We start from the raw sequence: 71,896 nt of genomic DNA on the forward strand, positions 1-71,896 counted from the left end.
AAAACACTCCGAGTACCCCCCAAAAGGGAAATGTCAACTTTTGTCTATGTGATGCAGGGCAGGTCCCAGAGAGAAGGCCGCATTAGAGGCACTGGAAAGATGAGGGAGGACAGCGGGGTGGGTTAGGACGTGACTTGAGTGAAAGCCCTGAGGAACGAGCCCTCACACTGTGTTTCAGAAGCTTCCTCTGGTCCAGGGTGGGACTAGATGCAGGGCGTCGGACTGCTGATGAATCCGATTGCCCCAAATTGAGGGGAAAGGGAGGGGAAGGGGACAGTTAGGACAGAAAATAAGCGTAAGTCCTACTGGTTATGGTCTTCCCCTCCAAGGGTCATCTTTGACCTTTCCATTCATTCTGAAAAATGGAAATGAGCTATAACCCCGTTGACATAGCCAGGAAGGACTCCCCTGCCCTAAATAATAATAATGAGGTCATAATAATAAATATTTACTATTAGTATTGTTATTAATCTCAACTTGATTCAACAAGGTCCAGGAGGATGCTCTGTGGACCATTTGGACACTGGTTTGTATGGTGGGTCTAGAGGGGGTTTGGAAGCACATTCGGGTGGCTTTGCCAGAAGACACCTGTCCCCCCAACCATTCAGTCTGGTTCTTTGTTCCCAAGGCGGCTCGAGAGGCAAAAGACGTAGATGCCCTCCCTTTCTCTGTATTTCTAGTCCTGATGCTTGAAGGGGCATTTCCAGACTCTTTCAAGGGTGTCTGTGGGCAGAGAACGGAGCTGAGCAGGCAGTGTGGCTGAACCAGGATCACAGGCTGCCTCCACTCAGGAGCTCACCATTATGAGGATGTTTGCTCATTTCTCTAACGTGTGGCTTCACGTTTCAGATCGATGTACTGTATTATTCCTTGCTCCTCATTCCTTCTCCACCGCCCCACCCCCCAACAGGCCCGAGCCAAGGTTTCTCTGCTGTGACATCTTTGATCCCTACACATATCACTGGGTCTTGGAAACACACCATCGTTCCCGCTGTTCTGACCTCCAGCCCCATATCTTACTGCCCCATCTTTGGCTTTTGAGGAAATAGGCGAGATATTGCAAACTCTCCCAAGTGCTCTGACACCTGATTAATATCAGCATTACCTATCAGTCTCTCTAGACTGAATTCTGGTTATAAGTGCCTCCAACTTGGTAGCTCAGCCTCCATGCCCACCATGAGGCCTGACATCCTTCATAAAGGTCTGTGCAATGAACTGTAATTCTTTCTACTGGAGAGAGGCACTGAAGAGAGGTTTCCAAGAGCCCCCATGGCACAACATTTGGGGTGGGCTGGTCTCTTAGGGGTGAAACAGGAAAGTTAGTGTGACATAAGGAGACAGCTTGTCTCCAGAAACCTGATGGGGACATCAGAGCCCATGGCCTGAAGTGTGTGTGGGAGGATGCCTGTTGGGCTGCTTACAGACTGGAGCCTTCATCACCAGCTTCCCACTGGTCGTTGGCTTCTAGCTCTGCGTCATGTTTTGAAGAGCTAGGAGGACATTTCCCCAATCGGTTTCTCAGTTAGGGCCTCAAATCAGCACGGTTGCATGTTAATTCTTCTGCCACTGCCTGGGTTCAGTACTTTGGCCCAGAAAGTGACTGTATAAACATAGGGTGGGTAAGATGTGGTTCAGCAGCAGCAGAAATAGGAAAAACAAAAACAAAAACGAAGAAAACAACCAAAAACCAACTTGGGCTCGAATTTATGGTAAGCTTGATGGGACTCAACGAATGTGATGTAGTTGCCAAAAAAGCAAATTCTATCTTTGGTTGTATCATTAGAAATATGAGATAGAAAACAAGGGAGGTGATATTCCTATTCTACTCTGTACTGATCAGATTACACCTGGTTCATTACACTCAGTTACAGGGGTCCCATTTTAAGAAGGGTAAATACAAACCTAAAAGTGAGAAAAAAAAGTGTTAGGTGGATATGAAAATAGATCACTCTGGGGAAGGATTAAGAAATAGGATTTTTAGTCTAAAGAAGTGATACCTGGGGAATGCAGGGGGAGATATAGCTATTTTCAATGATATGAAGATGTGCCATCTAGAAGAGGTTCATATTAGTTCTTAGTGGTCCCATGGGGTAGAATTAGAGGCAAGTTCTTCTCCTGTTACCAGTTCCCCAGAGAAGTACCTTCTTAGACCACAGAGGATGCAGGCAGGATCCAAAGAAACCCAATAGTTCTAGAGTCAGTACAGCCCCTGGGAGAGGCGAAGTCTCTCCTCAAGGGGTAAATGGAAGGACCAGATATACTCCCACCAGATGGTATAGGACACCTGTCTCAACAGGTGGGAGCAAAGCCCTAAACCCAAGTCCGTAAATCAAACCGAGGTCCCTTCCTCCCATCTTGACTGTACCTTCCCTCCCACCTCATTGTTATCTCTTTAGTTGACCTGCCTGGTGCAAATGGTGTGCAACTGGAAGTTTACTTGGGTTTGGTCTTCACCAGCCAGGTCTCTGTACATTGACTGTTTCCTGAGGCCCGTGCCCGCCCGCACATAACACCCTGTGATCCATGCACGCCTCTACCATACATCATCCTATCGTTATTGTTTTCTTGTCTTTCTCTCTCACTAGACCATGAAACTCTTCAAAGAAAGGAAAGTTCTATGTTCTTCGTACTTAGGAGTTCCTGGCACGTGGTAGGTGCTCAGTAAATATTGGTGGAGTGGGTGAAGGTGCAGAGGGACCCGCCTGGGGCAGTTTGACCCTTTGTTACTGAGGAGACTTGGGGTCTGGGTCTCACACCCCTTTCCCTTTGCTTTCCTGACCCTGTCTGCTCCAGTGTTGATTAGAGCCCATCCCAGAGTTGCAGGAGCGACAACCAGATGTTTTCCTGCCCCCAGAGATCTGAAAGCTCATCACCCAGTCTTCTCTCTCTGGGCCGGAGCTGGAGGCCCCATTCCTGAGCATATTCCCCGGAGACTGTAGACGGTATGAGGACCGTCTCTTCTTCCAGGCCCCTCTCTCCCCAGGCCTAATGTAGTCCCTCAGGTGATGGGAAAACCCTCAGAGACATTGTAGGCAAGTCCTCTCATCGTTAGCTCAGCCAACTCTGGACATTTCCTGCCATTTTCTGCTCCAAACAATCTCTACAAATTGCCTGCATCTTTCTGTGTTTGGGAAACTTCCATTTCCTTGGGGAATGGTTGTTTGAAATTTTTCTTCTTTTTTTAATGATTTTTTTTCTTATTATTCATTTGAGAGAGAGCATGAGCGGAGCGGGGAGGAGCAGAAAGAGAGGGAGAAGCAGACTCCCCATTGAGCAAGGAGCTCTATGTGGGACTTGATCCCAGGACCCAGGGATCATGACCTGAGCCAAAGGCAGACACTTAACTCTTGGAGCCACCCAGGCACCCCTGAAATTTTTATTTTTTTTACATTAATATCGGAACCGACTTTGGGAAAGCTGAGGGGTTGGGGGGGAGCATTCTTAATAGAAGAGGCTTTGATAAGCTGAAGCAGTTCATGTTATTAAACAGCAAGAGGGAGATTTCAGAGCACTTGTCTCTTTGGTCCTTTAACTCATGGCTCCCACCTTTTGGAGAATGAGAAGGTATGGGCAATGCAGAGGAGAGACAGGTGTCATTGTTAATTCATAGCTTCGCTCAATCTTTATTGTGCACTTACTATGTGCCAGATACTCTACCAGGTGCTGGGAGTAAATGGATGGCTAAGACCCAGCCCCTGAGCACAAAGACTTTAGGTGCAGTGAGGGAGACAGCCCAGTGAAACGTGGGAGGGGCAAGTACGGGAGCCCCTGTACTAGCACTGTAGGAATCAGAGTGGAGCCTATATCTTCACCTAGTAGATTAGGAAGGCTTCACGGAGGAGGTGCCACACAGCTGAGCCTGGAAATGCAAGAGGAAATATGCCAACTGGAGAAAAAAGAGGATTTGTTCTGGGGATTCCTTGGGGCTCTAGGGCTGAGCAGGGATGGGCGGGGTTATCTTCCTCCTAAATAAAAGATAAAACAGTGCCAACTCCAGGCTGGGTCATTGGACAGATGCAGATTTATCACCTGGGGGGTCTGGAATGAAGGATGGGAGGAGACTGAAGGAGCCCATCCTGCCTAGGAGGAAAAAAAATCGAAGCCAAACTCTTTCTCATCAGCAGCTCTGCAAGATGGACCTACGCAGGTAATCACGTTTGGCAATCTCTGTTGGCGGCCTCCTCGTGTTTTTGTATGTTTCATGAGATGCCAGTTCGAATTTGCTAAATAAAGAGGGAAGGTTGACAGGAGAGGGGCAAGTTTTAATGGGGAGAAAGTAACCGGTGAGCTGGTAAAGTGAGACAAGCAGGCTTGAGGCCACCAGGCTGCTTAGCTCAGCACCAGGGAGGGCTGGGTGTGCAGTGGGCGCGCGAGCCTGTGCGCGCATGCGTACGCGGCTGCCGACAGCTAATTATGATGCCGCAGTATTTTAGCCCGGCTTGCCCAGGAGTCACAGAGAGATTAGGTGGGCAAGACGGATGAGGTAGAAAAAGAAAGGCAGAGTCGGAGAGTTGCAAAACTTTTCGGTGAAAGGTGCTTAACACCTACAGAGCTGTTTGATGGGGAAATAAGCCAAATCTGGGTCTCTCTTCTCATACCTGAAACCCTTAAACAAAACAATTAGAAATTAAACAAAACAACGAGAAACCCAACCTGCCGTTGGGGAATCATCTTGGGGCGCGGAGCACAGGCTCTGCTCTCAGAACGTGCTAGCAGGTGCCAACTCATCGATCTTGCTCGAGTCCTGGGGAAGCGAGCTCTGGTGCTGAGTCCAGCAGTTCTGAGCAATAGAGCAATAAAACAGTCGAGGAGCCCTTCACTGCAGTGGAATGGGATAATCCTATAATTTAATAAGCAGGAACAGGCAGCAGGGCCGAAGCAAATTGTTCCTAGGTGATGAGATTGCCGGCCGCTCCTGGATCCGGAGGGAAGCAATGGAAGGGGTTTAGGGTGTGGGTTACTGGGGTGGGGGATGGGATGAGGGGAAGTTGGGGAAGAAGAGGACCCCATCTTCAGCCTTATCCCTGGGATTCATTCTGAAGGCTGGGAGAACCGATGGCCTTGGTCTGTTCATCATTGCTTAAAACTCAGGATGGGAAGGAGCTAGGGAAGGGAATCCCGTTCTTACTGAACTGGAATAAATGGGGGGATCAGGCAGTGAAATACCTCTGGGGTGGGGGTTGGGGGAAGGGAGCAGAGGCAGGTTTGAGTCCAGACGCGGGTACTGCTAATTCTGCAGTGTCACCACTTGGACCCTGCTGCTCCGCTTCCCTATCTATAACGTGGAGACGGTCGCAATGCCCAGATAACGCATGGGAATATCCCCCCACCGACCGTGGAAGAGATAAACAGTCATTAGCAATGCTTATCACAACCAAGATTCAAAAATGTTAAGATGCAGAGTTTTGGGGACTTAGGAGTTCTAGGTGTGTCCAGTTTCTGGGTTCAGGGTCTGATGCTGGGCACGGCCCCATTTTCCTCAAGTCAACCCAGAGATGTATTGCAGCTGGTGAACACCTGCTTGTGAGAGCTGGTCATTAACATTTCAGAAGCTAGTTTGCCATCTGGTTGTGAAACATGTTGGTTGTTTGAAATCAGCCTCGGTGGGAGGACTTACACCGTGTGCAGAGCAGGGTCCTCTGGAGAGCCGGTTGTTAGGCCTTTAGCAGCACACCCCTGACCCCACCTTTCTGCCTTCAGTAGTTCTGCATGCTGCTTCCCTAGGGCCTGCTCCCCGGCCAGCTCTGCTTCTCGGGAACGCTCAGCACGTTGGGGCAGGGATGCCGGGGACCCCGCAGGGGGCCTGGTTCTGGTCCTGCAACCCAAACTCCTGTCTCACCCAGCTGCATTCTGTTTCTAGATGTGGTCTATATGATAGTTTTTATACTCTCTGCTTTTGATTACATTCTTCCCTCCATCCAGAATATTCTTCTGAATTCTGAATATACTTGATTTTGAAGCACCCGCTCCTTCTTGAAGTGTCGGCCATGGCTTCTCGCGTTCCCTGATCTTGGGGACCCACACTCCTCCCCGTGGGCCTCTCCACGGTGCCTCTGCCCGGTGCGGTGGGTGGGTGGGAGCTGGCTCTCCCAGCCGCAGGCCCGGGACCTCCTTCTGAGGTAGGACCAGATTCCACTAACTTGCCCTGATTACCTCTCTTACAGTAATTATACCAGGGCTTTCCTCATATTTTGCTCCTAGAATCCTCAGGGCAGAGACATTTTACAGATGTGGAAACTGAGGTTAATTAACTCATATGAGGTAACATAACTAGTAAGGGTTAGATTTGAGATTTGAGAAAAGGCTTTTCTGACTCCTTGAGCCTGGGCTCTTGTCGTCTCTTCCCCCTCACGTTTCCATATTCTGGGTCATTTTTCTCTCCCTCACAGTGTCAGGGTTAAATGCCTACTTGATGAGTTGACTAAAACGTCCCTACCTTTCAGTCACATATTTGTAATGAAAATGAGATGGGCATCAGGGAGGAGTTATGGCATGCTATTCCTTCTGCAAAATCAACCTGCCCTCAGGAAAGCCCCAGAATACTTCCCCGGTTGGCACCGCTCAACGTCCCCTTCAGAGCGAAGCCTTGAGCTTGTGTAAAGGCTGTTGAAAGGGACTTGTCCATGGCTTTTGGCCGCGGAAAACTATTTAACAAGATTTGCAGTTCTCATGGTACACATAGCCAACCTTGCAAGCTTTAGCAAAGCTCTTCTGTCCCTTGTTGGTTTTGTAGCCAGCACCAACACCACTTGGCATTTCCCTCAGGTCTGAGGGCCATGAGCCCAAGTGAGAATGTGAAGTGAACAAGTAAATAAACTCTTTTACGGTGAGTGAGAGACACTTCTGAAGGGCTTCCTTGCAGTTTCTCACCTATGTCTGTCTGTATGTATCTGGGTGTCCTCTTCCCCCCCACCAAGTAGGGAATGGTAAGGATGTAACAATGAGAATTTCCTATTTTTCCACAGGCCTGGTGCCTCATTCTTTTTGGACTTGGAACTGTGAGCCCACCCTATTTTCCAGCCAGTTTGAAAGGAAGTAAGTGACCCCGCCCTATGCCTGTCTTTTCTGAACCATAAGAGAGCCAACGCCACATAGTGGCAAAGAAGCATTCACTGGGTTGTCCTCTGACGGAAAATCCAGAGCTAAGAGTGCCTTCTTTCCCATGAAAGCTCCGCCAGAATGACAGTAGGTAAAATTATAGGTTTACCTCAGGCCAACGTTTTGAAGAACTGTGGTGTTCCTGTTCTCTTCCAGCTAAGTAAGCTCTGATGTGTGCAGACTCCCTATAATTATGGTATAATTGAATTTAACTATAGGGCTAGAACGAGTTTTCAACCAAGTTCCCTCAAATAATTTGTTGCTTATTAGAAAAAAATGGGTACTCTTACTGGCTTTAGGGGCATGCGTGTATGGCTCCCCCAAACTTCCCAAGAGAGAAAAGAATTGCTGCTGTGAGCCCCAGTAGTTTAGTGGGGTTGGTTGACTCACAGTACCCTTGTATCCCAGCTCTGAACATTCCAGAAAGTTCGCTTTCTCTAAAAATGAAATACAAAGATGAGGCTTTTCCAGGGCCCCAAGGTGAAATGTTCCAGGTTCTCTCACTCCTTTGGTTAGGAGATTATCCTAAATACCCAGAGTTTGCAAACCACAGGCTGTGGGTTAAACCTGGGCATGTGCTTATGTTATTCAGCTTGCAAGGTGTTAAGAGTTTTTTGAGTTAAGGGTAATGGATTTAAATTAGAGAGTTTCACATAAAATTCTGGATTTCAGCTCTTCCTCAAAAAGAAAAAAAAAATGTTAATCCAGGGCCTGAGGTCCTTCATTACCACACTTGATTGGACTTGACTCTCAGGCCCTTTAAAGAAGGCAACCATTTAACTTTCCAATCGTCATCATTCACTTACTTACCCTTCTGCATTACTGGCCCTGGTCTTATTTGGTCTTTGAGTCTCTGTCTGTCCCCCAATACCACCCATCAATCTCTCAGTAATATGAACTGATCTTTTATCGAAGACAGTGTCTCCTAGTGCAAAGGGTAAGGTTTTTTGAATCCCAGAAACTTCTTTCAATCCCAGCTCCCTTGTTCACTAACTGTGTTACTTTGGATGCCAGCTCTAGGATTCTGATCACTCTCTCCTAATGGGAAGCAGAGAGAGGATACTGGTATCAGTCAACCTCCCGGACCCCTTAGGCAAAAAGTTCCCTGGGGAGTTTCCTTTGTTTCCTTCTCTGCCTCCAACTTAACCCTCTCATACAGGTGAAATGCTGCGAGGTAAACCCACCTGCTCCAGGTTACTCAGTGAATAACAAATAACCTAGGTGTCCTGGGCTCTCGGCCCAGTGCTCATTTCATTCAGGACAGCCTGACAGCCCCACAGAGATTCTTTCCCGGAGAATTGAAGATGGAGCGAGAGTGGGATTTCTGTTGCTTGGGGCTTGACAAAACGATCGCAGACGATGAGTTGTTTGGGTGTCTGAAAAGAAGCATCAGGGAGTGACCTGAATTAATCACACAATTGTTGCAATATATAACTAGGGTGTTAATATGCTCTGCTTTACCATTTCACTCTTTAATGAGACAGTTTGTGCAGATGTACCTTTGGTATGCCTTGCCATCCTTTTCGAGGTGACTGTGCAGTAAAGTTGTGACATCTAGGTTGGCACCATAATCATCTCTGGCTGACTCTTTAAAGTGAAGGAAAATAATATCAAATCCAGCCTCATGTCCCTCCCACCACCAGGATCCTTCATGCACCATGTAGTCATCAGACATATGTCTTCACTTGCAGATGGCTCAAGGGTTCGGAGGGGGCAAGGGAGGGTGCTTGGGCAATCACACCATCTTCTCAGAAGGTGATTCAGACTCCCCGCGGTCTGGGAGAGAGACGACCAGGATTCCAGCCCACACCCACTACTGAGGATCTGTGTGACCCTGGACAAGTCACTTCACATCTGTGCATCTTCCTTTTCTCAATTTGTCAAAAGGTGGGGCTGGAGAGGGTGAACTCAGAGGGTCCTTCTGACTCTAACAGTCCTACGTGACCATTGACAGAGAACTTAATCTTCAAAGGTTGCAGAGAGAGTTTGGGAAGGACCCTAATCAGGTCGCCACAGGAAGTAGAAGGCTACGCAATTCCATCCTTAGGTTTATAGACGGGGCAAGGCATCCTTGGGCAGTGGGTTTCACGCAAACTTACCTACATAGAAATGTAGGTGCAGGGAGATTGTGTGTGAATCAGGGATGAGATGTTAACAAGACTGGCTCTTCAGCTCAGGTCAGACCAAAGATAGGAGTGTACAGAAAAGAAGTGGTGATGGATTTCTCTTTCATAAGCGACTGAGTGGCTTCCAACAAAGCATTTAGTCTCTCTGAATCTCTGCAGTTGCTGTCCTTCCTGGGGCTGACCTGATTCTATTCTCTGGGTGTATCCAAGTCTTTGGATAGAGAGGCTTCAGCTGGAGCCAGAAATAATGCACAGATAGAGATTTTTTTGACATGAGATCTTGACCTTGGCTCAGGACCGCCATGAAGTGGCGTTCAGAGTTTCTTCTGTCGCCTGTATCCTAGCAGAGCTCTTGGAGTTGCCCTGTAGCTTCAAAATTAGAAAAGTTCAGTGGGAAGGTGGAAGCAAGATTGAAAGTGGGCTGGACTGGATCGGATCAGGGGTGGTTCTGCTAAGAGGGAGCCTGATTTCAAGTCAGCCACGCCCTCCCTTGCTTTCCTGAAGATTGAATTCAAGTGGTAGCCCTCCAGATGCGGTTTATAGCATCTACTGCTCCTTCGGACCACATGGATCACCACTGATGACTTACTTCTTTCCTCCCATGTTGCTATACCCATCCTCTATGCTTCCGTGTGGTCTTTATCACATCCCCCACCCCCAGATGCTCCCGCCCGTGGTGATCTCTTGCACTGACCTGCTTTGGCTGTTACATTCTGAATCCTTCAGTCTAGCTTTTAATTACATGCTGTTTTGTATTGTTCTCTAATTGTTTTGCATCTACTATTTACCTCCTCACCACTTCTCCAGATTGTGGGTTTCCTGGAGCCAGGGACCCTGTCTTCTGCCTTTCTCGTATCACCCACTGGCCCAAGCTTGCTGGCCTCAGGGAGCCTGACCTTTCATGGTCACGGGCTTTGTACTAGACACACTCTTCACTGGAGACTTTTCCCCTGCCTCCACGCACCTCCCCCAGCTCCTGCCAGTGACAAACCTTCTTTTTCAGCGGGGGCCCTGCAGCTGCCCTAGCATGCCTGCTGCAAATCAGCTTGAAGTAAGCGGTCCATAAGTGCCCCAGTGAGTCAATCAGGGCCCCTCCTTGGAGGCGAGGAATTCTGAGGTCTTGCAAGCACATGCCTGCCCATCTGTGGAATGATTCCATGGCTAACCCTCATCTTGCCTCTGGGAACGCTCCTGACTTCTACCTTGCTCAAGTAAGCTTCTTCCCTCCTCCACTGGCTGCCCTGACTTGTCAGCTGTGGAAGGCCGGGCAACTCTGAACAGCCAGCCGTTGGTGGGGAGAGGCAGGGCATTTGCCTTCTGGGGCATTGTGGGATTCTGGTGGGTTTACTTTGGTAAACCCAAAAGAAAGAGGAGAAACCATGGAATCAAGGCATTTTTGAAGTCTTCCCCCAAAGAGAGCTAGAGTAGGGTGGGGAAGAAGAGGCCAAGCTCTGATTTGGCTTGGCCACCAATTAGCTGTGTCATCTTCTATGATTCACTCACTCTCAGCCTCCTTCTCTGTAAATGGAGGTAGTTGTATTAAAGCAGTAGCTTTCAAACTGATGAAACAAAGGAACCCTTTTATCAAATGAAATATAATGAAGCATTTCAGTTTCTAGAATGGAAGAGCAGAGCCATTCTGGTCGAAGCAGGGGTGCGGAGGGGCTTTTGGTTTTCTCCTGGGCTTTGAAATTATCCCCAGAAATACCTTATCCCAACTTCCCAGGAACCCAGTAAGAAAAGCACTGAGAAGGATGATCTCTATGCCCTGTTTAATTTATTTTATTTTGTTTTATTTTATTTTTAAGATTTTTATTTTATTTATTTATCGGAGGGAGAGAGAGTACAAGCAGGGGGAGTGGCAGATAGAGGCAGAAGGAGAAGCAGGCTTCCCACTGAGCAGGGAGCCCAATCTGGGGCTCGATCCTGAGACCCTGGGACCATAACCTGAGCCTAAGGCAGACGCTTAACAGAGTGAGCCACCAGACGTCCCTCTATGGCCTGTTTTAGCTCTGACAGTCTCCAGCCATTGCTACTCAAAGGTCCTGGGGCCAGCAGCGAGCACCAGGGAGCTTGCTAGTAATGCAACATTCAGGCCCCCCTTGAGACCTGTTGAATCAGAATCAGCATCCTCAGATTAACAAGATCCTGAGGTGATTTATTTAAGCTTGAGAAGCACTGGTCTGTATCAATGTTCTGGGACCTGGGGAGCTAGGTGATGCAAGGACCAGGGGGAGCGTCGCATCATTCGCGGAAGCAGGTGGGCCGGGTCGACTGGGGTTGGAAGCACGGGCCATACCTCCTTCTCGCTTGAGTGTGTTGGTTGTCCCCTGGATGGGGAACGACCCATGGGAAAGAGCAAGGCTTGTTCTCGGGCTTAGCTGAGGAAGAAGGAGAGGGGCTACCCCTTGGTCCTGCAGAATCTATGTTAGGTAATGCTGGAGACACAGCATTTTGAAGAAGGATTCATGTGCCCTGTATGGACATGGTCACTCGCGTGACCATGATAGGCATTTATGCTTCCTAACGTCTGTCTCTTCCCCCATTGTGCAGGCCCCCTAATCTCTCTCCAGCATCTGGGGTATGACGGATGGGCTTAGATTTAGAAGACCTGTGCTGTAGATGTAGCTCTGGCCTTTTCTAGTGTCATTCCCTTGGGTCTGTCTACCTCTCTGGGCCTGTCACACAGCATGGTCGCCATCACACAGCTGGGAGGATGAAGCCCTTTCTTTCAATTGCGGAGTGCTAACAACGAAGGGATATTTTTATGTCACTTCTGATTTGTAAAAATATCCAGAGTTTGGCCTCATCTGGCCCTGCCAACAATGCTGACCCGCAGGCCGCTAACACCCTTGGGAGGCTGACAGCTGGTTTCCCGTGTCAGCCCTCAGCTTTTCCCTGGGGTCCGGGGTTCTTCAAAGTCGGGCAGCCCTGTTGGTGGTTCTTAAAAACCCTTCATCAGGACTTGATTATATAGTACTGTGGGAAATTGGAAAGAAAGGAAAAGTAAATCTAAAGCTGTTTTTAAGTGAAAAGTAAAAAGTTTATGAAAAATGCAAAAATGAAAGGAAAAGGAAAAAAAAGAAAAATGGTGTGACTCTTATCATGCCCCCATCACTAGACAAGGCCTGGGGCCCATTCCTGGCGTGATTTTTTTTTTTTAATTTTGTCAGAAGTTGGGAAGAGATGGGTCTCGAGTGAACCCTGCAAATAAATTTGCTATTTTTCTCTTTTGTTAGTTAATGTTTTAATGGCCGCTTCTGTGGGAAAACTTTCCGGTAACCAAAAAGCATATTTTTGCTGTCGGGTGGGGATGTTGTGGGAAAATTTCTGTTTCTGGTGCATTTATATTGACAGAAGAATTTAAGTATCATTTAATAATGAGATCTTCAGGATTTTCTTCTGATTTCTCATTTCCTCTCTCCTTTTTTGAAAAACTGAAACCTTCCTCAGCCAAGAATAAACAAATTTAGCCCCAAAGGGGTGGGCTTGGTTTGACATCCAAGCAGCTGGAAATGAAGTAGGTTTATAGCTTGGCGGTCAGCCTCAGCCACACCCTAGCTCTGTTGTGCCCGGGGCGGGGGGCACCCCACCCTTCCCCACCCTTCTCCCTTCTCTTAGCTCAGCTCTGCCCCTGCCATTTCATTCCACCTCATCTACCAACGGCCTTCTTTCGAATGGCACCCACAACAGTACTATGCCTCTAGGGAAAAGTGCTTTGGGGAACTCTGTGCTAGGCTTGGGGAGAATCTCTTTGCTTTTCGTGGTGCCGCTGTATGAGTGGAGGCAAGTCCAAAACAGTTGGGGAAGATGTTAAAACTCTCGGGAAGGAGCCAGGTCAACTTCCCTTCAAAAAAATAATTTTAAAAAGTATGGAATCTGCTAAATCCCCAACCTGTGAAATCATTCTAGGGAAGCTGGATTTGGCGGTGCTATTAAGCTGAGCCCAGGGGACTTTGCTTGTAAAGCCTTCTTTGCCGTGATTTTATGACATTTGAAAGGTCCTGCTATCGCTGGCCAGGGCTGGCAGAAGGGAAAGAGAGGCTTTGTGCAGCTGCGTCTGCTCAAGGCTGTTTTTCTGTTACTGAAAGATGCTGACCCCCTGGGCCAATCAAGGCTGCCTTTTGTGATTTCATGGAATTTTCCTCATTAATTAGGCATCTTTTTTTGAAATCTAGGCTAGTGATCCATTCCCATAGCACCAGGGGATTTTCATGTGGATCTTCTTATCTTGTTGGGGGCTGAAAATGTATACAGATCTTCACCAACCCTTCCTTTCTTCCCACTTAGCTTCCCTGAGTGCAGTGCCTCCAAAATTCATGTCTTTAGCCCAGATCTTTGTCCCAAGTGTAAGACCCATCTGCCCAAGTTCCTCTTGAACATCTCCTCTTGGATATCTCCCATGCCATTCAAATTCCACCTGTTTAAATTGGATTAATCAGGTTTCCCCCTAAACTTGTCCCTCAAACATTCCTGTGCTTCCTTCTTCTTCTCCTACTTTTCTTTTCTTTTCTTTCTCTTTCTTTCTTTCTTTCTTTCTTTCTTTCTTTCTTTCTTTCTTTCTTCTTTCTTTCTTTCTTCTTTCTTTCTTTCTTTTCTTTCTTTCTTTCTTTCTTTTCTTTTTTTTTTTAACAACATCAACCTTCACCCAGTTGCTCATGCCAGAAATTTAGGAGTCACCCTTGATTCTTTTCTTTCCCTACTCTCCATACCCTCTTCATCAGCAAATCCCATCAATTCCACCATCTTAATAAGCCTTGAATCCAACCATTTGTTGGTCTATTCCCATTGCTGCTATACCGGTGCAGACCACAGATCTCAATCACCTAGATTAAGATCAAACAGAGAAGGTCTCCCTTTCCCTTCTGCCAGTTCCAAGCACAGGGATGAAAGATGTTGAAAATGCGTCTGCTAAAAGGAGAAATGGAGAAAGGAAAGAAAGACAAATGAAGCCATTACCAATGAGCGCCTCTTGGAGAGACCAGACCAGACACAGGAGAGAGATGAGAAGCTCTTCAGATGTGAAGAGCTCTGGGTGGAAGGCTTCATAACATTGCCTTGTTGCAGGGCTTCTTGCCAATTCTTCCTTATCTAACCTAGATCCCAACAGCTACAATGTAAGCTTGTCTTTGCTGACTCTGTCCTTAAAGAAGAATAGCCAATCCCATTTCTTCTGTATGTGACAGAAGCTATAGGGATTCTACAGCCTTTGTCCAAAGCCTGGTGCCCATCCAGGCTGGACATCTGAATCCATTTGCTGGGAGAAGACTGCCCCAGGGCTGGCTCTCAGTGCCAGATAATTAGCACAAAGCTAAAAATGAATTTGAGGTTTAGGTCCAACTTCTAATGTCTTCCGGGTAGCTGGGTACATGCTTCCCAGGTACTCTGTGTCTTTTCTGTGCACCCCCCAAACCTCTTGCAGTCTTTCCCCCTGCCCCCAAACCAGGAAGAAAAGAGCAATGGGAGAAACCAAGAGCCTTAAAGCCTCACCCATTGTAGAGTGTTTGAATTCTCTTCTCTCTTTGTCTCCACACCAGAACATGACATGACATGTTTTGCTGAGGCTAGATCCTTGAGCTGCTGGGAAGGGAAAGGAAGCCTCACAGAGTACATTGTTTTAAAAGTACTCAGTCCCCATTTTTACTCCCTTACCAAGGGGGAAAAAAAAAAGCAAAGGAAAGAGGGTTCCTCAGTTTCACAACCCTGTCTCTCTGTCTGGACTAGCTCAGAAGCCTTGGAAGGGGCCAGATATTTTTTGAGGAGGGTGGCCTCTGCTGTGAGGGGAGAACACTTTCTGCAGACGCCTTGCATTGTGCTAGAGTAGTTATACCAACTTCTGCAGAGGGGAAGCCAGTAGGCCATGGCTCTGCTCGCCTTGGGTGGTGATGCAGGTGGTGCCAGTGGTGGTGGTGATGGGGGTGAGGGAAGCGGCTCGTTTGTGTGTGGGGAGGTGGGGACAGGAAGGTATCATGAAGGGGAAGGATAAAGAATAAGCCTCTTTGGAAGGCAGAGTGTTAATGAATCAAATTATTTGCTCTGAGACGAGGCAAGTATACAGTTCTTAGCAGGATGATAATTCTCCTGGATTTGGGGAAATTCTTTTGATCTGCAGGAGAATTTCCAGGTACAGTAGAGAATAAGAAACTTGTTCAGCTTTCACTCCTTTAAAACAAAGGGAAAAGACGTATAGATCTAGCAGCTTGCTTTTCTTTAGTGTGATACTGTGATAAGGATTTGTCAACATTTTTTGTTCATCTCGTTTCTGCGTCAGATTGACTGAAATGATTAATCGTGTACTAGTTTTTCTGAATGTCTAGATTTGTAATTAGTTACTCCTGCTTATTTTAAAAAATTGGAGAACAATTTTGCATGCCTGCTGAAAAAAACAGACTACTTCTATTTCATCCAGAAAATGACTTTCAATAATATAATATGTTATTGACTAAAACTTAACAGAAAGTTATTAATGATTTAAAACTTCAAAGCTTCTCTCTGCAAAGAATTATAGACCCAGAAATTTAAAGCTAAAAGGGACTGGAAAGATCATCTGTCAGTGGGTCTCAACCAGGGACACTTGGAAATGCATATGGTTGTTTTGGAATGTCACAGTGACGGAGGGACACGATCGAGTTTAGTTTCTGTGATGATGGATGCTAAGCATTCTACACGCTTCCATGCCATATGGTTTGATACAGTTCCACACAGCTGAGAAATTCCCCGTCCAAAGGGGCAATAGTGTCCCTGTTTAGAAGATGGAGTCCAATGTATCATTTGAGGTATAAATATAAATTTTATATAAATATAAAATTGACTATCAAGCCTGATAGCCCCAGGTTAATAAACCGGCAGTGAGTGGGGCTGATTTACATGTCTTTGATATGATCCAGTTTTTTTTTCTGTCGTTCCCTTATGCCAATTTTAATAGTAGTTGCACAGCTGATGTGAAGAGACCTTCTCCATTATACAGTGAGAAAACCAATCAAAGGCTGTGTGTCTTGGTACCTGGGTATCTATTTTTTCCTCCTTATCTATTTCTGGGGACTACAAACCTTATTTTCCCAGCCAACAGAAAGGTTAGAAAGTGCAAGAAGAGCAGTGAAAATGAAAATGACCAAGAACAGATGAGCCAGTTGCTTGAGGAAATTGTAATGGTAATGGATAAACGAGAGAAGATGGAAGATAAATGGGGGTTTTAGTTCATTCTTCATCAGGAATAGGGAAGTCAAATGAGAGAAATTGGAATATATGCATTGGAGGTGGGTGGGAGATATTACTGTGTAGTCAGTTCATAGTGTCCCAGTCCAGGTGCTTTCATCTTCGTGTATTCAATACATTTGCAGACAAAATCTCAAAAGTTTTCAGCAATCGTGAAGAATGGAAAGGTTTCCAGAATACAGGAAGTAAGAAAATAGTCTTCTAATTTTCAGAAAAAGAGAAAAGGTAGTTTTGGAGGCTGACTCCAAGGGAACTTGACATTGGATCTGATAAAACTCAACAGTATGCTAAACTCATGCTTTAGGCATGCTTAGAAAAGACTGGGGTGATGTCTGGCAGTCAGCGTGGATACTGTTGTCATAAATGGATCCATTATGGATCAGCCACATTGGCAAATCTGGGAAGGTCCACAAACCCAGCACATCTTGATTTGCGCAACAGGTTAGACAAAGTCTTCTGTGATGTCCTAGTGGATAAAACTACAATAGGCGTATGAAGTGATATCGCAGTTCAGTGGACTTCCTGTTGGCTGAGTTAATGCAGTTAAAGAACATTAATAAATGATGATCTGGAAGGAGAGGTCAGTGAAATATACCTTTGTCTTTACCATGTTGTGTTGAACCTGTACATCGATACTCTGAAGGGACTCAGGGACAAATATGATTTTCAATTTCTGTGTATGACAAAGAGTCATATGGAATAACATTGAAAGTGATCTCAGTAGACCAGAAGGCTGGACCAAATTCAAGAAGATGAGATTGAACACATCTAAAATGTTAATCTGCTGCATTGAAACTCAAAAAATCAATTGCGTAGCCCCAGAATCAGGAGACCTGGTTTTGCAGATGTTAATATTGAAAGAGAGTGGGCTTTCCAGGGGAAGGGCTTTCTATTGGACAATAAGCAGAAGATGAGCCAGTAGTGGGATGTGGTTTTCATAAAAGTTAATGAAATCTGAGCTGTATCCAGAGAAGCCTGTTAGGTTGATGAAAGGCTGGAGAATACATCATATGAGGAGTCATTGAAATAACAAAAGACCTTATAATATCTGGGCTAAAGTAGAGGTAACTAAAATGTCAAGGTGGTCTTCCAATACTTGAGGTTTCCTTGTGAGGAAAAGGGGGAGGATTTGCCTTGCAAGAACTTAAGGCAGTAGAATGAAGACTCACAGCCAGAAGTTACAAGGAGACAAATTTTAGTTGAGTATAAGGAGAAAGTAGTAGTCAAGAAGAAATGGGCTTGCACTCATGATCATAGCAACATGGCTAATAGGTGGAAGCAAACCAAGTGTCCATTGAAGGATGAATGGATAAGCAAAATGGGATATAGACATACACTGGGAAATTATTCAGCCTTAAAAAGGAAAGAAATTCTGACACATGCTATAACATGGATGAACCTTGAGGACATCAGGCTTAGCCAGTCACGAAAGGACAGATGATTCCACTTACGTGAGGTCCCTAGAGTAGTCAAATTCATAGAGACAGAAAGTACAACGGTGGTTGCCTGGGGCTGACAGAAATAAGGAGTTGTTGTTTAGTGGGGACAGAATTTCAGTTTGGAAACATGAAAAAGTTCTGGAGATGGGTGGTGGTGATGGTTCCAGAACAATGTGAATGTGCTTAGTGCCACAGGACTGTACATTGAAAAATCGTGAAGAGGACAATATTTTATGTGTGTCTTCCCACAGTTTAAAAAGGTAAATCAGGGGGGTGCCTGGGTGGCACAGCGGTTAAGCATCTGCCTTCGGCTCAGGGCGTGATCCCGGTGTTATGGGATCGAGCCCCACATTCAGGCTCCTCCACTATGAGCCTGCTTCTTCCTCTCCCACTCCCCCTGCTTGTGTTCCCTCTCTCACTGGCTGTCTCTATCTCTGTCAAATCAATAAAATCTTTAAAAAAAAAAAAAAAGGTAAATCAGGGACTCCATTGCTTACAGAATCCACCTTAAAAAACCCCAGAAGAAGTGAGCTGTTATGAGAGGTACTGAGTTTCCCATAACTATAGGTATCCAAGCACGGGCTGGATAGCCCTCATGGTGGCATGTTCTGGAGGGAATTTCAGGATTAGAGGGGACTGTGCCAATGACTTCAGAACTTCTGTAACTGCATGAAAACGGAAGCTTTCTCCAATGTTATAGATTGGTCCAGGCAGCATCCTTTCTAGATATTATATCATATACCCAAGAGTGTAGTCATATACAATATGTCATTAAAACATAAGACCATGCTTTGTAACAAATACGCATTTCAATATATATGGTTTAACGAATATTTTTAAAAAGACATACCCATTTATTCCCCCTCCAGGTTTGATATCGAAACATTGCCATTATCTTAGAAGCTTCCCACCCAGATTATGCACCCTTCCCCCATCGACATCCCTTCTATCCTCTCTGAGATGATCCCTTTCCAGATTTTCGGGATGACCTGTTCCTTGCCTTTTTAAAAAGAGCCTTCTGACCTATCATGCATCCCTAAACAACATAGTTTGGTTTTGCTTGTTTTGAATGGCATGTGTGTTATATGATATGTCTTCATTTGTTACTTCTTTCTTTAGCTCATTATGCTGACAAGATTCATAGGCATTGATACATGCATTGAAACTGTAATTAATTCATTTTCAGTAGATCAGAGTGTTCCCTTGTGTATATATGCCACAATTTATTTATTGTTTCTACTGTTGGACATTTGGGCTGTTTCCAACTTTTTGTTTTTATAGACACTGCAGCTAGAAACATTCATGTGCACGACCTCTGGTCCTCACGTGCAAGAATTTCTCTAGCCAAAGGACCCAGGAGTGGAAACTTGGTGTTGTAGGGCCCACACAGCTCTAAATGTTCAAGATAATGCCAAACTGTTTTCCTAATGATGGTATTTATTTGCACTGTCACAGTAATGTATTTTTTATAGTCAAGTACTCTAAATGTATTTTCTCTTCCTTATGATTTTCTTAATAACATGATCTTTTCTCTAGCCTTCTTTATCATTATAACCTAACAGTATATACTACATGTAACATGCAAAATCTGTGTTAATCAACTGTTTTTGTTATTGGTAAGCCTTCTGGTCAACAGAAGGCTATTAGGAAAGCTTTTGGGGAGTCAGAAGTTACATGCAGATTTTCGACTGTGTTGAGGGGAGGGGGATCAGTGCCCCCAACCCCCATGTTTTTCAAGGGTCAGCTATACTTGTCAGACAGACTGCACTTTTTACCTAAGAGTTAGAGAAGGTGGTGATGTTGGCAGCCTGGCTCTAAGATCTTGTTGTAAAGTGGGAAAGTGTACTTGAGTTGCCCCAAGAAGAATTTAGGCTTCTAATCAATATAGGTTTCTCTTTTGAATTAAATGGCTTTACTAGAGATGAGCTTCTGATGATGTCCTAAGCACACGAAGGGTAGGACCTGCGACGGGTCCTTTGGTTGATGCCATTCCCACCTTGCCCCTCAGCTCTAGGTTTACAGTGCCTGCTTCTCAAATACTGATGACCTTGTGTTCCAAATGCCATCTTCAAAGAAGGAAATTTCAAAGCAAGGTAGAATTTGCTGAATTGTGTCAGTGTTACAGTGTGGGGAGGCTTACCAAATTGAATGGAACTGAACTGGCCTTGAGAGGATGTTGGCCACACAGCATTGTAGCTTAATGGTTCTGGAGCTGACGGCCTGAACCTAAACTCAGTCTCGCTCAGACTTTCCATCAATGTCACCTTGAGCAAGTTAGTTGATCGCCTTAACCTCAGTTGCCTCACCTATACAATGGGTAGAGTAGTAGGACCTACTGCATGTGTCAGCATGGGGAGAGGCTGCTGTGAAGATGACAGAAGTCATAGAAAGTGCTAAGCTCAGTCCCAGACATGTAGTGTTCAAGAAATGCGGCGCATTGTATTGGAATTTGTATCCCTCAAGAACTATTTTTACAGTGGCTTCCTGGATAATAGAAGCATGAATTTGCCGGGGGAGATGCGGCAGGACTTGACCTCTTCAGGGCTGGTTTTCTTTATCCCCCAGCTCCCTACCTTGGTAATTTTCGGCAGCGAACATTTAGAATAAGCTCTGGTTTGACTTTTCAGCAGACCAGAAGTGACGGTAAAAACAGACATTTTTTTTTTCAGAAAAGAAATTAATCTCCTAAACAGGGTGATTTTACCCTTTTCTTTAAATACTTCTAAACTCAGGAGAGGGATGCACAGCGCCCATTATCCATCAGAATGAAGCATCATCCGGCGCTGCCGAGTTTCATTGACTTTAAGATTGCCCTCTGAGCTATAGGCTTTTTTTTTTCTTTCCCAGAGCACAGTTAGCAGGGATATTTTTCTTTAAATGGCCCCATTTCATTTGCATTTTTAAGCTTTCACTGCGGAGAATAGAAGCAGTTGTAAATGGTTTCAAGGAGGTGGCTGTGATTTCTCCAAACTCAGAGCCGCCTGCCCGAAGCTTCTGAAATTGAGTGTCAGTTTCCCTCCGAGTAGAAAGATATTACTTCATATTTGTGCACGCGGTTCGCTGCTCTGCTCTCGGCTTGATGGTCTTATTTAGCCACAGGCATTCTCCAGCAATGATTCGTTCTCCCCAATAAAATTAAATATCACCTTTCTCCCGCCCAGCCCACCCTCCTTTTTTTTTTTTTTTAATAAGACATTTTCTTGTTTAAACTGAAGGGAGACAAGGTGGGAAACTGTGAGTTCTTCTGATTACTTTTATTGTTCTTTTTAATTAATTTATTTATTTATTGACGAGGAGAGAACAGCAGGAAGGCGAAAGAGGAGGACATCTACCATTGGAAATCCGAATGGAAAGCTATTCCAAGATCAAAGATCAGTCTGAGTTTGTTTAAAATTTAATAGCAAGGTCTTAGAGAGGGTCTGGGGTGCTCTCTAATGTTGTAGACTGAGGGACAAAAGGACCAGCCTTAGCTCCATGTTGATACTTGAGTTCTTGCCATTTACCCGAATAACCCCCGCGGGGAGGTACCAAAGTTTGCAGGGAAGCCCACAGGGCCACTCGGCCCATGGGGTCCTGATACCTCCCAAGCCATGTCAGGAGGATGCTCGACCAAGTCCAGAAAGCGATGGGCAAGCAGCTCTTTGTAAGATGAGCGAACATCAGGGAAGAGACTTTGGTGCTTGAAAAGAGGAGGGAGCTTTTGCTGACTCCCTGGCTATTGTCAGAAGTGTAGGCCACGACGCTTTGATTGATAGGATCCTTGCACCAAACAAGTTGAAACATATGTGTTTTCTCAAATCTGGTTTCACAGGGAGCCAGTCTTCACCATGCTGATGAGCTGTGCGCCTGAGGTTTACAAGTTGGGTGTTTAAAAACCAGAATACAATTGACTTGAAAATGGTTCTTTAATAGGGTGGCCAGGCTCCTCGGCCTGCTCAGTGAAGCCCATTGAAGACCTACAATTTTGGCCGAGATGCGTTGCTAAGAGTCTTACCAGGATGGAGACAGGAATCTACGTGTGAGGGGAGAGGAGTGAGAAGAGCCTCCACTCCTTTTTCCTGGACCTTGAGTCAAGTTCTGGTGAGATTTTGAGGCAGACGCAGCAGGTGTTTGGCATGGGCTCTTACTACTCCTTCCTCCCCTGGGGGTCAGGGCTCGGTGCTGCCCCCAAGGTGACTAAATGTGATGTTGTCAGGAATGACATAAGGAGGGTTTTTGCTTTGGATGACGGGTATGTGCCCGGTTAAGGCTCTTAGTACGGAGATTCTGTGGTCAGTCGGCCAGAGTGAAGGAAAAAGAGGATTAGAAATTCAGTCTGATTTGCTTCTGTGTGATTCCGTATCAGAGTGATTCTTGGGTGGCCCTGAGCTGTCCTGGTGGGCTCTCTGACTTCAGGGCCCAGGGTCCTGCTCAGTGACTCCATTCTGACTACCAAGCTGCTCCCAAGAAGAGTGAGTTAGAAAATTCCGAGGTTAGGCATTAGATGCTTCACATTGCAGGTATCTGCCCAGGTGACTTCCAGTCACCTGCTTTTCCCTGGCCTTTGTCATTGCTGTGTTTCCTCGCACTGGCCCTGCTCCTGCCACAAAGTTATGTCTGTCCTCTGGAGTTTCCACAAGAAAGATTCATTCATAATCTCCGACTTCTCACTGACCGCTCCCTCCACCTTCTTGTTTGAACCTGCTCTCCCTTCTCCAGGGGAGCTGCTCCCTTTCCCACATCTCGGGATCGGCAGCTGGCATTGGCTCTTCTCCCTACTATGACTCGCCGAAATGACTCATGTAACACTTCAGCCCCCTTAAGGCTCGTGCTCAATGGCATTTCCTGCCCTCTCCTGGAGGTCACCAATGAAATGCCAGTACCCTAGGCCAGCACCTATGAGGGCCGTAGTGAACCAGAGACAGCACGATCTCTAAAAGGGCACAATTGCTCCTCCGTTCTGGAGCTCAGGGTGGACGGAGATGGGCCCCATGTTGCTAGATATTCAAAGGAACAGCCTTCCAGGGAATCCAGATTTTTATATGAACTCTCTTGATTTTTAAATGAGGGGAAGTAATTCATCATAAGACAAAGAAGCCAAAAACCCTGGGCCAGCCAAACAGAAACTGGCTCTTGGTCTGATTTGGCCCATCAGCCTCTGATCTCTGATGTCCATGCTGTATCCCTTGGTCATCATGTAACAATATCTTCGGCATCCTCCCTGTTGCTAAATGTGTCAGCGTGTGACCCACAGTCTTTTCCTGCATCTGAACCCCTTGCCTCATCTTGGGTTGGCTCAGTGGTCATGAGGGTGCCCCGATACCACTTTGACTTCCCCATTCCTGGGTCTTCTCATGGACAATGACCTTCACCTCTACTCTGCTTGAGCTGCACACATGCATGGCTCCACTCTGGACCTCGTCATCCTCTAGGTTGAATCCTGATGTCTGACCATAAACTTTGATCTTCCTGCTTTTACTCCATAATTCACACTCTCTGTATCTTTTAAACTATGGACCCTCAGACCCTTGGACTCCCTCTTATCTACCTTCTTCATAACCCTGCACCCTTTCCTCATCCCCTTCCAGCTTCATGTTATTTCAACCTCTGTCCAGCCAATCTCGTGGTTCCATTGGCTTTCTTTCCTTTTTGGGTGACAAAGCCTCACCCCTGGCTCTAATGAACCATCAGCCTTGACCTGTCTTGCCTCATGTTGTAGAGAAACCCACACAGATCTGCAGATGAATTTCACTGCGGCTTCATGGTTCTCAGATGCTCCTGGATCGCCGCTGTTGCCCTGTCATCATTCCACAGTTCCTTAGTCAGTTCTCTGTCTAGTTCTCTACGCTAGCTTTTCTGTGCCTCCTTCACTCTCCTCCTCCACTCAGATGTTTGACTTTCACAAATTAAACATATGGCATTGCTTCCTACATCACAGAGAAAGTAGAAGCCAATGATGGGAACACTCCCTTTCTGCCACTTCACTTACTGTCCCCAAACCTACACATCAGCCACCACTACCGCCATGCCTCCCTCCTTCACTGCCCTTGTCATGGGAGAGGAGCACCCCCATCTGGGCGGATTCCTCCACTATGTCCTCTGGAGCTCTTTTCCCCCAAGTCTTAGTAGCCTGGCTTGATAAATGCTCCCTGTCTCTTGCCTGTACAGTCACCCTGTCCCTTTCCCTTTGGCCACTTCCTATCAGCATCTGAACACATTCACATCTTCCATCCTGAAGATCCGATTCCTGTCAGGCCCCATGGCACCTTTCAGCGACTGCTTTCTTTTTAAAGAGACATATAGGGGCGCCTGGGTGGCACAGCGGTTGAGCGTCTGCCTTCGGCTCAGGGCGTGATCCCGGCGTTGTGGGATCGAGCCCCACATCAGGCTCCTCTGCTATGAGCCTGCTTCCTCCTCTCCCACTCCCCCTGCTTGTGTTCCCTCTCTCGCTGGCTGTCTCTATCTCTGTCAAATAAATAAATAAAATCTTTAAAAAAAAAATAAAGAGACATATATATCGCTTCTCTGCTCCTTTACTCCCCCTTCTCTATTCTGCCCACTGCAATCTGGCTTCTGCCCTTATTACTCTACTGAAACTGCTCTCAGCAAGGTCATCGATGACTGTTTTATTGCTGAATCCATTGGAAACTTTTAAGCCATTATCCTTCTGACCTCCCCGTAGTAGCTGACACTGTTGGGCCTTCTCTGCATGTTGAAAGCTCATTTCCTGGGCCTCCGGAGCCACACGCAGCTGAGTGCCTTCTCCTGCCTCTTCAGCTACCTCTATAGGCTGCTCTTCCTCCACTTACTCGTAAACATCAGGGTGGGTTCTGTCCTGGGTGCTCTTCCGGTCTCATGCATCCATGCTCTTGCGGGTATCTCAGCATTCCATGACTTTTCTGGGGAAACTGAGGCAGAGCAGGAGGGGTAGGGTGCAGACTTTGTGATGGGGGATATTGGAAATGATGTTGGCCAGGCACGATGGTGCCAGAAGATGAAGAGACTGAGACACCAACAAGGAAGTTTTGACTCGCTGAACTCGTCACCAGGTGAACAAACATCGGGTCCAGAGTGTTAATAGTGAGGAGTTTTTTAAAAGTTTGGACCTTCCCTTGTGTTGTACAATAAAATATTTTTCTGGTCTTTGTTCTGGGTTCCTGGGGTGGAGCTTCGAAACCCTTGGAATTTCCAAAATGATGGGAGTGTCTGTTATTCATGGTGGGCCTTTGGGACCGCACTTGAACTTCTGCTAATGAAGTCACTCATAATGAACCCCTAGGTAGTTTCAGGATGGGGGATGGTCAAGCTGGGAAGACCCACCATAGGATTAGAGTATTGGAGCTTCGAGCCTTATAATAGTGGCCCAGTATTCAGGAATAGAATTTTTTTAAAAAGATTTTATTTTTTTTATTTGAAAGAGAGAGCATATGAGAGAGAAAGAGAGAGAGAGAGAGGGAGAGCATGAGCGAGGCAGGGGCAGAGGGAGAAGCAGGCCCCCCGATGAGCAGGGAGGAGCCTGAGGCGGTCTTGATCCCAGAACCCCAGGATCATGACCGTAGCAGAAGGCAGACCCTGAACTGACTGAGCCACCCAGGTGTCCCTAGAGGGAATAGAATTTAACCATGTGGCCAATGATTCAATAAATGATGCCTGCATAATGAAATCCCAGTGAGAGCTCTGACACTGAGGCTTCTCTGATACTGAGGCTTGGTTGAGCCGTCTGGGTTGGTGAACACATCAGCGTGCCGGGAGGCTGGCACATCCTGATTCCACTGGGAGGAGGACACACAAGCTTCACATTCAGGACCCTCCCCGGCTTTGTCCTACGGATGTTCATTTGGCTGGCCTGGGGATTTATTTCCTTGATGATAAAACTCTCGTCATAAGTACAGCACTCTCCTGAGTTCTGGGAGTCACTCTGAATTAGTGAACCTGAGGGAGCCAGGGGAACCCCTGAATTTTAGCCAGCTGCCCGGAAGTGCAGGTGGTCCAAGGACCCCTGAACTCGTGGCTGTTGTCTGAAGCAAGGGCAACTTGGAGACTGTGCCCTTAACTCATGAAGTCTGAACTAGCTGTGGGTAGTTGGTGTCAGAATCGCACGGTGCCATCCAGCTCCCCGGGAGAAAGCGTGTGGACATAGAGAGGGAGTGAGCGCTTGTCTCTAGAAGAGGTCTCCTTATGGAGCACAGAGGAATAGAGAGGACTGTGCAATCACAGGGCATTATTTAGACCTTATTTAGAAACAATATCTCTAGCTTTTGGGGGAGGATAGCAATAACGAGTTTTTTAAAAAGCAGAAAGATTGTTCACTTTAAGTCTGATCATACTTTCTTTTCATAGCCCTTGTGCTTCTGAGTTCTTGAATCTGTCCCTCAAAAATTCTGGAATATTGTATATTTCCAGGTTAAAAAATATGACTTTTTCTTTTGTCCCCTAGAAAAGGCAGAGAGCAGCCCTTGGGGATAATAATGATACCATTTATGCTGTGCTCTCTTGTAGTTAAAATTGTGTCAGCCATTTTGACCCCTGATGGGATTTATGGTAGCTTAGATCTCTGTTGGAGAAATGAGTTTTGGGCAGTAGACAGGAGGAAAAAGGTTTCAGGCTTGGAGCATATTATTTTAGTGAAATGGGGAAAAATTCACTTGAACCGTCTTTTCTCTATTTTTTTAGCTGTAAAATCTGACTGTTCACATTCTACCGCCTGTCTGCACCCAGATTCACTGGGCTCCCTTGCAGGGGGCGCTGGTTGGTTTTACCCTTATCAATAATAGGAGCTCCCATGATGTGCTGACCTCCTACTATGTGACCTGGCCAGCTCCTTACAGACCTTCACTCTGTTCCTTCCTCCAACCTTTGCAAATCAGAAGTGTCCTCATTTTACAGATGAGGACACTTGCAGCTTAAACAGGGCAAGTCACCCTGTCAATGGCACCTTCTTAGAATGCCACAGCGATTAGAGCTGTGGTCTCCCCAGCTCCACTGTAGAGTGACTTTTAAGGATGGAGTGGACACTGAACCTAGAGCTAGAGGACAATAAGAAGTAAGACCTGTTCTTATCCCTCCAAGGAGCTGAGAGTTGAATCAGAGAACTTGAACTTTTTTTTTAATTATTAAAAGAAAAATTTTTTAAGGATTTTATTTATTTATTTGAGAGAGAAAGAACGAGAGAGAGAGCATGCGCAGGGCGAGGGGCAGAGGAAGGGGGGAAGCAGACTCCCCACTGAGCAGGGGGCACGATGCAACATGGGGCTCAATCCCAGGACCCTGGGATCATGACCTGAGCCAAAGGCAGAGCTTAACAGACTGAGCCACCCAGGCGCCCCCAAGAGAGTGTGACCTTTATCTTCTGATGAAGGTGCTGATTTGGCACAGGGATTGGCTGAATCAAGACTTCTGTTAACTACATGGCCTGTTGTTAAAGCTAAAAACATCATCAAGGAGGGTCCCCAGCAGTAGCTTAGTTTAGGAATAGTTTGCTTTTACTTCTTCAGCCTTCTAACGATTGTTGCATATACTTGAACCTTCTTATCTTTCCTTTGTAACCAAGCCAAACCCCACTCTTATTATTCCGTGTAGATGGAAGACAATACTGTTTTCAAAACTTCCAGATCAGAGGAGAAGAAAGTCACATTTATTGGCAGTCACTATGTTCAAAGAACTTCATACACTTAAAAATTTTTCTTGATACTTTTAGAGATCAAGATGCAGAAACTCTGTGTTCAGCTTCCCAAAGGTCTCAGAGCTTTTAAGAATGAACCCATGATTCAACCTGACTCTAAGGAAATATTGGTCACCCCTCTGAAGGTTCCGCATTTTGTATTGCCTGGATAGTAATCATGTCACGTCAGTGACACTTTTAACTTCTGCACATGTGTTCTACGGTTATGTTCTTAGTAAATCTAAAAGCTCCTGCTTTACGAGGCAGGGAACAGGGTCCTTATTTGATTGAGGAAAGTGAAGTGTAGGTACAATGTTTAGTGACCGAACTCCTAAGAGGAGAGAGAGGAGAACCCAAGTCTCTCCCCAACCAATGTTTTTTTTTCTTTTTTTTAAGATTTTATTTATTTATTTGAGAAAGAGAAAGAGAGGGAGGGAAAGAAAGAGAGAGAGCGCGCGGGCACAAGCAGAGGGGAGGAGCAGAGGGAGAAGCAGGCTCCCCACTGAGCAGGGAGCCGGATGTGGGACTCCATCCCAGGACCCCTGGGATCATGACCTGAGACGCTTAACCGACTGAACCACCCAGGTGTCCCCACACTAGACATTTTGGGTTACTTATTATACCATCCATTCAAGTTGCAAGTTACTGACCTTTGTTTTACTGATGAGAACTGGGGCTCAGAGAGGTTACGGAGTGGCCCTGGAGTCACACAGCAACTGGCAGTTCTGCTCTTTTCATGCCAGCGCACTGTCCTCCAATGTCTAACCTCTCCTTATGGGAACTTTCAGTCGAACATGTTACGAAAACTCATCTCAAAAAGAAAAAAAAGATCCACCCTCTTTTAGCTTCATAGAGCTCTCTCACCACCTTCTCACCTCTCATGTGCCCTTTCTTGGGCAAGCCTCGTGACAGCTGACTCTGCTTGGACAGTGCCTTCCTTCCCTAACAAACCCCCACCCCCCGGCCGGGTTCACAACCCCCGTGCTTCTCCCATAGCTCCAGCGTGCAATGGCTCCAGCTAAACCGCACCTGACCACTTCGCTGATATCCAACAGCTGGCTTTTCCTTGTGTGTGTTTCCTTGGCTTCTTGCCAGCTTCTGACACCAGCCCCTTGTTTCTGGAAGTTCTGTCCTCCCTTGGTCTCAGGAGTACAATCTCCACTCATCTCGTTTCCTACTATCTCTCTGACTGCACCTTCCCTTTGCAGGTTCTCTTTTTTAGCCCTTAAGGTGTTTCCCCAGACCTCTGTTCTCAGCCTTCTAGTCTAGTCATTTGTCCAACCAGGACTTATTACATGTTTATCGTGCGTCTGGTCCTCTGCTGTTTGCTGGGGATCGAGACAAGGGAGAGGTGACCAAAGGGTCTGAAATGCGAGAAGCCCATTGTGCTCTGACCCTGCCCCCCTCGCCCCTCCAGCCCCTCCACAGCTCCCTTGTCTGCTGGGCACAACCACAGCAGTTCCCAGAACTCAATGAGCTCTCTCTTGCCTCTGGGCTTTTGCAGGGGTCGTTTCCTCAGCTCGGAATATTTTCTGTATCTGTCCCTGTGTTTGCTTAGCCCTCTCTCATCTGTCAGGATGTGGTTTGGGCATCCTCTCTTCTGAGAAGTCTTTTCTGACTTGCCAGAGTGGGCCAGGAGCTGCCTGTGCGCTCAAGTTCATTACAGAACCTACATACAGAATAATTGCACTTGTCTCATTATTCTGCCCACTCCTTGATAACGCGAGCCAGGTCTTAGGCTCCTTCGTGTTCCCAGCACCTGACAGAGTCCTTGATCTGTAGCTCTTTGTGGAGTGAAGGAATCAGGCTTGCCAGGACTGGTCCCTGCCCCTCTCCAGCCTGGACGCCTCATTGTTCACTGTACGTTCGTTGTCCCCCTTGACTGAACATGAGATGCACCTGTGGAAAAAAATAAATGACAGGCCCGGACCCTACCCCATTTCAGCTGAATTCGATTATCTTGTGGTGGGACCCAGGCATCTGCATTGGGCACCGCCCCCACTGCCCCGGGTGATTCTGGTGATCAAGGGACAATCATGTGTAGGACTCGTCTTTCTATCCCAGCGCCTAGCACAATGCTTTGCACATAGTGAGTATTCAGTAAAGATTTCTAGAATAATACAGAGGATCCTAAATGTCTAGCTTTTGCATATTCGAATTCAAGCCAGGCATTTCCTGTCTCCACGCACCCACTCAGGGAAAGCCCACCAAGATTCTGGAGGAAACTTTACTTTGGAAGAATTGGCTCCCAAAAGGTATCACTCACTGTTTAGTCCCCTTTTTACAAAATAAATAAAGGAAGATTTCAAAGCCTGAATTGGCAGTGAATTTGTGTAACTAAGTGACACATAGTTTTTGTTTTAACCTCCGGAAAAACGGTAGTCAAGTAGGTGGGGTTTGGGTGAGAAAGGAGTACATGGAAATGACTGGCTTTCATTACATAAGAATTTATGATTTGCCATGGTTTCTGGTAAATGCTGGCACAAGTTTATTTGGCCCCAGGCCCTATAAAAGCACTACGCTGCTTCCTTTCTGGCCTTTCTTTGGCAAGGGCACAGGATGTAGCCGAGTCTGTCAGGGATGGAGGAGGGCAGGGGAAGGTGGGTGCAGGGGAGGGGTGACAGCACCCAGCCTTCTTTGCCCCATTTCCTTAGGTCATGTCTGCACTTTAAAACTCCTCGAAAGCCATTCAAAGTCTCAATGATCTCTACTGCATTGTGACTCAAATCTCTGAAGGCAGAGATTTGGGGGGCCTCCCCTCATTTCCCATTGCCCTTCTCGCCCCCAGGTTCACAGGACAGAGCTTGGATTGGGGGTGCTTAATCACCGTGATTGACTGACGGTGACACCAGCCATACGTGCCAGACTCTCCAACGGAAGTTCGCAAGTGTAGCCTTATTTAAGCTTCCCAGGAACGCCGTGAGGGAGGTGCTGTTATCCCCATTTTATAGACGACAAAATGAGGCTCACGGAAGTTCAGTGACAACGTCTGGCTACTAAGTGGCTATGCTGCCCTATCGTCCCGGTCTCCTGACTTCCCTGCTAGGATGCCCTCTGGCACCATGGAGGTGACCTACGTGGGCTGGGACAAGGCAGTGGGACACAGGCTGGCGGGGAAACAATCCTTTGAGTGGCCGGATGAGGAAGTGTCAGAGCAGAGGTGCCGAGGGTTCAAGTCTCTAGACGGGCTGAAGAGGTGGGAAGAGCCTGAAGCTGACTCTGGGGCAGAGCGGTGGGAGCAGGGCTGCTGGGCTCCGGCTGCTGCCTCCTTCTCCCTCCATTCCAGGACCCGGCAGAGAAGTCTGGAAGCTTCTTCCTTCTATTTGGAGTTTGGGGAGAACTCAGTTAACAAGCACAGAATACCTACCTGAACTTGTTATTATAACCCTTTAAAAGGTTAGGAAACAGTTGACGGATAGGAAGAGAGGAATCAAGCGGCCTCTTGGTGCGGTCGGCGTGTTTACCGCCGGCTGCTTCTTCATCGGCGCTGTCTTCCATTTGTCAGGCTCTAACGATAGCAGCTTTTATGAGTAAGCAATTTTTTAATGAACTTGTTCCAAATGTGTATTCTGTTCTTGGAACTCTCCGTGCTCTGAAGCAGCTTTATAATTATTGCCTCCGGTGGAGTGGCCAGGCTCTATCTGGCTTTTATGTAAGCAACTGCACTTGCTTCGCCTCTTCCCCTTTTAGCTTCAAATAAGGAAGATGAAGCGATGGGGGAAAAATACAATAATGATAGCTTTTTTTCAAGAGACCTTATTATTATAGGCTAGATATTGTTCTAGATATTCCGCATTCATCTTTTTATTTGATCCTAACATTCCTTGGGTCGAAGGCATTGCAGCAACCCCCCTTTTACAGATGAGGACAGTGGCTCAGAGGCATCGAGCAAAGTGTCTGAGATTGCTCAGACAAGATCTGAACACAGCTCTGTTGGACCACACGGCCTGTGCTCCGGGCCCCACTGCTGTCGGGGTGGGCTGCTTAGAGCGGGGCAGGCCGAGCTGGAGCAGGGGTGGGAGGTGGAATTTAGGGCGTTCATTAATGCTGTGCAGTCATTCACCATGTTGGCCCATGCAAGAGCTGTTGCAATTCGCTGTGGATGGCTCTGTAATTATGGATAATTTTCTGGTCTTTTGCTTTGATAAAGGGAAATAGAAGAGTTTAGAGAGCTCCCTAAACTTGTTGCTGCCCATAATAATGCCACCTTCTGTCCTGGCTTGTGGCTGCGCCGTTTTCCCCAAGCTCCAGAAAAATTTCACATGGTAAATCGGTCTCTTCTTTGTGACATGGACTGCTACCATCTTATTCAGAACCCCGATCCTTCAACTGGACTGAGGCTCCGGCCACTGCCCTTCCTCTCCGTCCTGCACAGGAAAAGACAGGAGACCCACCGCTCTTCCCTCACGCCCCGCTGCTGCTGGAGCAGTGGTGGCCGTGAAAGACCAGCCCTGGGGGAGGCTTAGCTTGGAGTTCTAGCTCTGTGACTTTGGGCCAGTCATTTAACCTCTCTGGCATCTGTTTTCTCAGCAGTAAAATGTATTCCCATTTTATAAGAAGGATGTCTACCTCGTAGGGTCATTGTGAGGATTACACGTAATGGTGCTTGTCCGTGGCTGGCTCCTACATTTGATCACTTACTCTCTCAGCTCCCATGTAAACCCTGCAGTTAAGTGTTGGGAACCACATGCAAACTATTGCCAGTATCTTGCTTTATTTCAGCAGTTATGCATGAAGTGCCAGGAGCCAGGCTGTCTCAGGGCCGTCTTTCTTAATGCATCGTTATTTCCAATATGTCCTTATGGGGTGGAAAGGTATGACGAGCAAAGTTTGCTTTGCAGAAAGCCCCTCCATCTCCCACTCCTCATATTGTCTCCGTGTTGCACGGGCTCCCTTCTCTCATACCTGCTGTCCTCTCACTGACCCTGGGCTCCCCAGAGCTCCACACCAGAACCCCAAGCACCTGGACCCTTACCTCTCGATTAAGACGGAGACAGGCGCTTTGCAGGAGAGGGGAAATTTGCTTGGTTTGACCCAGGAGGGGATTTGTTTCCCTCCAATTAGTTGGAAAATCGAGCTCGATCTATGAAGAAAGCAGATTTACAGCCTGAGCGGATACATGAGTGCCCCAGCTTCGCGGTAATAAAAGATGAAATCACTCCAGTGGGAGGCTGAGGTGGACATCGGGCTGGCTTTCTAACGATGGTTCCCTCTGATTATCAGAGCCTGAAAGAAGCTGGCCAGAGTGATCAAATAGCCCTGCACAGTAGTGAGAGAGAATCGGAGTGCTGGAGAAGAAGAAGGTGGGAGTGGGTGTTTTCTCTTTGCTTTCCCTTCCACTTCCTTTTACGGAGACTTGACGGGGCCGCCCTAGATGCGGCCATGGAACTGTTCGGACTTCCAACAGAAGTCTGCATGGACTGCGAGGCCTCGGGCCAGATGGCAGCCAGCGTGGCCTTCACCCCATATGATGGCTGCGTCTCACCCCCTTGTCTCCCGAGCTCTCCTTTCTCTGCCTCTCTTTAGCCATTGATGGACTTTTCTCCTGTTTCCCCATGGCTTGCTGTCTGCTCTGGTTTTTTGCTGGCTCTCTCTTGCTGTCTGTTTATACATCCTCCTGTTTCCCTTCCACCCCCCTTTTCTTCCTCTCTTTCTCTTCCCCTTCCCCCCATGGCCACGGCCTCCCATTCTCTGCCTTGTTTGCGTCCCTTGTTCCCACAGTCTGATTTCTGGCACTCCTCTTTCCGTCCTTTTCTCCGGGCGACTCTGCTTTATAATACGGAGCGGAGCGTTGGATAACGTCTGCCTGACCCTGCCTGACACCGGTGAGTGATTCTCCTCCGGCGGCTTTTGACGTGGTCTGGGCGTGATTGATGAAAGCTGCTCAGCTTGCTCTTCCAAGCTGTTGATGGAGCTAGGATGCAGGTCCTCAAGATTTCACTCTTTCTCTCTCCAGAAACAAGTCCACCTTATAAGATGAAATGGCACTTCCCCTTTGTTCCTCGTTCTCACAGATCCCTTCATGCACACGCGAGAAGGAACACGATGGTACAAACCCATCTTTTAAAAACTGTGGTTATTCCTAGTGTCCTCGTGTTAAAGGATTTTACCCACAGAAGAAGTTCCTTGGGTGAACTTTAATTTTCCTACAACCACTTTCAGCCCCAAGGAGGACACTTTCCGATTTGGACACTGGATAATAAAACAAGAAGAAAAACGTTATTGCTTTTAATACCAGCAGCTAAGCACCTTAGGTACTCTGGCTAGAGGATATGGTCAGTGAACACGAGAGGAATAAGATGGAAAGAACTGCCTGCAGCTTCTGGTTCCAAACACAGTGGGTCAAGTTCTAGTCAGTACCGATCGCCCTGGATCCCAAAAGCATTCGAGAGCTGGGACCTGTTTTTCACCTGGCTCAGGTATCTTGTAGTGCTGTTTCTATTTTTCAGCCTAAGAAGAGAAGTCTGCTCTTCCACCAGAAGCTTACACATTCAGCGGCATGAAGAAAGAGGGATGGACAAAGTCATCTGTAGACATCTTTCTCGCTCTTCGACTCCCCGAATCTGAGAATCAGATACTTCGGGTATGAGAAATCCAGTACACTGGAAAGATGGCTGAATTTTGTGCTAGAATACCTGAGTTTAAATGCAGATTTGGATTATGAGTTGAATGAGCTTCAATAAATTTAAAATTTTTTTCAGCTTTTTAAAAATAGCTTTACTGAGGAATAATTTACATACCGTAAAAGCCAGCCATTGGAAGTATACAGTTCAATGATTTTTTAGTAAATTTATAGAGTTGTGCAACTCTCACCACAATGCAATTGTATGACATTTTAAATAAATCTTTAAACCCCATCCATTTTCTTTCTTCATCTTAAAATTGGACTTATGTGGTGGATTGACTGCAAAAATGAGCACATCCTTCAATGCGTGGCAACGTGACGTTGTTGGTTCTTCCATCAAGAGTGGGGATTGATTTGATTTCCTCAGCCCTTGCATCTTGGGCTGCCTTGTGACTCACTTCCACCAACAAAATGTGGTCAAATGCGTGTGTATCAGGGCTGAGCCTAGACCTCTAACTCGCTTGCCAGCTTTGCTGACTCTCTTGGAACCCTGCTATCCCCACCGTGAACTTAAGGTTGCGCTCGCCCACTGGAAAGTGAAAATTCCTGTGGGGAGAGGCCCCAATCATTCTTGCCACCCCAGCTTAGGTCATCTTAGATCGGCTTCACCCAGCTGCCCTCCAGCTGACCACAGGTGCATGAACAGGCTCTTCTGAGAGCCTGGAGCCCAGCCTAGACCAGCAGAATTGGCTGACCAACGTAGAGACCCACGCAATATAAGAGGCTCCTGTTTTAGACTACTAAACTTCAGGGTGGTTTGTAAAACGTCATTATTGTGGCAATAAATAACTGATACAAGATAGTTGGGAGAGTCAATTTTTTAAAAGCTATGAAAACATCTGGCACTCTGCCTATCACATAGTGAGCTCTCACTAATTTAAAATTCAATTTGACAAACATTTATCGAGACCTTCATATGTGAAAAGCATTATGAGGTTGTAAGGGATGCAGACTTGAAGAAGACTGATATGAACCCTTCAGGAGTCAGTTCCAGTGGAAAAATAGACACTTACACGAACAATTAGAAGACAAGCTGTACATCTATGACAACATTTATGCCCCAGTGATTTCTCCATTGTCTGCAAATCACCAAGGTCTTTTTCTGGTATTTTACTTTGCTTGAAAATGTGTTCAAGGGATATGGTTTATTAAAAAACAACAACAGCAACGACCCCAACACAAGTACATGACCAAAATTAGGTTTTATTTTATGCTCAGGTATAGTGTTTGCATTTACAGAAAATAGTCTATACAGAAGCTTGGCCATATGACATGCCTCATGTAGCCAAAGAAAAGAAAAAGCAGACATGAAGTCAGAGCCAGGGGAGGGAGGGAAGAAAGGGTGGGTGGGAAAGTCTTAATTTCTAGAATGACCAGGAGCTTTCATTCTACGGATGCCTAAGGAACAGAGCACTGCCTGGGAAGATTGTTTTCCTGCTCACCTCCAAACTATTCTGGAGTTTTGGAGGCTGGGATTAGTGTAGGGAGGAGAGAGGGAAGGAGCGGTGTTTTGCAGGCAGGACCTTTGGTACGCAGGAGTTTGGTTGAGCTCTAGCAGGTTCTTGGATTCATACTTTCTAGGGAGAAGGCTGTCTGGGTGGTCTGATGGCACCGTGTGAAGAGCCTTGGTTTGGGAGTCAGGAGCCATAGTTTTAGTTCCACTTCTGACTCTAACGAAGCCTTGCTATGTGACCATGGGCAAGTCACTTTCCCTCCCTGGGGGTTGCCGTAGGTGATTTCTAAGGTCCTTTCTAGTTCAAAGTCTACAACTTCAGGCCTAATTCACCCACTAAGTTGAAGGGGGAAATTGAAATTTTAGAGCAAACTAAAAAGCCCTTCTGACAACACCCATGGATCCTTGCAAGGTGGAACTGCTCAGAAAACCCCAACAGAGGTCAGGAGGTGAACCCTGCAGGTCTGGGAACCCATCCGGACCTCCCCACTGAATGAGTTGGGCTCAGAGGGTCCTCAAGGACTCCAGAGGTCCTGGATGCTCCCCAGCCTCTGACCCTCCTGCTGGGCCAGCTCTCACACCCCTGACCTGGCCTGCGGAGGGCCTCCACCCTTTCCTCCATAAGCAAGTTGTCAAAGGGGTTTCTTAAAATGCACTTGAGCTCTAATAAAGGGCTGTTTAAACAAGGGTCAATATTCCTGGCAGTCAGGTGGGGGTGAGAAAATGACATTTTTTCAAATCGTGGAAATTTTTTAAAAACCAAAGAATAAAGAGAGCTCTTTGCCACAAGAACCTTCCAGAACCTGGGACAACATCAACACTCTCAATGCTGGTTAGGGTCTTTATTAACATGATGATGGGAAACCATCTCAGGGACAACTGGACAATTTCTGGGTCACCTTTGGGGAGACAGAAGCCTTGTCACCTCTTGAAGCACCCCTGGGAGATGGTCAGGGACAAAGAGCAGATGCTGCTGCCTAGATCTGAGTCACCAGGAAGTGACCTCTCTCTCTTGCTGGAGAATGAATTCCTGACTGCAAGTTTTTGAATCATATGCACTGTAGCACTGATGCCCCATCGGCTGGCTTCTCAGCAGAGGGGGCCCTCCAAGGGACAGGGGGCTCCTGCTTTCCCCGAGCAGAGAGGCAGGAAGGGCAGGCCATGCCACGTGGCATGAGTGCCCCACGCCCACTGCAAGGCTGGACCAACAGAGGCCAGAGTGAGGCATCCCATGAGAAATGGAATTCCATTTGTTTCCTTTCTCACTTCAAAAAAGGAAACAGAGTACAAACAGCATCGTTCAGGTCCTTGTCCTTCTCTCATTGTCCCACAGAGTCATTCTCTAGTCTGTGCCTCCCCCTCTCCTTCTTCAAACACCATTCACTGTTGTCTCCAGGATCACTGGATCACTGGATCCCTGGATCCCTGGATCACTCACTACGAAGCACCCAAACGTCGTGGCCTACGACCACTGCTTCGTTCTGCTCCCAGACTCTGTGGGCCCGGGATTTAAACAGGAGACGGCAGGGACAGACTGCCTGTCTCCACTTCACAACGCCTGGAGCCCCAGCTGGGAAGGCTCAAAGGCTGGGGGCACTTCAAAGCATGGGGCTGGGGTCTTGGGGAGGCTCATCCATTCACAAGTATGGCGGGTGGCGCTGGGCGTGGGCTGGGAGCTCAGTGGGTTGTCAGCCAGGACACCCACATGGGGCCATCCACATGCTTGAGCTTCCTCACGGCGTGGCGGCCTCAGTCTGATGCTTGGCTCCGAGTCCCAGGCTCTGAGTCAAGTGCTCCAGGGAAAAAGGAACTGTCAGGCCCTTTGCCATGTAGCTTTGGAAGTCATGGGACATCTATTCTGCTACATTCAGTTGATTGCAAGCTATTCAGAAACCTGCCCAGATTCAAGGGTAGGGGATATCCTAGGGACAATTAAAACCCTCCAGGGTAGCCTATGTCGCCAGATCCAAAAGAGGCCTCACGGCATTCTCTGTCACTCTCCCTGTAAGGAGCTCCTTCTTCATTTCTTGGATCCTGGGATACTTTGGAGTTGACCATGGGGAAGTTGCTTAAGTGCTTTATTGGTTCTTCGGCCTTGGTTGAGTTTAAAAGTGGTAGAAACTCTGTGGGAAGCCCTCTTTCCCTTTCCTCTTCCTCCAGTCCATGACCCTCCACCACTATCTTAGCCCTGCACCCAGCCTCTGCTTCGATAGCTGTTTTCTGGCTCCCTGGGAGTGGCCCGGCATCCTCTTGCATATCCTTGCAGAATGAATTGAATACTAGTGGTTCGTTCCTGGCTCAGCACAGATCTCTCCCTTGGCAATACCTCCATGCCGAGCCCTTGCCTTACCATACTTTCTGACTGAAATTGTTTCTCCCCCATGGGGTGGTGTGGGGAGAAAGGCTCTTAAGCTTGTTCCAGAAAGCATTGGCCTGCAGTGCCTAGCATAGAGCCTGGCAGTGGGAACTTGCTCAATAAATGATTGCGGAATAAATTAACCCTGGCTTGCGTGTGCTTTAGATGATTCACGGGGTCCAATTCAGCCTGATTCAGTAGAGGATGGGTGGCCAGTTGAGTAACGGAGGGCCTTGCATAGTCCCAGAAGGGAGGTAGGATAGTGTGTGTGTGTGTGTGTGTGTGTGTGTTTGGGGGGTGCCGCTGTGCATGTATGTTTTGGAGGGCTGGGAATGGGAGGGGATGGTCCTGTGGCACCACACTGCAGCCTGGGGCCAGCACTTGACACGGTAGGGTATCCGGGCTTCTGTAAATCTGCCCTTTATAAGCTCCATTATTTGGAAACTTTTCTGGTCACATTGAGCAAACCTTCCAAATGCCAGCCTACTTGTCAAGTTTCCAGGGGCTCAGACCCCTGCTGCTTCTTCTTTTCCTCCCTGTAGTGTGTGGATAAATCATGAGAAGCTCTCCAGGTAAGCCGGACCGCACTTGAAAGGACCTATTTAGGATAGGTGTGTGCGTGGGGGCAGGGGTGTCTAGACTTGTAGGGCCCTGTGTCAATGGGAGAAATGACAAGAGTAACTCTGCTGATCGGCCACCCCAGCTAGAGACGCTGCAATCTCAGAAAAGCTTTTAGGAACGATCTGCTATGTATTTCTCATTTACAGAAAACCCCCCCCAAAACAAAAAACAAACAAAAATCTTAAAACAACAAATAAAAAGACTTCCAGGCTTCCTGCGGTGAGGAAGCTATTGGTTGGGATAGTACCTCACAGGAGAAAAGGCTACACACTGCTGGCCAGGAGTCCTTAGTGCACAGAAATGAGCTTGCTTCTTTTTCTTTCTTTTTCATTCCCTGTGCACATGAATTCTCCATGCCTGTGCCTCTCCAACTCAGTAGACTTTTCCATATGCCACTTCTAATCTGAACAACATCTCAACGAGAGATGGGTTCTTACTTCCAATCGACAGATGAAAAAACAGAGGCTCAGAGAAATGAACTAAATTGCCCAGAACACACTGCTAATAAGTGGATGAGCCAGATTATTTATTCATTTAATGAACATACTAGATTATGCATTCAGCTCTAGAGAGGAAAAAAAAAGATGAATGAAGTGTGTGGGTTCTGGCCAACAAGAAATTCAGTGCAGGAGAGGGAGACAGCAATTATACAACAGTACGGTAAGTTCGAAGACAGAGCTATCCATTGAGCATTAGTCTAAGCACCAAGAGGGCATCTAATGCAGCTGGGGAGGGTCAGGGAAGACTTCCTGGAGGAAGCGATGTTTGAACTGAGTATGATAAGCAGGAGTTAGTTCAGTGAAGAGAGGTCGTGGGGTGGGGTAGAACATTCTAGAAAGAGGAGGCAGCTCAATCAAGGCATGGAATTAAAAACCAGTGAAGGCATGTGAAACTATATAACCAGTTCTGTGTTGCACTAAGGTTGTCCAACTGGGGTTTATCTGATTTGAAATGCAAACACTCTTCCACTGTGCTTGGCTTCCTTAACTAGTTGATTTTGGAGATCATGGCATGCGTGATACTTTCTGGGGGTTTTGAATGCCCAGTTTTTACTTTTAGAAGTCCCTTATGGAATTAACAGGGTGTGGGAGGCATTTACTGGCACTTCTCCATCGTGAGTTCTCAGCAGGGCTTAAAGGGGCCCAGGAGAGAGCGGTGTCCAAAGGTTTTTGACTAACTGAGGGAAAGTCAATCCACCGCCCCGTGCTCCCTGACCGCCCCGCAGCATCTTAGAAGAAGTAGGCCAAAGATCACCAGGAAACAGTGGCTTCTGGGTTCGCTGCCACAAAGCAAGCTATGATGAGTCAGGATGAAGCAACAGTTGCATAGGCCGACAGGTCCAGTTGGCAGCCGATAAAGATATTACCTCAGTGAGAGAAAGACAAGGGCTGAAAACGGGCAAGGTCTACCGGTGCCAAAGATCTGTTCTGTTCTTTCTTTTTTGGGGGGAGTAGCCACGGTAGAAGTGGGGTGGTGGTGGTGGTGGGAGACATGGGATACGTGCATTTACATTTCCACCCCTAAATAAACAGATCCTGCTTCTACGGGCTGACCCCAAGCCGTCCTTGCCACGTGGCTTTTTGATATCCTTTCTCATGGGGTGAGGACCTGAGGATACTGACTCTGGGGTTCAGTCAGAAAAGATCTTCTCCTGCAACCCAGGCCTTGTGCAAATAGGTGGAGCTTCTGTCCTGTTGTGAGACATTTCCAGGAAGGACACTGGTGGCTGATTAAGTGAGGGTGACCTTTGTAAGAAGCCCTTTCCGGTATGGGCGCAGGAATCATGGCCCAGGAGTCGGAAGTAAACTTAATCATTTGATGGGTCAAGAAATGGAGTTGAAGCTAAGATGGAAGTGACTTTCACCAAAAGTTCAAGTCTCACATTAGAAGTAGAACCAGGATAAAGTCCAAATCCAAATTCTGGACTCGAAGCCTAAGCTCCTTGCACACGTTGGCCTGCCCCCATCTTGCTGTTCTGCCCACTGTCACAAAGCCTCAAATACTGTTTCATTATCTTTTAAACGAGCATTGCGGTTTATTTACCTTTTCTTTGGGAAAAGAAGCCACTTAAAAGACCATATTTTCTTGCTCTTTGTAGGTTCACCGCCCATCACATTGTCTAAGACAGAATTGACACTAGAAGTGTCCCTATAGTATTTCTACTCTTGAATGCACAGACACCCCACTGGGAGCTTAGATTGGGTGGATCATTTTGATTTAAACGGGACTTCGCATTTAACAAGTCTTCCGGTCCATTATCTTGCCTGGCCCTGTTCAAATATGGCTCTATTTTCTGGGTTATTTTTGCATTCATAATTCTTGACAGGAAAATCCTCCCATCGAATCATTGCTTTATTTCTTTGTTTCAGGAGATTATCTAGCGTGTCTAATAGAGCAACAAGTCACGTCCTGTGGCGCCGGGTCTGCTATTCTTCAGCATACCAGAATCAACCACACAGACCTTGCCTCCAACCTCACCCAAGTCAAGGGTGGAGGTGGGGCTGCTCTCTGCCCTCTGGGGAGGCGGAATCTATGACCAAATGGGTATGTTCTTCTTTCGTGATTTCCCCGGGGTTCCCCTGAGAGGTAGCATTCCTGGATGATGGGGAGCTCTGAAATTCACTTTCCACGAAGCAACATAAGCTCAAATCGAAGAAAGAATTGTCCAGCTGGGAGTTGCTGGAATATTGGTGGAATATTGCTTCTTGCTATTTAATTCATTCATCAGGGATAGAAAAGATATCTCTTAGGGATGATTTAGATCAGTGGTGTCCAACCATTTTTAGTATGAAGAGCACATTTAAATCTCAGAAAATTTATCGACCTGCAGATAAAGGTACTTACATTTGAGAAATGCATCAGGAGAACAAATGCCTAATAGTAGAGGCTATCCCCTTTGAAGGGATCTGAATGCTGGCAATCACAACCTTTTCTACATGTTGTCCCAGAGCTGACTTACTGCTTTCACTCTGTGTTTCTGTAGCTCTCTTGGGTCTGTCTTCCCCACTGGACTGGAGGCCCCACAGGGGCAAAGTTGGTTAGACTTGGCCACTCTCTATTATATACGCCTCACCCAGCCCAGTTCGTGGCACAAAGGAAGCACCTCTGTATCTTTGTAGAATGAATGAATAAATACATTGACGTGTCAGAGTATATGTACGTGAATCATCCTGTTTAACTAATCTAAAGGTACTGATTCACGCAAATACGGCGCCCCCATCTATGGGAGCCCACCGGCTGGGAAGTGTGGATTTTTATTTCCATTCTTTCCTCCAATATTTTGTTCCATTTTCCCCAGAAGGAGTTTAATGTTCAGTAGACCACAAACACTGGTCTCTGGGTTTAGAGACAAATGATAACTAAAAGTGCGAGCCTGCGCCAGTCGGCCTCCCGAAGCCCCTTCCAAAATTGTTAAGTCCGTGAAGAGGACAGAGTGTGCAGCCTAGAAAGGCTGGAACTTCACAACACCCATGGAGGCCGGGACGTGGATGACAGCTTCTTTCAAGAGCTGGTTTCTAACATTTGCAGGAGCAAAAGGGAAACTAATCTCTGAGAGCCTCTGGGTAGCCTGGTTGTTATTTCAACCCCAAACAGGCTTGCAAAGGTACTTTGCCTATTTCCTCTGTTAACCTATTTGCGTGGAGTGTTGATAAGTGAGGTGACACCCAGTAAACGCTCTTTGTCTTGTAAGGCGTTGGCTGGAATGGAGATGAGTAGGGAAATACAGGAGTTGAAAGAAGGAATGCTTGGTTTAAAGCACGTGTGTGCAGGCGTCTTCTTAGAGTGTGCGGCTTGCTACTTCGACGCTGACGTCTCTCTTCCCTCTTCAGAAAACCACCTCTTCTTTCGATTCCCCCTGCACAATTCTGTCTTCTCCAAACAAAGAGAGAGTGATGTTCCAGGTGTGAACGCATTGGGAGGCTTCCTGCTTGGGATTCAGAAATTCACAGCCCCGAGGAAATGAGTGAAAGAGAGGAGAGAACAAGAGAGATGAAAAACAGAATCGCTGCCACCTGCTATTTAGTGATTAGCTTCCAGATAAGGAAGGCGAAGGCACATTCCAGAAGCTCAGGACTTGCCCAGACGGAACTCAGAGGACAGGGGGGCTGGAAGGGGGTGCCAGAAGTGGGAGGGGATGGCAGGGCCACTGAAAACCATCTATCAATTTTCTCTCAAAGGCTCCCCTTTCCATGCAGCCCTTATAAATGTCAGTGCCCCCCTTAGCCCTCTCTCCCATTCACCCCACCCTACCTGCTTCGGTTTATGGGAAGGAATCTTGCAAAGATTAGCTCTTTCGCTAACTAACTGCGTGACCCTGGGCAAATCGCTTTTTAGATTTTGGTCTAGTGGCTGCTATCTCTTGACTTGCAATAGCTTAATCGAAAGCAGAAGAACAGAGGTCAACGATAACACCCACCCAACCAAACAAATAAAGGATCCCCCCAAATACCACAATGCTGGGCGGGACAAGCCCTGGTGGGTGTGCAGGTGAGCACCTTCCCTCTAGTTCGTGCTTGTGTGCACACCGGGCTGTTTGACTAAACCACAAGGAGAAGCTAGTGCTTATTCATTCCCTCACTGAGGAGCAAGCAGCTCTATGATTCTTGTGCTCTCCTGAAAGAAGGGGGTGAAAACCATTTCTTCGCAGCCTTCCCTTCTATAGAGCACCTGTGGCCACAACCTGACCCCGGGTTTTCAGCAGAGGGGGCAGGGAGCTGTGTACCCGTCCGGGGTGCATAGTCTCTTCTCTCATTAGCCTTTCCTGCTCCCTTTGTTCTTATAACTGACAGCGTCTTGTCCTTGACAACAGCCATGTGTTCAATTTTTCCAGCATGGTGAGGTCAGCATGTTGGCTTTTAGCCTCTAAAGCAGGAAAGAGCCATTGAGCCTTGACAGATCCAAGAGCAAGTTACTGATTCACCCTGATTTTCAGTTTGCTCTGCTCCTATAAAAAATAAATGTGGAGCCATGGACAATTATGCTATAGTAGAAAATAAATGGTGATTAAACACTGGAAATCACTCGCTTCAAAATTTCTCTAAAAATACAGCCCCAGATGTCATGCAAACTCCAATCAAACATGTGCTATAAAAATCAAACCGCAGACATTGCCTTATGAAGTGTTCACAGATGTAACAGGAGTAGAAATTCTCACAGCTTAGAAAAGCAAGACTTATGCTTTCTCCTTTTTTTTTTTTTTGAGGAGGGGGATGGGGAGTTGGGCATCAAACTGCTCATTTCAATATGTGATTTGCCTCAAAGAGTTTCTGACTTAATTTATTTTCTCACCAACCTAAACCAATTCAAAAAAACATTTACTGAAACCCGAGCAATCTTCTTTTGGTTGACGAGTGCTAACAGGTGCAATGTTACCCCTGTCAACTTATAAGATCACCTACTGAGCTTGGAGCTAAACAGGGAAAAGCAAATTGAACTGGAGTTTGAATTTGTTTCCTTCTAAAGTCTCTGCCATAGTTGGACAAGCACAGTGCTTAATGAGAAACAAATGGCACTGTGGGCATTTCTTTATTAAAAAACAAATTTTTCCTTTTTTTTTTTAAGTTGGAAGATGGATATTGGATGTACTTCTAATGCAGAGGGGATATATCTGTATGAAAAGAAAATAAATGCTGTCAAAAGGTCTCTTTTTTCAGACTTCCTTCCTAGTTCTTGGGCTAACTCAGTATTTCCAGTGAAAAGTGACAAATATAATTATTTCTGGACTGTTTTATTTTTCCCAATTGACCAACCTCTCTTTTGTCTTTGATTCCACGGATAGGTAGAATTCCCCGAGGAATTGGTCAACATCATGCCATTTTTTAGCTTGAAAGCTTTTGTTGGGGGTATCGAACAGGAGGAAATAGGAGGGTGTGTGAGCACATGTGGGCAGGCACCTTCCCTACAGGCACGTGTGTCGTGCCAATGATAGTGTATTACTAGGGCACCAAAATTCCACACCAGCTCTGAATAAATCAGACAATTCGCTCAAAACAGTTGGCCCAACATAATCTTTCTCCTGTTGATTTGTAGTTAACTAAGAGAAAGTGGCCGTGAAGTGTTAACATTCTTGACTTCACCAGCCGTTATCGAAGATCATCTCCTCCCTCCGTCTGTGTCTTTCGGGGCAGGCTTTGTCTTTCGGGAAGGGACAGCCAGAGCCCAACTGATCTTCCTGTCCTTCATTCGCTCACTTGCTATTACAATAGGGAGCGACCAAGATGGAACTCTGTACACCAGGCGGTCTTCTAGGTGCTGAAGACACCAAAGAGAACAGGACAGAGAAGGTCTCTAACCTTCGGAGGCTTGCATTCTGGTGGGAGAAGACAATCAAAATAAATAAATACCATCGTCTCAGGTCATGATAACTACCATGGGGATTGAAAACCAAGGAAATATGATGACAGGGGAATGTGTGTATGTGGGTGCTCTTTGGACGGGGGTGACAGAAAAGCTCTGAGAAGGTGCTGTGTGGAGATGCATGGGTGGTGGGAGGCGGGGTGACACGCAGCGGGGGACACTGCGTGAAGAAGCAGCAGGGAAGGTACGGCCCCTCAGCAGCACACATTCAGCTCGTCCAAGTGAGATGTCCCCTCACTGCATTCTCACTGAGGGGATTTTCTTTTTTTCTTTTTCTTCTTCTTCTTCTTCTTTTTTTTTTTTTTTAGATTTTATTCCTTTGTCAGAGAGAAGGAGAGAGAGAGAGAGCGCGCACAAGCAGGGGGAGTGGCAGGCAGAGGGAGAAGCAGGCTCCCCACTGAGCAGGGAGCTCGATGCGGGACTCGATCCCAGCACCCTGGGATCATGACCTGAGCCAAAGGCAGATGCTTCACCGCCTGAGCCACCCAAGTGTCCCTGAGGGGATTTTCTTGACCCATCTGTACCCTGGGAGGGATGGATATGAAGATCTGGGACACTTTATTAAGGGAAACTGAAGTGATGCTTTCCTTAGAGTAGAAGGACTTGCAGGAGAAGCTGAAACACTAGAGCGCTGTAGCCCCACTTTTGCCAGTTAACGGATTATATACCTTTGGGGAAGTCCCTTCCACAATCTGACTTCTGTTTCTTCCCGAAATAAGGATGTCGGCTTGAGTGATCTTAAATTCACCTTCCAGTGCAGACTGTCTCTGAGCCCTTTGAGAGCAGAAGCCGGAGTTGCGTTTCCCTGCTTGAGAATGTCCTATTAATATGCACTTACTCACTAGGACGTTCAAAGCCAAGCCTTAGGTAAAAATGAGCATACGAACTAGAGTTACACCTGACTGACTCCTCCCGGAGTCCAAAGGAGCCATGTTCAGACACTTGACATCTTTTAACCTCCTGATCTGATCTGTGCTATGGCTTCAGTCGGAAGAGGGCCCCTACAACAGGCAACCAATAGAGAGAGTTCTATGGAGACGTCAGATCTCGCAATGTACCCTGAGATGAGGCGCCCTGCCCTGATGCAACTATGTGAGAAAGGGCAGGTCTGATGGCAGAGAAAGGCCAGACAGGGGTCCCAGGGCCTTAGCCTTCAATAAGAGATGATCCCTCCTAACACAGGTCTCTGGTTAAAGGCAGCCCTTTACTGTGATCCTCTGGCTTGCTGGCCTAGAAGCAGCCTTCTTTAAATCCCGCTGTAATGAAGAGAGAATCCCATGGCTATTCTTCCTCTGTGGGGTCTGCTGCACGGTGTTCCATCGGGTCGGGGTGAACAACATCCCAAATCCTAGTAAAGGCGGAGGATGAAGTGTACCCTTCACGTACATGTTTTGAGCATCCTTACTATATAGGAAAAGGCATCTAGAGAGACACACAGTGAATTGGATGTAGTCTCTGACCTCAAAGAACCTCCTCAACATAGACCCTTGGGCACATACCGACCCTAACACAGAACAGGGAGAGGCAGTGATGGATATATGAAGGGGTGGTGGTGGTAGATGAGTTGATACCTTGACTCAGTCCTTACCACACTTGGAATAATTTTGCCTTCAAAGGTCAGAGACAAGGGCAAGGAAGGGCATTCCCAGCCAAGGGAACAGAATGAGTAAAAGCCGGACACAGCATAGCATTTCCAGGAAGACCATCAACGTATCTGGACTTCAAGGGGAGGGACCCTCAGAGGTTTGAATTTAAACTCTAAGAGTTGACCCGAAGGAAGCCAGAGCTCTGTCTCTTTGGAGTGCAGCTACTTTTGGTCCTGGCGTTCCAGGTTCCATTCCGGAAGCACAGCACCCTCCTTCCCCCTTCTGCTTCCCCCTCCCTTCCCCAGCCACACGCACAGCAAACCTACAAGGAGGGCAGGGCTGTGGTTTTCAGTCGCTAAACTGGTATCTTTTATAATCAGGGAAATATTTTAAAATTCCATCCATTTTGGCATTCTGATGGATTGCTGCAGAGTTGGAAATCAACGTTAATCACAGGCTTCTTCCTTGTTTCTTTGCAGTGATTTCTAAATGCCCTTCCCGCCTCACCTTCCTCCAGCCAGACATGCTTTATCTTGGACACAAGTCTTTGGAAACTTCCTTTTTCCTCTCTGATTTCGGTCCCCAGATCTTCCACAAAGACAGTCACCTGTCTGTAATCCTCTTCGTCCAGATGTCTCTGAGAAACGAAATACTTCCCATACTCTGGTCATTCATATATCACCGAGACTTAGTCCCGACATAACCCTCCCCTGTTGTTCCCATCAGTATTTTTTCTTCTCAGTATTGTGCCAGCCAACTGACTCATACTCACCCTAGACAAGCATTTGATGATCATACAGAATTTTACCAGCTGGTTATTTTCTGGCCTCCTTAGTTTATGGTCTTTGTATTCCTTCTCTTAACAGTAGCAATGTTGCTAGTTAGGCAAAATGATCTTTTATTATCAGACTCTTGGCCACATAGTAGCAATAATGGTAACAAGGAATAACTTTCATCATGCGGTGCTTTTATAGAAGGCTCTCACCTCCCCAGTGTTCAAGGCAACCTTTGAAACAAATTATCCCCTTTTACCAATGAGGAAACTGAGGCCTAAGGAGATGAAGGGACTTGTTTAAGGTCACTCTGTTGGTTGGAGATAGGAAGGGTTCAAACTCAGGACTGGAGAATAGGCTTGGTGGTTCTTGGGATATAAAGCATGCTTGGAATTCTGTCCTGGTCCACACATACTTCCCGGAGACCTGCCAAACCAGAGGTTCTCAAACATCAGTGGGTTTTGGGTTTTTTTTAAGATTTTATTTATTTATTTGACAGAGATAGAGACAGCCAGCGAGAGAGGGAACACAAGCAGGGGGAGTGGGAGAGGAAGAAGCAGGCTCATAGCAGAGGAGCCTGATGTGGGGCTCGATCCCATAACGCCAGGATCACGCCCTGAGCCGAAGGCAGACGCTTAACCGCTGTGCCACCCAGGCGCCCCCATCAGTGGGTTTTAATTACCTGGGGGGCTTGTTTAAAATGCAGATTCCCCCCTCTTCCTAATACACATTCTGATTCTGATGTGAAGGAACCCTAGAATTTGCATCATTACCACGGCCCCCTGATGTCATTGACGCAAAAGCACGTGCAGGGAAATTACTGAGCGAAGTGGAGAAGCTTGAGTCTAAGAGCCTAAAAAATGCTCTCTTTTTCATTTACCCTTCATTGTATGCAAATTTAAGCTCATTCAGGGAAAGACAGTTTGTATTCTGCTTTCATTCTTATAAAATATCACTTTAATCTTATTTTAAATGGCTGCATTGCTGGAAGACCATTTTATCCCAGAGAGAATTTCATGCCTGATCATTTCAGATAGGTCTCTTATTTTAATGTTCCTTTCCCTTCTTTTAATATGACATCATAATCCTCTTCGCATCTAGATTTTCTGTTATATTGGTGTTTTTTCATGGAATATTGCCAGGGCTGGCATAAATGATGGCGTTGTCAGAATTGTATTCTAAATGAGAGTAAAATTCAAATAAGGACCCAAATGGAAAATATGCTTATAAATATTTGAAAAGATCTCTCTCTCTCTCTCTCTTTTTGGTCATTTTTTTCCCTTTCAGTAGAAGGAAATGTTGATTTACATAGGTATCTTAGGGGATGGATGCATTTTCTGTTATAGGTACCGTCTTAAGAAATATTCAGCTAAATTCTGCTTGTCAGAACTCCAATAGAGGTCAGAGCACTGGATAAAAAAATGAGTCCCACTTTGATTTCCTTATGTAAATGTTTTCTCTAGGTATGTCCATTATGCCAAACTTAATGGTTCTAAAAACCATTCCGGACCCATCTAATTCAATTTAATTCTCTCCAATCAAAAAATACAAACGAACTATTTGAAAGACAGAGATTAGCTCTATTTCTACCGCTAAAGGAAATGAGAAAGGTATCAAGAAGATGAAATTTCACGTAGAGCTTCAATATTGATCTCATCTCCCCTAAGTTTGATCTTGTGTACGGTACATAGAGTGAGATTTGGTAAGAAAATATGCATTCATAAGGCCCAAGGAAAGTGGAGCAAATCAGCCACAGTCATCTCTTCTTTGGTGGGCATTTTCCTTTCCTTGGGATCAGTGAAAAGGTTTGAGATGTGTTCTCTCAAGATTTCGGATCATTGTCTCATAGCCATGTTTTCTCATGAGCGATGGCTTTGGCCTCTTGCCCAAGATGTCGTATTTCACAAAAATATCTTCTTTCCATGGAACAAAATGTAAACTCACTCTTTACATATTTAGCCCTGTCTTGAAAAAAAAAAAAAGCTAACTAAAAAAAGCTGAGTTTTGGACAAGGCATTTCAAGCTCCTGCACAGCCTAATGGGAAGAGTCCTTGGGTCATTCACACTCTTGCTTATATTGCTACTGTATTTTCATCCCTCCCCGGCCTTTCACACCATCCTGTAGATCTGCGTGGCAGACTTTTTGCCCACGCCTCCCACTTGCTGGTCCCATGAGCTGGTGTAGGAGCTTGTGTATTTGCGTCTCCTCTGGGAGCTGACTTCTTCAAGCCCAGGTAGGAAGCAGGGCAGAGCTAATGAATGCTGTTAGTGTATGGGTACCTGGCTAAGCTCTGGGAACACAGAGGAGCAGAAGAAGGGCTCTCCCTCTCTTGAAAATGATTATGCTCTAGTGAGAGGTCATGGACCGAACGAAAGAAATAACCTGTTCAGTGAGCCCTTGCTTTGCACCAAGTAATTTGTACTAGATTATTTCATCCTCACATAAGCCCAGTGTATTGAGTGCTGTCATTCCTATTTTGCAGCTGAAGAAATGTGGGTTCTCAGCTCCTCAAGCCCCCCAGGAAGGATGTGTCAGTGTTGGCATTTGAACCTTGGTCTTTCTGCTATCAAAGCCTCTTCACTATATATGTTACACTGGCTGAAACTATAAATAATAGTTGATGACTGCAGACTAGGAAAGATCAACAGAAAAAGAAATTCATCTCCAGGGTTAGTGGGATTAAACTAGAAGCTGGAAGGCTCCATCCATTCCGGCGTGGCAGTGCCTCCTCTTTTAATGACTTCCCCCTCGCGGGTGGAATTCTCCAGAAGAATGCTGTTGACAGCCTTCAGTGCATCATAAATAACATCCCAGGTGCTCCAACTACCAGCTCCAGTCACACTCCTCTAGAGGGCTTTGCAAAAGCCTTCAGTGTTAACCCGCTCTCAACTGACATGCCTTCTCATTGGCTGTCCCCCTCCCCCATTTTGAACTCACTGTCATTTTTTCATATTTAACGATTGCTTTGCAAGTGCTCTTAAATACTTTTGGTAAGCAATTTTAGCTCAAATGAATGTCACCTCCACAGAGCCGGATCTATTGTAGTTAGTATCTGTGTCGATAGTAAGCATTCTGCAAACATTTTTTGTTTGTTTTTTGGTGGAAGAGAAAGGTCTCTTAAACTGCAGGTTCCTTAAAGGCTGGATTGTGGGGGTTTCGTTTGTTTGTTTGTTTGTTTCCTTCTTGGTCCCTAGCTGAATAAGGCCCAGGACAGGTGCACAGAGACGTTTGGTGAACTAAAACAAATATGGAGGTAATTGTCTTGATCTCTGTGATGGGGAAATATAGATTAATATATCTATAAATGATCCTCAAATAAGTTACATCTCAGTGAAGAAAGACAAGTATGGAGATCAGTTAAGATAAGTTTACATATAACATAATGCAGAACAAGACAAAGTATCCTAAGAAGAATAACAAGAGCCAGGGCGCTTCAGAGGTTGGAGAGATCTTCTCCACTTATCTAAATGGGGGTATGGGAAAGCTGTAAATGTTCACCAAACTCATCACAGCCCTTATGCCTGGCACGGGGGAGGTGTCAGGCTGTTGTTCCTGGTAATGGTGGTGGGCGGTGCGGCATGGAGAAATCTTTTACTTTGTCCTTTCCTGGCATGAATAAATATTTTTATAAAAAATTCCATCTTCTTGCAATTAGAATGAAAAAGAAAGGAATTCTTGGTGAAGGCAGCCTGGGACTGAGCTGCAAAAGCTCTCTGGATGGGCTGAGGGGTGGGATGAAGAATTCCAGGCTTTAGAAGCATCACAGGGGAAACGCAGGGGCAGGCAAGCATCGAAAAGACTCAGGGAGCCAGTCCGGGAGAAGCTTTGGCTGGAGCGCTGGACATGGGCAGGGGCATACCGGTAGAGAAGGCCAGAAAGGAGAGTTAGGGCCATGATGTGAGGGTCAAAGATGGCAGCGCTGAAATCATCTGGCTGTGAAGGCTCTGAAGTCTTCAGAGCTGAGCAAGGCAAGATCATGCCCAGGTCTTAAAGGAGTCATCCTGGACTCTGCCCAGGACTTGGATGTGTGCCGAAGGAGTCCTTCATGACCCCAATACCTTGGACCTCCTAAATGTCAAGCCCATCCAGTGCCACAGCCCGAAAAGAGTGACACTGGTGGGTCTTCAAAGAACTAGGACAAGAAGAGAAAGGAGATGAGCGGCATCTTCACAGCACCCCTCAAATCACCCACAGCTTCTCCTCTCTTTTGCTCATTGTGGAAAATCAAGGTGGACATTAAGAGTTCCTCAGTTCCATAGGCTATTCTTCACTTCAAGAAAGTAAAGTTTTCTAAATATTTATATTCTTGCCTTTCTCCTCCTTATTTCTCTCCATTCTATTTCTGTCTCAAATATAAACACACACACACACACTAACATATTCACTCAGTCAGTATACCTTCTCCCCCTACTACCTTGGTTCCATTGACAGCAATGAGGACAAAAACTCAATTTCTGTGAAATATCCACCTGCTGCATTAGTCAATAACAGACTTATCATCTGTCAGGGTTATCCATCAGCCATCTCTGGGGGTTTGAATCATTTTCCTAGGATGTCCCATGGTATCCAGTATGAAGACCTAACTCTGCCTCTTTTTGTTTTTAAGACAATTTTTTTGACTCTGAAATGAAAATTCATGACCTGATCTTTGAGTCTAAGCCTTTCATTGAGGTACTTCTTTTAGTGTTCACAATATTTTCAAGTATTCGTTTGAGTAATCTGTTTGTTTTGACAACTAGATACTTTTTAAGCAAAGAAAACCTAACGCAGAAAGAGGTCCCCAAATGAATTTGATTCTATTCTTGGACAAGACTTTGAAGGTCTTCGCAATGATCAATTTTATTTGTCCATTTGGCTAAACCATGGCACCCAGATAGTTGCTCAAACGCATCTGGATGTTGCCGTGAAGGTATTTTCTAGATGACATTGACATTTGAGTCAGTAGACTTTGAGTAAAGCAGATCATACTCCATAATGTGGGTGGGCCTCTTCTTAGCGGTTGAATATCTTAAGAAAAAGGCTGACCTCTCCTGAGGAAGAGAGAATTCTCCAGGCAGTGGCAGACTGCCTTTGGACTCAAACGACAGTATCAACTCTTTCCTGAGTCTCCAGCCTGCAGACCTACCCTGGAGATTTTGGGACTTGTTAGCCTCCACAATTCCTTACCATAAATATATATCTCTCTCTTTGTGTGTATTTCCTATGTATATATATCCTATTGCTTATATTTCTCTGGAGAACCCTGACTGATGTAGTCTTCATATCTGTATTCCTCCAGCAAGATCACCACTTTTTCTCTTCAAGCCATACTTACAGGCTATCCACAGAGTGCCAATAAAACTGATCTTCTTTAAATCGACAATACCCTCTCCACCTCTTCCATCTCATTCCCCTGCACGAAAACTCACAGACACGAAAACCCCAGGTATCACCCCACTTTCACTTTGTTCCCTATCTCTTTCTTTGCTCTTACAGTTGGTGGCGGAAAGCATTTTGGCTGCCATGATGGAGAAAACAGGGCAACTTAGAAGTCCCCTGCCTTCCAGTCAAAATCTTCACAGTTTCCATACTCTTGCCCTCATGGGGCGCAGTCAGCAGTGCCTTGCTCATCTTCATTTCTCCCCCTGAGTCCTCTCCAGATTCACTATTCAACTTTATTGGGACCTTCACTTTGATCTCAGTGAGAAATCTGATGGGACTTCATGGTGTCTGTATGGATGCAGTCAAGTGTCAGGCATCACTGAGATCTCCCACGGAAATCTGTCCCTGGGTGGAGGTACAGAAACCCTCGACATAGCAGTCATTAGCATTTCCCAACCCTACTTCCATGCTAGGCCCTGAAGCAGATGACTTACAACCATCATCTCATTTTATCCTGTACATGAGACATGAGAGACTATATTGATTGGGTCCTATATGCATCCCCCCTCCTTTTAATAAGAAATGGAACCTCTGAGTTTCAGCTGAGTACATGGACACTAAAAATAAAAACCACATTTCCCAGCCCCCATCTGTTTGCACACTGATGTGGCCAGTGGGCTCAGTTCTGGCCAGCGGACTATGGGAGGAAGGGTTACATAGAACTCCTAAGAAATATCCTTAAAAGAGGGATAGTGCATTTCCCTTCTGCCTGGTGGCTGGACTTTGGACAAAGTCCCAGGAGCTTGCCATCTTGAACCGTGCGGGCTAAAGTACCTGTCACAGAAAGGTAGAGCAGCCTGATGGAAGGAGCCTGGATTCCTGATGATTTGTGCAACCGCCATAGGAGTCAAAAACTGCTTGCATCCAAATTATTTTTGTTTCTCGTCTTGTTTCGCATCTTGTTTAAGTCACTTGGGGTGTTAGCGTGTCTGTCCCTTGTAGCTGAGTCCGATTTACTTGATACAGCACGTTCAAACATTCCCATTTAAAAGGGAAGAAACTGAGGCCCAAAGAGATTAAATAACTTGCTTAAAATTGCATAGGTAGCAGGTTGTAAGTGGTGGGGCCTGGTTCTCCCTGATTCCAAAGCCCCCCACAGTCTCTTCCTGCCAGTGAGTGCAGATTGCTAAAGTGAACTTCTGATTTTCTCTCCTGGTCTGATGATTCTTCTATGCATTTGTAGTTTGCTTGTGCTGCCACTGTCTGTAAAGAGGTTCAGAGGTCCCTTCACTGGCTTGAAAGGTGTTTGAACAAACCTCTGTACTCCTGACCATTCAGGGACCCTGGATAGATTTATCCCCTAGCTTTCTGATAGGTTTGCCAGGGAGCTCCTTCTTAAAATGCAGGGTAGCATGGATATCTTGCACACCCTGTCAGACCACTAAGCCTGCCTGTCCAAACAAATCCACTCTGCTGTGACTTTATTCCCCTGGCATGTCGATACACATGCTTCTCCCACTGGGGCTTGGGGCCCAAGCATGTTTGAGAAATTGAATGGCAGCAAGTTTTTCTGCCAACACCATAGCACACATCCCAGGAAACAAGGAAAAGGACAGACTTACTGTGAGGTGTTCTGGCTTCTGTGTGGATCTTCTGCCAGAGGATTCCAGAAACTTCCTTTTAGATACAGAAACCCTCAAAGTCCTTCAGATGCTCCACAACAGTCTATGCCTCAGTTGAAAACACAATCCCAATAGAGAAAAATGTGTCTGCTTTTTGCTTGTGTGAATTTACAGGGGTCCCATGCACTGGCTTTGATCTAGTTTACTGTGTGACCTCGAAGAGAGACAACATGTTGTGTTGAAAGAACACAGGTTGAGATTCTGAAAGCCTTGCTGCTAGTTCTAACTCCCACACTATATAGTTCAGTCTTGGGCATGTGACTTAACCTCTCTGAACCTCTCAGCTACAAGACGGGAGTTCATTTGTTCACCCACCTCTCCAAGCATGCCTGCACGCATGCATCCGTCCAAGTCTGTATTTATGAAGTATGCACTTTTCTGGGTTCTGGGCACACGAATAGGAACAAAGTATGACTTCCCCACTGACAGAATTGACCTCCTACCTGACGGTGTTACGGTCAACGTCAAAGTGTTAATGGATATGATGGTACTTGAGAAAGTATAAAGCTGCACATAACAGGAGTTATTTTTAAGTCACAACTTTGGTATTACCCCCTCCTCTAAGGTGGGAACCCCAAAGTCTGCCAAAAGGAGTCAATGGAGAAATAGGCATAAAGTTAGTGAACTGGCTACTGAGGCCACCAGCAAGACACAGATCATAGCTGGGACATCAAATTGTGCCTGTGGACCCATCTGAGAAAAAGTATGTACTGAGAAACACCTAGAAACTCTCCCTCCTCAGGGCCCATGGCCCAGCTTAGTCTCTCATGGGAGCCACAAGCCATAGACTTCTATCCTTACAATCGTGAGATGCCTCTGTCAGCGGTAGAGAAATTTCAATATTTTATTGAAAGCATTTTGCAGTAAGAAATCCTCCCCCCCCCCGTTTTTGTGTTTGTTTTTTTTTTTTTGCCAGTGCCAGCATAATTTAACTATGATTTAATAGCTTCTTTCATTTACTTGTTAAATTATGCCTCTCCATCACCTTCCCTCTGGGATTTCCCGCCTTTTGGTCCTACAACCTCCCATTATTTATTAATGCCCCATAATCCATGATCGAGGCAGGCAGAAAGCAGCCATTTCGTGATGGTTTAGGAGACTCCAGGCAGTGCGACAACAAGAACAGCAGCATATGTTCTGAGAGTCTCCCCAGTACTCGCCTGTTTGGAACAGGGTAGATAGTTGTTGCCATCCTCTGCGTGGGTCCTCCCTTCCCCTCCCCAGCCCAGCCCCCCGGCCATTTTCCTGCCTTGAGCAAATTCAAAATACTTGGCTCAAGATGGCTGGTGAGTCAGAGCTCATGCTCTCTCCAAGTGCCCACTGCTGGAATAAGCACGCTCCTCAACGCCGTGCTTCACCTGAAAAGACACGAAGAGGTCATTTGGCTTTCCCTCCAAGGGAGGAGTCCTGTGTGGGATGAGGAAATTTCAGATAGTTGGAATCTTGAGGGGCTCAGTTTTTGGAAGGAAGGTTGAAACAAAACCGAGGGAGGTGGTCCTCACATGCCCCCCGCCATCTTCTGCTGGGACAAAGCTGGGCCTGCTTCTACTCGTGGAAGGGCTGTTGCAAGGAATGGAGTCGGGATGAGTAGTTCCCAAGAACAAGGAGGGGGGGAGGCGGAAATTGGGGTGTTTCAGGGCTTACTCAAGATCATAGGTTGGGGCATATCTGAACTTGATCACAGTTCTGCTTCCCTCGGGCATTTGTGAGGGGCACCTTCATTCACTTCCCAGGCTTGTTTTCTTATTCCTCATCTCTTCCTTCGGGCTTTGGACTAGCCTAGCGCTCATTCTGTGATTCAGTTGATGACATATGGAGGTTCTACAGACTAAAGAGACGGTCACACGAGGTGCCAGAGGCAGCATGACACCTAGAGACATGCCATGCCCCATCCAACATCGTACAGTTGGAAAATGGTAGAGCCAGAATTACAGCCAAGGGTTCTGTCTGACGGTGAACTTTTATTGAGGTAGGCTGGTGTTTACTCTTTGGGAGATAATATGGATTCAAGCTCTTAGCACAATGCCTGGCATTGAACGTAAGTTTCCCTTCCTTTAGAACAGACCATCAGAACGGAAAACAGTGCTTAAGAGGAGGGACGGTGTTGGACGTGGAGAGATCCTTGTTACTGACTGGGCGACCTTGGATGACCCGCATCACCTCTCTGGGCTTCAGTCTTCTTGTCCGTAAGATTAGAAGGTTGGGTTAGATGGTCTTTGAGATCGTTTCTTGCTGTAACTTTGCTCTTGAGACTGTCAGTGACTTGTGAGCCTCGAGTGAGACTCCAGAGTCTAGGGAATGAGTTGCCCAAAGTGAAATCAGCTCAAAGTACTTGGGGCTTGATGATTGTTATACATGTGATGGTCAATCAAAGCGGGAGGGTTTTTTCTACTTCTTGGCAGTCCGGCCTCTTCTGTCCAGGTCCTAGATGTCACTTGGCATATACTGTGCTGTGTCCCCACTGGTTCCCTTTCCAGCTTTCAGAGAAGCGTGATTAGACTAAATTCTAGCCTAGGCATGCTTGCCATTCCTCCTTTATCCTTGAGTACCCTCACCTGGTTCACCCCTCCAGATGACAGCAACAGCCTTGGAGCCCAGGGAATTGCCCCCCCCGGGCACATGTTCTGACGTCCCCCTGGGGCCCAGGCAGCCATTCTCCATCTGGTAGTCTAGAATTAAAGCCTGAAGACAGGAGAGGAGAGCTGAGCTAAAATAACAGTGGGAATAAGCAATCCTGGTCCCTCTGCACCTCCCCCTCCCCCTTCCCCCATGATGTTACCTCCTGCTCCCTGACCTGCCTTGCACAGGGTGGCAAATGAAGTCAGTCAGTCTAGTGACTGGAGCTTTGGATTTCTTCAGCTCACCCGAAGTTCTCTTCTTTGCAGCAAGCCCGACTTTGTGGTGACCTCTGCAATCCCTCCGTTAGCATTTCTGCAGTGCCCCAGGTTTGCAATGATACGCTCCATTCCTCCAGAAGTTTTCATTCGCATGGCGCCAAGGCTGGGAAACTTCAGAGAGCCAGGCTGTTCTGTAGCTAACGTCAACGTGGAATCTGCCTAAGCCTTGACTAATGTATTCTTTGCATTATTAAACACAGATTAAATATATATGGATATTTAAATGTAATGTGTTATTTTCCTAAATCTAGCTTTACTCGATGTTCCTTTGACTTACGCCTTTTCATTGCTCATAATTGTCTCAGGGATCATGAATTACAGGCAGAAAGGAGCTGGAGCTCCCTCAGCACCAAAGACTTTGTCATCCCATTACATTTGCCCCAGAGAGGCAACCCAGAAAATTATCGCTGCGGTTCTTCACGTGGGAAGGGTTTTTTTTTTTTTTTTTTTTGCCATCCTAGACAGAGCTTATTCCTCACTAGTGATTCAAAAGCTAAGGCAGCCAGAGCCTGGCAGACATGTGGGCTCGTTTCTGGGCTGCAAGAAAGCTTGTGTCCGGGGCAAGTCCCCGAATCACAAATTCGGGCAGATCTGTGGTTTCGTGCTGGTGGCACCTTCATCCACTTTCCATCAGCTGTGGAGGCAGGCACATGGCCTCTAGGGGAGCTCCGAGGGCCCCGGAGAACTCTGTTTTTCTTCTTTAAAAATCTAGTTTATTCGGTTCCTGCTCAATACCCCAGTGCTAAGGCAGGGAAACCTAACCCGTCAATGCAAATGCGTCCGAAGCGGAGGCTATCTTGATCGCCCCATTGTGTGCGAGACCCAGTTCCCCTTCTGGAAGGGCCTGGATGAGGGGATTGATCTTGCTTATCGGCACGGTCTTTGTGGGCTTTAACATCCCTTGGTTTTCTCTGCTTCGGGGGGACCAGAAGGGGAAATATAGGTGCTGTTCTCCATCTCCAGGTAGCTGTGTGGTCATTTTCCTGCCACTCCTAAATCCTTACTCCCCTCTGGGGCTCAGGGAAGATTTCCCATCCGATGCCGATCTGTCAGTTCATGAGGGGTTCTGCCAATACGTCTTGTGCTGATCTGTACAGGGTACCAGACAATAAGCCTTTGGCGGGCTGGAGTTACTTGATATCAACCAGCAAGAGCTGCTTTTGTTCATTTCCTCCCAGCTCCTCATGTTGGTACCTTAAAGTCAACTACTGTGGGAATATTTACACCGTGGAAATTGGCAAAAGCTAAAAGTCGGGGTTTTTTTTTTTTTTTTTAACCTCTGCAGAAATGGTTGTTACAATTGTAAGCATACCACCATCACAAGCTCCCTGAGGGTGCTGGGCAGCACCCATGGCTCTCTTTATATATTACTAAACACGTATTGGAGTTTCCGGAAGGCTTTGTAAAGATGAGCAACAGAAGATATGACAAGCTACAGAGCTTTCCCAGTTTGACTATAAATAGGTTATGATCTCCGTTAAGTAACCCGTCTTACCAACCTTGCCTCCTACCTGGAGTATTAGATTACTTGTTATAGTTTCTCACTGGTGAGACATGTTTGATCCCATCTCCTATGCCTCTCCGAGAGGATTCTCCCTCTCCTGGGTATGCTAAACAGACCTCCCTGAATTAGGAATTGTTTTTTTATCTGCCTCTGGACCCAGGACAATTTTTGATAATCTCCCTCTTCCAACGGGAGATTTCCCAGAGCAAAGTGACCTAGGCTTGTCTGGGAGGGATGAGAAGGAGCAGATGTTGGGATTACTGGTGAGGAAGAGGGATACTTGGCTGGGCTGACTCCAACAGACAGGTCACTTGTCAGCCGGACCCACGAAAACCCCAAAGAAGGAACGGCAAAGGCGATGTTCCATGCTCACAAGGTACAAGTTTCACTGAGTCGATCAAACGGTTAACAGCACACAGATGCTCGGATTTCCTGTGCCTCCTGACTTGGACGTTCTTAGCAATAGTTTGACCTGGCTGTCCTCCCTACACGCCTAGTCTGGAGCCTGAAACCTAGCAGGCATTCAACAAGCATTTATTCAGCCAGTGAAGAAGTTCATGGGACATCTACAGTTCTCAAGGTTTAAAATGAATGCAGCTGTGGTTGGGGGCAGAGAGGGTGGCAAGGGAGTGCCTCCTTTTCCCCAACCCTGCTTCATTCTTTCTGCTTTAGTCAAAGTGCTAACCAGGCCCCTCCAAGGAGAGGAGGTCATCTGCAAGATGTGAGGGTGCAAGACGAGAGAAAGTTCCGGTAGGAGAGAAGCTGGGCCTTCGTGCGTTGCCGATTCTCTCTTCAAGAGGCCTTTTTCAACAAAAAGTGTCTGCAGCTTGGGTAAGCAGGGAGTTAAGGTTGGAGGAGAATGGAATTTTCCTCGTGGTCGTACAGACTTGTTTTAACCACAGGAATGAACACAAGATTCAACTTGTTCCCTCAGCTATTGTCTGGAACTCTTTTTCCCTCCAGCCGCCGGCAGCTGGAGGTTTTAATGTGACATTTTTCTAAGTATTATGATTGCTCTCTGGCCTTCTCTTTATAGCTTTTTTGCTTCCCTCCTCGCAGGCTCCTACCCCCCTGGCCTCCAAATGCTTTCCAATGAGCAAGTGCTCTCCGCTCTGCCTTACCAGCCAGGCCAGCACATCTGGGCTTGGTTTATTTACTTTTTGAAGACGTGCGTCTCCTCTCCTTCCTGAACCCCCACCCTAGAGCTCCTCCTTGAAGCCACAAACCACCACCTTCCCACCTCCCAAATCCCAGGGCACGATGCGGGGATGTGAGCAGGACACTAAGCTCAATTCATGCACTGTTTGAGCCGTCCTCACAAGGGTTCCTCAGTAGCCCCACCAACACAGGGAAAGGAGAGGAGCATTTGTCCCCAATTCCGTTGCCTGGTCCCCAGCATTCAATACCTTCCGAGCCATCCTTAGACCGTAATCTGTGGATCTTGCTTTATATTTTCTAGTCTGTGGGCACCTCCTGTGAGGTGTCCACCCAACCCCACACAGCTTCATTCATTCACCTTTAAGTGAAGGTGAGCTCAAAAAAGGGACCCCAGGGGCGCCTGGGTGGCTCAGTCATTAAGCATCTGCCTTCGGCTCAGGGCGTGATCCCCGGGTCCTGGGATGGAGCCCCGCATTGGGCTCCCTGCTCAGCGGGAAGCCTGCTTCTCCTCTCCCACTCCCCCTGTTTGTGTTCCCTCTCTCACTGGCTGTCTCTCTCTCTCTGTCAAATAAATAAATAAAATCTTAAAAAAAAAAAGAAAGGAAGGAAGGAAGAAAAGGGACCCCAACACTGATTGACATATTGGAGGTCTGGGAGAGGGAGTACTTTCCAGAACTTCTTCCTCTGTTGCCTTGATGATCTCGCTGTATCTACTTCATCTTTCTGCCTGGTGTCTGGGTGCTTCCTGTGTCCGAGGATGACAAATGGGAAAAGAGAAGTCAGCGTGCCTTGGAAACTGCAGCAAGCTGAGAGCTTGGGGCTTGCTTTCTCTCTGCCGGTATTGTAATGGAAAAGCATTCCTGCAGATAATTATGTTTTTCTATTTTGTTTTAAAGCAACATTAGAGAGATCCAGGCAGATTTCTTTCCAGAGCATCCCCCTTTGATGAGGTGCAAAAAGGTTAAACAAAAAGCCAAACTTTGGTTTCAAATATAAGATGCCTTTATTCTAATTACAATCATAATGATTCAATGTGTTTGGGATTTAATTATTTGGAATTAGAATTTAAAAAAAGACATCCTGTAATTACCATTGAACTTATCTTGAGGCATAAATCTAATAATTAAATACTTTTAGATTTCATTCAGTGAGTAATTAAAATTTAAAAAATACTGGGGGTTCTTTTCCACCTCGGCAAGGAAAGTTCTAAAATTATCAATGGATTCCAATGGAAAGATCTGGATATTATTCTGTCTAAAACACAATTTTTAAGAAAATTATAATTTCAGTTATTTACAGTCCTCCCCCACCCCCCAATCGGGGTGTTTGAGCAGGTGAGAAATGACTGAGTTAGGAGTTGGGTCTGAATGAAAAATATTTCCTTCGAGAAAGACAGTTCCCTGAGCATAAGCTTCATTTTTATTGTCAGCAAAGAGAGGGAAGCAGGTACTGTGCAATTTTTATGAGAACTGAGTTTTGTTCTCTGATCAGTTTTGGCAAGAAATAGCGGTCCATATGCTTTCCCCTCCTGGAAGTGGAGCACGGGAGTGAGGTCTGGCAGGAGCAAGTGATTGTAACACCGAGGGAAAGTCTTGGTAGAGGGGTGATTCAGGGAATTTAGCCTCTTGCTTGGGCATAGGCCCCAAATATGGCCAAAGCCAATGCACTAGCTCTAGATGGGGGAGGCGAGGGGCTGGCTGTTGTGGGGGACATGTCTGCTTGCAAGGCCCAGTCTCTTGAAGCTGAATTGTAAGCAGCTGCCTGTCACTCAGCTCCCTCCCCCCAAAGAAATCAAGGCATAAGCATTGTTACGAGGAAAGAAATAGGGGCTCAGACCCATCTCGTGGATCAGCTGTATGGCTCATCTCCTCAGGTTGTCTTTCCCTAAGCGTTCAACCCCCTGGAACATTCCATCATCAACATACCACCACTGTGAAGTGCTGCCTTCCTGGGATGGGGACTATCTCAAATCAAGAACACCCCGATGAGTGATGCAGGTGAACTTGGACTCACAGAGGGAAATTTGGAATAGATTCAGGGAGAAGCTGGAGCTCAAGGGGAGTGTGTACCATTCCCAACAGCAATAATAACTGTCAGAGTAAGAGCACACAGACATGTTACCCATGCTTCACGTATATAACCTTTATACTGACGCTGCTAGGGAAATGTTATCTCCATTCTAAAGAAGAGGTAACTAAGACCTAAGCGGTAAAGTCATTAGTCCACATGTTGTCAACATGGAGGCCAGATTTGCCATTAATCAGTGCAATATACAGCAGGCTTCTCAAATGGGGTGCTCCTGGAAGCTTCAAAAATTAAGATATTTGGCTTTCATTCCAAATATGCTGGAGACGAGTTAATGACAGTACAACAAAAAGTTAAAGTTTGATTTTTGGAGCCAGACAACCTAGGTTTGTTTATTACTGGTCAAGCTTTGGCAAATCATTAGGCCTTACCGAATCTTAATTCCTTCTCTGTGAAATGGGTATCATTGATGTGCCTGCATCATATGGCTATGTGAAAGAGATAATACGTACAAAGTTTTTAATACAGTGATTGGCATCCTGCACATGCTCGGTAAAGTCAAGCTATTAATAATTGTTTTGCCTAAGAATTTGGCTAAAGCTTGAAAAATGGTGGTCATTTAAATGAAGGGAACCATAGAGAATATTGCTGATGAAGAGAGAATATCACATTCAGATATGAGATTGTTTTATCCTAATCTTGTCTCACATTTCTACTCCCTAAGCATTGACATCACTTAAGCTTCTGTCCTTGGTCTTTTTTTCTTCCTATGCTCTGTCTTTGGGCATTTCATCCATTCCCACAATTTTCATTATCTCATTTATATGGATGGACCCTCATGCTTTATCTTGGCTGCCAATTTTTTTCTTAACATCCATCCTCTTGCTTCTGATTCCTATGGGATGGTCCTTCTCCCGAACATGCCAGAAGTCGTTCTCTAAGTGTCTCCCTTTTCTTTAATGTCCCTACCATACTCCAACTCACCAAGAATAAGTTCTCTGTCATGTCTATTCCTTGTCTCCCATCCACTCTGGTCACAAGTTAGGTCAACTTTCTTGGCTCCAGAATTAAGGTTGCGCTCTTCAATATGGGTGATTGCATTGTCTTCTCAACTGGCCAATGAATTTCTTCTAAGCTGTGGTGTACACAACCATCCAGTTGACCTTTCTGAAGATAATTCTATCAGTCCATGCTCAGAAAACCTTGATTTCTGAACCTTTAAAACTAAAAACAACAATTTATTTATTTGTTTGTTTATTTAAATGTAGACTTCACACCCAGTGTGGAACCTAACAGAGGACCCAAACCCAAGAGCCCAGATCAAGACCTGAGCCCAGATCAAGAGCCAGACACTTAACTGACTGAGCCACCCAGGTGCCCTTATTTTGTTTTATTTTAACTCCATTATTGTTAATAAATCTGTTTTTAAAAAGCAGATCTGCTGGAGACTGCTATTTTCTCTTCTCTGGACATGGCCTGACTTCCCTCCTTTATCCTTGGCTCGCAGCTTTACCTGGTGGACTTTTACCCCTTCTTCAAGAGGCTTAATGCCCCCTCTTCCATTTACTTTTCCAGATCATGCCCAGATGACATGGCCTCTTTTTTCTCTGTACTGCTGAAGCATTCTGTGTCCCTTTCAGGATAGTGAGATTATCTGGTACTGTGGTTTTCACCAATTAATATAAGCACCTAGAGGTCAGAGACCTGCATTTATTCATCACTTGTGATCTCATTTAATCTGCAAAACAAAACCCTTGAGAAGGTTAGTGGTTTCATCCTCCAGATGAAGACGCCAAGGCTCAGAACCGTTAAGTCAATATTCCAAAGGTTCCAAACGCACGAAGTGATTAGGTGGGAGAATCATTGCAAACCCATGCTCATTTGGTTCCAAAGCCACCACACAATACTGATGGGCTGTTGGGGGTTGAGGGAGGAAGTGGCAGGAGGGATAGAGGGTTGGAAAGATAACTTAGAGGCAGATTTTGAATTGGGCCTTGATGATTATGATTTCGGTAGGTGGGTGTGGAGGAAAGCCTGCTGGGCAAGGGAAGCAGCATAAACAAAGGGGTGGAAATTGGCTCTCACCAGCTGCCTGTTGAGCAAAGGGACTGGGAGGCAGGTGTGGTCCACTCTCCGACCTGAGTGATGGACATTCTTAGCGGTGGAGCTTTGTCCTCAGTGGGTTCTCCATTCCTACATACTTTTGCAGACCTAGGGAGAAGAGAAGCTGATCAGTGGAAAGTTCTGGTACTCATTTTGATTTTCAAGAAAATGGAAGGACTTTCATCTAAATCTTTAAGTCTGCAGAATATGGTGAAACCTGTCTGGTAAGTAGGGTGCCCTCCATGCCAGCTTGGGTTTCCTCCTTCCATCTGGCACTAGCTCAAACTCAGGGGGAACACTTGCTCAATGAGTCCACAGCTACCCCTCCAGGTGAGGTAAGAACAAAGAAATGTCTTTCCCTGAGCGGTGGGCCGTAGTCCATGGGTCTTTTGCAGTAACTTCTCTAAGGTCTACCTTCTTAAGCCCTTCACTCCCTGATTCCCTTTGGCCATAGCCCGAAGCAGGACAGCCAGAGTTAAGAACTCCATGGACTTGGACCCCATATCGCAAAATCTCGGCCCACACCTCAGTGATCCAACAAGCAGGGGAAGTAAACAAAGAAAATTAAATTAAACTGCTCCACCATGAAAAGCAAGAGCTGAGTCATATTTTCTCAACTGAATCAAAAGAGGTGGTAGGTCCTCTCTCTCTGAAGGCTCTTCACTTAGTTTAAAAATCACAATGAATTAAGACCTCAAGTGTAACCCCAATTAGAGACACGGCTGCCAAGCCTTTGGATACAGCCACAGAACATGTCCATTACTTAAAGCCTGATGCCAACCCTGCAGGGAGCCGCATCTTGTGTTTCAAGTGGCTGCCTTAACAGAATTCTTTTAGCAAAAGGCACTAACATATATTTTAGGCAAACAATCAAGATGGATTAATAACCCCACTAGAGAATATTTATATAATATTAGGGTGGGCAAGGCCCATGACACAATACCATGGTGCTAGGCATGAAACCAAAGGCAGACACTATAAGTAAAACGACTGATAGTTTAACTACACACACACACACACACACACACACACACACACACGTCAAAAACTCTATACATTAAAAGCTCCATTAAAAAAAAGCACTTAACTGAGAAAATTATCCGTGGCAAAATAGCATAGCGTTAGCGTATAGCTTTATCAACACCTATTAAGAAAAAAATAAGCACATTAGTATAGAAAAAGGATATAAGGTGGCAAGTAACAAAAAAACTGCATAGTAGAAAATACATGAAAAATATTTAATCTTACTGGTCATTGAAGGAATATGAATTAAAACAATTGTGGGCTTTCAATCAACCTATCAGTTTGATAAGGAATTTGAAGTCTGATCCTGGCCAGGGTTCTGAGCATGCAGCCTAGCAGTCTGCTCGGCAGGGGCGTCTGTGAATTGGCACGAGATTCCCGCAGGCACTTTGGCCATATGTATTTCAAGCCTTAAAAGCAACCACAGCCATCGGCCCAGCTATTACATTTCTGGGAACTCACCCTCAGAAAATACCAGGCAAATACACCAATATGCATGAACAAGAATGTTATGACATCATTACTGGTACGTATAGGAAACTGGAAACAGGCTACATGTTCAAAAATTATAGCACGATGTCGTAATAGAACATTGGGCAGTCATTAAAATGCTGACATTACAGTTATATCTGTCCACGTGGGAGGACGACTACATTATATTGTGAAGTGAGAAAGCGTGTTAGGGAATACTCAGTCGAGTTTTGTTTTGCTTTAAGGAACAGAATGGAGATATTTTTAAAAGTGGTTGCATTCCGTACTTTCTAACTTTGAACTGTTCTGTATTTTCTAATTTTCTACAAGGAACACGGATTATTTGTGCTCAAAGACAGACAAGACACACGTGGTAGGCTAAATAAAGAGCCCCTTTTCAAAACGTCCATGTTCTGATTTCCAAAACTTGTGAATATGTGACGTTACATGGCAGAGGGGACTCTGCAGGGACAGTTGAGTTAAGGATCATGAGATGGAAAGATCATTCTGGATTATCTGAGTGTACCCAATGTAATTACTATGGTCCTTGTAAGAGGGAGGCAGGATGGTCAGTATAAAGATTTGAAGATGCTAGGTAGCTCATTTTGAATATGGAGAAAGAGGCCATGAGCCAAGGGAATATAGGAGGCTTCTAGAAGCTGCAAAAAGCAAGGAAATAAATTCTCCCTTAGAGCTTCTAGAAGGGATGCTGTCCTGCTGGCCCTCAGACTTTAACCCAGTGGGACTTCTAACCTCCAGAACTGTAAGAAAATAAATTTTTGTTGTATGGAGCCACTAAGTTTATGAGAATTTGTTATAGCAGCAAAGGGAAACTCACATAATCCATAAAAGCACTGCCTACAATCACGCTCTGCTGGGGGAGGGGGTAGCAGGAGGGGGTGTGGGACAAATTTTGCTTCAGGGACAATCGTCCTTACGCCATGGTTAGTAAAGTGAAGTAAAGTACATAATTACAGATAGACTGAGATATCTTCCACAAGAAGAATCCTTTCTCCTTAAACTAGGCTTCAAGAATAGTTTTACTTGTTTAACCCCTTACTTTCCCTTCAAACTCTGACAAGTCTAGGATCTGTGTTCACTTTGCCCCGCATGCCTCACGTTAGCACCGTGTGGACCCAGGAGCGCGTCGGCCACAATCACCAGCTCCCAGATGGACACATACATGGAGGAATTCCAAAAGCCATTGTCTACCCTCGGAAGCACACCTTCCAACTGAGGCAGGACCTCAGAGCTGATTCTCTTCCCTCTTTTTTTATGTACATGGTGGAGAATTTGAAGCCACCTATGGTCTGTCCTTCAGGTCTGTTCTTTCCTTCAGGTCTGTGTGGTTTTTCCTTCTAGATTTCCAAAGCCCAGACTGAGGTTTCAGCATCTGGACAAACACCCACCCACATTTCAAAGCACACGAAGCAACCATGGCACTGGAAGAGTCGTTTAATATCCAGTGTGTGGATCCTACCTCTGTAGGATCCTGGTTTTAAGAATGCTGTTGGGGCGCCTGGGTGGCTCAGTCGTTATGCGTCTGCTTTCGGCTCAGGGCGTGATCCCAGCGTTCCGGGATCGAGCCCCACATCAGGCTCTTCCACTGGGAGCCTGCTTCTTCCTCTCCCACTCCCCCTGCTTGTGTTCCCTCTCTCGCTGGCTGTCTCTATGTCTGTCGAATAAATAAATAAAATCTTAAAAAAAAAAAAAAACAGAATGCTGTTGGGTGGCATCTATAAAGGAGAGTTCTAGGTTCTCAGAACAGGCTTGACCCCTGACAAAAGGAGGAGAAAGAGGTTCGCCCATGGTCTTCTCTGCTTCGTTGTCCCTCGAGTGTAAAATGCCAACTCTCGGGCTCAGCATCCCCGAGTCACATGGTTGAATTCTTAAAGGATAAGAAGAGGAAGCAGGGTTTTGCAGGTGTGCCTCCCCCTCACATTTAGGAAGGGAGGGCTTCAGAAAGATACAGCTTCCTTGCTGAGCGGCTAAGTATTGAGGCGGAGTCTGCAAACACTTCCGGGGACTACTCTAAAGAAGACACGAGCTCTGAAGGGAGCTAGGTTCCCTTCACGAAGGTTCTGCCAACTCCGAATCACGTGACGCCGTAATCCTGCCCTATAGGCCGGTTCGCACAGGCTTGTGGGAAAATGCAGCCGCATGTAGTTAATGGGAGAAGTAGGGTCTTGACCAGTGTGGTTGAAGATAAAATTTAAGAGCTTAAAGAATAGGTAAGAAAAGTGGGGGGCGGGGGAGATTATTTCACAGAATAAAAACCCCTGTGCGCTCAATCCGTAGAAATCCTAAATCCACAAATGTGCAGAACCGCCAAGTGCAGTCCATAAGGTGTCCAAAATAGCTTCATTTCAGTTTTGCCAGAGAGCCGGCACGTAGATTAAATAAGGTCTATGGCCTCTTCCAGCCTGAATTTGTCACTTTTGTTCCTGGCCCAATCTGGCCTCATTTATACAAAGCTGGTTATTTCTGCCTCCTCTGCTCTCATTCCTGTGCTCTCCACCTAGCAGTTGGCGCAGCCCGCTCACCAGAGACACGGTGCAGGTGGGAGGTGCTGGGGACTGGTACTCGCACATCGGGTCTCTGTTACAAGAGGCTTGACCATTCACTATCTTGTGTGAGTAAACTGCACTGGCCACACCTTGGGAAGGATTCGGGGATTCAAGAGCATAACGCTCCGTATTGGCTGCTTGCCTTTCAGCAGCTACACCCGTCGCTGGGGGAGGGCAGGGGCCTTATTTGGGAATTGTACCGGCCAACACACCGGATCAAGGGGTTTTTGTTTTTGTTATTTTAGCAGTGAAATCTTGGCACCAGAGTGTAGCAGATCCTGGCTGTGGTTTGCCTATGACTTTTCTAGATAAATTCAGCAGACCGAGGCTGACACTTGCCATGGAAATAACAGAAGGACGAATACTTGTAGTGCACAGGTTGTCAGAGGTAATTAGAGCTCAGATTCCTCGGATTTTCTCTTTCTCTGTGCTAGTCCTCTGTTTTCACGCCTACCCCATGGTAGCAGGTGCTGAGGGCACTGAGCCCGGGGGCCTTGGAGCTTTTCGGAGGTTTCTGACTTAGGATAATGTGTAAGAGCTCCTCTTTCCCCTACAGCTCCCACGTTGGATCCATCATTCAAAACCAAAATTGCGAAATCAAAATAAATTAATTTCTGCAGAACATAACATTGACAACCAACTCAAAACCAAACTCCAGTCTTGGTTACATGTCAATTTATTTTGTGTGGGATGTGGGCGCATTTTCATACCTTTGATGTGATGTGGAATGTGATCGCTCAAATAAGCTTACCTGGGGCCTCCGGAAGATTTACAGCACCCTTCCCTGTAGCTTTGGGAAGGCTCCAGCCCCTTACAGAGCCAGGACGCTCACCAGGCCATCAGCAGTTTCTCCTGGGCTTGTGCTCCCAACACTGGGTGGCAGCACGGAACTTTCTAAGCTCCTTCCAGAGTCTGAATGCAAACCTGAGCAATTCCATCTTAAGAAGGACCATGCACAGAACCACACAAAAAGTGTACTAATTCTTGGATGTGGCTAATCTCTATAATTCACCCGATTGCAGATACAAGTGACAGCTGCAATAAAGGTGATGTGCTCTCGTTCGCTGTGTCACCAGGAGGCTATTTTGAATCTTCCTGAGATTAGAAAAAGGATTACAATTGCCCCCAGGGCCTTGCCATGTAATTTTTATCAGTCTTGATCTGCGAGTCCCCTCCCCCAGGCAGCGCGTGTGTTTCCGCGTGTGTGCGTGTGTGCACGCACATGTGTCTGTGTGATGACCCGGTCCACGATGGGATGTAAGGGTCCCGAGGATCACATGGTCCATTTTTCCTACCACTGGACTCTACTTCCAAATTTGCCCCCAGTTCCAAGACTCTTTCCTTTGTTACGCCTTGGACTCAGGGGAGCCGGGTCAGCTTCGTGGACACCCAGCCTGTTCAGCTGAATAGGGTCCAGCGCTCAGCAGGTGCCTGGTTTTGGTTAATCCTCTGTTATTGCTGTGTTAAAATTCTCAATAATTTTTGAACAAGGGCTCCTGCATTTTCACTTTGCAGTGGGCCCCATACACAAAGTAGCCAGTCCTTCCCTGTGGAGAAGTGTGGCCAGAGGTAGAGTGCTCTCAGCTCCCATTTTCTCAGCCTCATTTTAGGGACTGTCTGGACTTAGAACTGAGAATGCAAAAGCATGGGCTTTTGGTCAGACCAACTTGCATGCTGGTTGGAAGCCTGCCACTTAACTGCCCATGTGACCTGGAGGACATTTGTTGTTGCCCTTGGCAAGTTCTCCTTCTCTGTCGAAAGGGTCCCATTGTCCTCACCTCATAGGGTGTGGCCTTAAAGGCTGAGAATACATGTAGAGTGGCCTGGCACATTGCAGACATTTGATAAATATCGCTTGCCTCTTTTCCCCATCACTGCTGGAAGTCTGCATCGATTCCTTCCACTTCACCTTCCTTACCCAGAGTAGCTAGCTCTAGTGAAAGCTTGGTTTCATTTTCAATGGAGCAAGTATAAGGCAAGTGTTCAGTCCACAGCCCAACTCCCTGTAAGCTGAAAGCAATTTCCCATTGCGTTCAGGTCTCCGTTCTGAGAAAGAGATGCACGGCCACACTGTGGTTATGATTTTGCGCCGCAGGAAAAGCTGGCTTTACAGAGCCACCTACGGTTTGGGGAGTCACTCAAGAGACCTTCTGAAAATGCCATCTTCCAGGAACTGCTCCTGCACTAATTAGCTTCATGTGCTGTATGTTGATAGGGCCTTTTTCTCCAAGGATCTGTGGACACTTGGCAAACAACGCCTGCCTTGATACCTGTGTGATTGACACGTCTGTCTCCCCAGCTGGATGGGGCGTGGGAAGGCCCTGGGTCCTGGGCTTGCCTCTGCTCAGGACTTTTGTGTGGTCTTGAACAACTTTTCTGGATTTCAGTTACTTCAGGTCAATAATTTCTGTTTGACCTCAGGAATCCTATGAAGACGAAATAGTCCCACAGTGGAAACACATTTTAAAAAGTAGGAACAAGCTCACAACACCAAGAATGGCAGTATTACATTTAGACACTTATGTTCAAGTTCAAAATCCAGTGCTATACCAAATAATAAGCTTTTGTAGGCATTGAAATTTCCTGCTTCTAAAACTGGGGTCAGATGTCCATGAGGCAGATGGGAAATCCCTTAGAACGCTGAGAAAATTGACTCTGTAATACTGTTCTATGAGCATGCAGTCCATTCGCACATAGCTAACAAAATACTGTGCAGACACTAGAGGCTCAATTTCTCACTGGAACTTCCAGACCTTCCTTGATCACTCTGATGTCAGAGTGATTTTTCCCCCATCTGAATTTTTATAACTTTCAATACCCATCAAAGTCATGTGGCCCTGAATCAGCCCAACTTGGTTTGCCATTTGTAACCTTGTAACCTAGCTCTTCGTTCTCATGTTGATGCTAAACTCACATGGGGTGAAGTAGATATCTGTCACCCACTACCCAGCACAGTGCTTTGTAGGGCCCCGATAGTGACTGTCATCAGAGAAGGACTTTGTAGGCTTTATGTAACCGCCAGGAGCCAGGTAAGAGAACCACCTTTGGGTAGCACCTCTGTGTGGTCTGAGCTAAGTCTGCCATCAAAGAATGTATTTCCTCTCCCAGATTGAAGTTAATGTAGCCTTTAATCTGCAAAGTTATTAATAAATGCAGCCACTTCTGGTGATTTAGTCATATAAAGGATTCTTGGTGAANCAGGTAAGAGAACCACCTTTGGGTAGCACCTCTGTGTGGTCTGAGCTAAGTCTGCCATCAAAGAATGTATTTCCTCTCCCAGATTGAAGTTAATGTAGCCTTCAATCTGCAAAGTTATTAATAAATGCAGCCACTTCTGGTGATTTAGTCATATAAAGGATTCTTGGTGACTCGTATGAGAAAGTTTATCAAAATTATAAANTGTTCCCTCTCTCGCTGGCTGTCTGTATCTCTGTCGAATAAATAAATAAAATCTTTAAAAAAAAAAAAAAAAAGGATTCTTGGTGACTCGTATGAGAAAGTTTATCAAAATTATAAAAAAAAAAAACTCTTTCAAAAAAGCCAAAATGTGTTCTCCTATTAAAAATCAGAAAGCTCTTTGATGGGAGTATTGAGAGAATAAGGTTGTAGTTTTGAAATATCTGCAGCTTCTCACTGGTAAAACAAATGACAGCTCAGATCTTGGACTGCTTTGTCATTAGAATTCAATTTCTATTTCTGTATTTTACATCTGTGTAGTTCTTAGTTTTTCAGCTTATCCCTCCCCACCAGCTTGCACAGTCCTTTCTGCAGACATCATACAAGGAATGAAACTGACATTGTAATTACTCATCGCT

General features: G+C 46.2%; 1 long non-coding RNA gene across 1 annotated transcript; it reads left to right on the forward strand.

Moving 5' to 3' along the window:
- The first annotated feature begins 4,022 nt into the window (after positions 1 to 4,022).
- Positions 4,023 to 34,264, forward strand: LOC109490070. Its single transcript, XR_002143267.1, has 3 exons — positions 4,023 to 4,147; positions 6,966 to 7,035; positions 33,475 to 34,264. It is a non-coding gene; the product is annotated as an uncharacterized LOC109490070 (long non-coding RNA).
- The last annotated feature ends 37,632 nt before the right edge of the window (positions 34,265 to 71,896 follow it).

Source organism: Ailuropoda melanoleuca, chromosome 8 (assembly GCF_002007445.2).
Source record: "Ailuropoda melanoleuca isolate Jingjing chromosome 8, ASM200744v2, whole genome shotgun sequence".
Classification (NCBI taxonomy): Eukaryota; Metazoa; Chordata; class Mammalia; order Carnivora; family Ursidae; genus Ailuropoda; species Ailuropoda melanoleuca.